General features: G+C 37.7%; 4 protein-coding genes across 8 annotated transcripts in view; 3 read left to right on the top strand and 1 right to left on the bottom strand.

The window, feature by feature from the left end:
- Window positions 1-6,340, bottom strand: part of caly (calcyon neuron-specific vesicular protein) — an 11,501-nt gene extending 5,161 nt beyond the window's left edge. Inside the window, exons 1-4 of the mRNA XM_067403126.1 lie at window positions 6,216-6,340; window positions 3,925-4,055; window positions 1,829-1,945; window positions 1,581-1,694 (exon numbers count right to left, since the gene is read on the bottom strand). Coding sequence (XP_067259227.1) covers window positions 1,581-1,694; window positions 1,829-1,945; window positions 3,925-4,055; window positions 6,216-6,294 — 441 coding nt within the window. The 5' untranslated portion in view covers window positions 6,295-6,340. The remainder of the gene's footprint in view (window positions 1-1,580; window positions 1,695-1,828; window positions 1,946-3,924; window positions 4,056-6,215) is intronic.
- Window positions 6,341-16,766: 10,426 nt separating this feature from the next.
- Window positions 16,767-28,941, top strand: LOC137032116 (cytolytic toxin-alpha-like). 4 transcript variants are annotated; one of them, XM_067403682.1, is made up of 9 exons: window positions 16,767-16,834; window positions 16,931-16,988; window positions 17,535-17,646; window positions 17,787-17,844; window positions 18,672-18,764; window positions 19,177-20,877; window positions 24,231-24,354; window positions 24,879-24,977; window positions 27,403-28,941. In XM_067403682.1, exons 3-9 carry the CDS (start codon window positions 17,554-17,556, stop codon window positions 27,464-27,466), a joined length of 2,232 nt encoding a protein of 743 aa, XP_067259783.1. In that variant the 5' UTR covers window positions 16,767-16,834; window positions 16,931-16,988; window positions 17,535-17,553; the 3' UTR covers window positions 27,467-28,941. The 4 variants fall into 4 exon arrangements, with proteins under 4 accessions (XP_067259783.1, XP_067259784.1, XP_067259782.1 ...); XM_067403683.1 differs by lacking the exon at window positions 16,767-16,834 and having other exon boundaries at window positions 16,883-16,988; XM_067403681.1 differs by lacking the exon at window positions 16,767-16,834 and having other exon boundaries at window positions 16,932-16,988; window positions 17,535-17,844.
- Window positions 28,942-46,796: 17,855 nt separating this feature from the next.
- On the top strand, window positions 46,797-49,561 carry si:ch73-6k14.2 (protein DEPP). The gene is made up of 2 exons (XM_067405099.1): window positions 46,797-46,926; window positions 48,004-49,561. The coding sequence occupies exon 2, from the start codon at window positions 48,011-48,013 to the stop codon at window positions 48,380-48,382; it is 372 nt and encodes a 123-aa protein (XP_067261200.1). The 5' UTR covers window positions 46,797-46,926; window positions 48,004-48,010; the 3' UTR covers window positions 48,383-49,561.
- A 9,508-nt stretch (window positions 49,562-59,069) lies between these two features.
- cxcl18b (chemokine (C-X-C motif) ligand 18b) lies at window positions 59,070-60,761 on the top strand. 2 transcript variants are annotated; one of them, XM_067404460.1, is made up of 4 exons: window positions 59,070-59,253; window positions 59,401-59,521; window positions 59,886-59,984; window positions 60,201-60,761. In XM_067404460.1, the coding sequence occupies exons 1-4, from the start codon at window positions 59,187-59,189 to the stop codon at window positions 60,259-60,261; spliced, it is 348 nt and encodes a 115-aa protein (XP_067260561.1). In that variant the 5' UTR covers window positions 59,070-59,186; the 3' UTR covers window positions 60,262-60,761. The 2 variants fall into 2 exon arrangements, with proteins under 2 accessions (XP_067260561.1, XP_067260560.1); XM_067404459.1 differs by having other exon boundaries at window positions 60,198-60,757.
- The last annotated feature ends 11,328 nt before the right edge of the window (window positions 60,762-72,089 follow it).

Raw genomic sequence — 72,089 nt, 5'->3', positions numbered from 1 at the left:
AAGCGACGAGAATATTTTTGATGCGCCAAAAAACAAAGCAAAATAAGGACTTATATAGTGATGGCCGATTTCAAAACACTGCTTCAGAGCATTATGAATCAGCGTGTCGAATCAGCTTTTCGGAGCGCCAAAGTCACGTGATTTCAGCAGTTTTTGCGGTTTGACACGCGTTCCGAATCATGATTCGACGCGCCGATTCATTTATGCTCCGAAGCTTCCTGAAGCAGTGTTTTGAAATCGACCATCACTAAATAAGTTATTTTGTTATTTTTGGCGCACCAAAAATATTCTCGTCACTTTATAATATTAATATTGAGCCACTGTACTCACATGAACTGATTTAAATATGTTTTTAGTACCTTTATGGATCTTGAGAGAGGAAATGTCATTGCTGGCTATGGAGGCCTCATTGAGTCATTGGATTTCAACTAAAATATCTTAATTTGTGTTCCGAAGATTAATGAAGGTCTTACGGGTGTGGAACGGCATGAGGGTGAGTAATAAATTACAGAATTTTAATTTTTGGGTAAACTAACACTTAAAGAACCGTGATTCTACACACATTGCGATTCGATATTGATGTGTTGTGATTTTTATTTGCTTTTCTTAACTGTAGACCATGGGGAAAAGTTGAATGACTTGAATACATGATGGTGCAGGTGGTATATCCATAGATGTCTCTCCGTCTGCCATGTTTCACTTTCTCGTTTCCACTAGTAAGTGATATGACATCATGCAATACTCACCGATACAACACTGTCTGCTGAAATAAAAGGTGACTTTCCTCCGCCTGGTCTATAAGCAAGGACTAAAATAAAGCAATGTAATATGAAATAATAAAGATTCTGGAATAATATATATATTTGAAGTCAATAGTTAGGTGGATCAATTTTTCCCTCAGTCCTAAAATATATTATATATAATTAAAATCAGTGTTTTTGAACAAGTCAGTTGATTGAATGATTCAGTTACTTATGAAGACAGTTGCTTGTTTCGTTCCTGAACGAGTTAGTGATTTTGAACAAACGAGTTGAAAGAATGATTCAACGACTCCCTCATGAAGATAGTAGCTGACTGTATCTGAAATTTAACTGTCTAGCAAGTACTACATTTCATTTGAAACATACTTTCTGACTGTTTAAATAGTATGTTCTATATAGTATGAATATGGGTGATAGTATGCATGAAATTTATACATACTACATCTGCCATCCTACCAGCATCAATTGCAGAAATGGTTACTAAAAATTCAAACCACTAATGCACAGTGCTGCATATAATATATATAATATATAATACATTTATGTGTTATTGGTAGCTATATTCCACCATTCTGAGATGCTTCCCTCACAGTGAAACTGTAAGACATGTTTTTGAGGTAAAATTCACATTGCAATGCCATATGGGTGGCAACCACAGGCTAGTTTTCGCTAAAGCCACAAGTGCAGACAATGCTCAAGTGCTCAATGAAGTGTGTGATTGGTCATCTACATTCCAGACCAAAAATGGTTTATAAAGTAGACCACAGATGATCTCTATCAGCATGGACAGGGCTAGTGTGTTTGTGCTATACTGGGTACCTGGAGAACGAAGCCCTCAGGGCAGCCGAGCTGATCGTACCAGAGCGCTTTATACATGACCAACAGCAGCAGACACGCCAGGAACGCCAAGGTAATAATAATCAACCCAGTCAGCTGGAAAACAAAGACACTCACACATATATTCATGCCTTCTGTTTCACATTTTTGTATTACCCTCAAAACAGAGACAAATGCAAGCCCCAAGCAGATTGGGCTTTGTGTTGGATGAATGTGTAAAACTGCTTTACCTTGAGCTTCTCAGACATCTCATCATAAAGGTTTATGTTTAGCTTCTTGATGCTCGGCACATACAACTTCCTCTTCTTCTCCTTCAGCTGATACTCTGTTGTGGTTTTCACAATCACCTATAGAGTCAGAGAGAAAGAATGAACTACACAATGAACAAAATGAGAGGGGGCTGGGCAGAAACCACAAGAATGGGTTTGCTGGTTGTCAACCAGCTATCATGTTCTCAAATATGTTATGGTGGAGGTTAATGCTCTATAGTGTTAACAAAAGCAAATATGAGAAAACATTTGCTGAAGCAACAATGCCATTTTAGCTTGATTCTACAAGTCGTGCATCCTCGAGCATCACAACTGCCATGCTGTACCAGTTGAGCTTCTGAGCAAGTTTACTACATTCGAAAGGCTATTAAAGGGTTAGTTCACCCAAAAATGAAAATAATGTCATTTATTACTCACCCTCATGCTGTTCCACACCTGTAAGACCTTCGTTAATCTTTGGAACACAAATTAAGATATTTTACTTGATATCCGATGGCTCAGTGAGGCCTGCATAGGGAGCAATGACACTTCCGCTCTCAAGATCCATAAAGGTACTACAAACATTTAACTCAGTTCATGTGAGTACAGTGGTTCAATATTAATATTACAGAGCGATGAGAATATTTTTGGTGCACCAAAAAAAACTAAATAATGACTTCATTGAGATCGCGTGTCAAACTGCCAACGGCTGAAATCACGTGAATTTGGCGCTCCGAACAGTTGATTCGACACACTGATTCATTGTGCTCCGATGCTTCTTGAAGCAGTGTTTTGAAATCGGCCATCACTAAGTCGTCATTTAGTTTTTTTTGGCGCACCAAAAATATTCTCGTTGCTTATAATATTAATATTGAACCACTGTACTCATATGAACTGATTTAAATATGTTTTTAGTACATTAATGGATCTTGAGAGAGGAAATGGCATTTCTAGCTATGGAGGCCTCACGGAGCCATCAGATTTCAACTAAAATATCTTAATTTGTGTTCCAAAGATTAATGAAGGTCTTACGGGTGTGGAACGGCATGAGGGCGAGTAATAAATGACAGAATTTTCATTTTTGGGTGAACTAACCCTTTAATACAGAGCTGGTTATGTGATGCAAACAACTAAATGCATTAGTTTATAAATCATGCACTATGGTAAAAGTGTTTTGAGGTATTGTGCAAGGAACCATGTGAAAATAAGTATTTTTTAATTAATAATCAGCCTCTTTAATTGGGATTAGTGGCAGTAAAACACCAATGACTTTTAATCGCACAAAGTGTTCATTTCAGCTGGAAAATGAAGTGAATTACGCATACAAGTGTAACAGAGGCCAGCTAGTAAGAGCTGTGTGTGTAAACCCCACTCTCCTGATCTCAAGAGGCATACTAGAGACTGCAGTCTTTAACATCCTTGTTATCGCGCCCCCTCCCATGCTGGAGACGCCGGTTCGAATCCCACTCGGAGCGGGTCAAGTAGGTCCAGTTATATTAGTACTTTTTTGGAATCTCACAAAAATGTAGGCAGAGGCACATTTTTCCAGTGAGCCTGTGTTGCAGGATATACAGGATGTTACTTCAGCACATTAAAAATGCAGAGAGCGAGCTCCTACTACTATATCATTTGTCATCTTTTAGATGAGTCATTGCAAAGTTAAACTCAAACTCTGCCCTGCGTTTCCACCCGTTGCACTTGCCTCCAACAGAGCTAAGAATAGATACAAGCCATCTGTGAGAGTCCTGTCATGAGCGTGTGTACATTTGCAAGATCAGATGGTTTGCGAAGACTTTCAGTGACAAATTGTATCATACTCAGTGACAATGAATCTTGATGGTGCCACATGAATTCGTTCTTTCATGCCAGGCTATCTGCTAGGATCTAATAGGGTGGTTTCTAGCTTGTCTTTGATGGTATCAGCGATGCTGGATGTCTGCCGGTCCACCTCCGGTGTCCTATAACATTCTTCCCTTTATTGAAGTTCTAAGCAGAGTAATGAATAACAGAGGCGCGCTGCTGTCTTTAATATGGCGCTATGTGTGGGTTCTGCTCTCTAATGCATGAATGATAATTACCTTATCAGGGAAAGGCTGCTGTAACTGGCCGACCTCCAGTGGAGTGATGAGGGGGATGTTGTCGAAACCATCCTCAACCGACGGCTGTCTCGTCACCTTTTCCGACAGGTTACTGCCTAGTTTCACCATATCTGAAGCAAACACGCACAATTTGGTCTTACATATGGAAAAAGTGCAAATTAACCCCAATATTTACAGTAAAATATCCAACCGAATACTTACACAATTTCCTTTTGGTTAAAGCGTAGTATTTTAGTGTCATTTCTCATTACTTAGCAATTATCTCTTTCCAGAAGAGGTTTTGAACAATCAGTAGAGTATATCTGATGCTATTGCACTATTTTACCTTCAATAGCATCATTTACCAGAGAAGATTTGCATCTGATATTACTGCATCTGTTGTTGGTTGATGTTTTCCATTTAGCACTGGTTAGTCAGTAAATAACCCTCCATAAAGTCTGTGTCTGAGGGGTCTGCTGTTGGAGCTCTGTGATGCTGTTACTCAGTTACTGTGAATCTCTCTCCATGTCATTATGACTCAGTGCGCATGCACACACACACTTACGACTGTGCTAATTCGCTCACACACTCATGTCTTACTCATTAGCTGACTGAGGAAAACTTCCTCTCTCTCATTATCTTCTTCCAACCTAATTGGCTATTATAGAGCTCTCTACAGAATACAAACCACATAAACACAACAATCACTAGTGATAGACGGAAATGTCAGCCCATATTAAGCCATTTTGTGATTTTCCACATTGGCCAATGAAATGCTAGCTTGTATGATCAGACATGGTAGCCCCTATATGCCATTCCCATGATTTCGATTATTCATTTTAAAATATTTTGTAGTGAATTTTGAGTAAAGATGGTATAAAAAGTTATAGATTAGCTCAGATTTATCTCTTTAAAGTGGCTCATTATTATACATATTAAAAAAACCAATCACGATTCACATTTTACGGGACATTTGTGCATCAAATATATGACCCTGGACCACAAAACCAGTCATAAGTCACACAGATGTGTTTGTAGCAATAGCCATTATATGGGTCAAAATTACTGATTTTTCTTCTATGACAAAAATCATTAGGATATTAAGTAAAGATCATGTTCCATGAAGATATTTTGATAATTTCCTACTGTAAATATGTCAAAAATGTATTTTTGCAAGTAATATGCATTGCTAAGGACTTCATTAGTACAACTTTAAAGGCAATTTTCTCAATATGTAGATTTTTTTCGCACCCTCAGATTTCAGATTTTCAAATAGTTGTATCTCGGCCAAATATTGTCCTATCCTAACAAACATACATCAGTGAATGGAAAGGTTATTTAATCAGTTTTCAGATGATGTTAAAAATCTAAATTTCAGAAAACTGACCCTTACAACTGGTTTTGTGGTCCAGGGTCACATATTTGATGCACAAATGACACGTAAAATCAAGTGAATCGTGATTGTTTTATTAGTATGTATAATAATGAGCCACTTTAAAGAGCTAAACTAGAAATTTTTATACTGTCTTAGATCAAATATTTATATGTGCTGAAATAGTCTCTAGTTCCCCCCATTGTACATTGTTTTAATGCCAAATATATAAATTTATCATATTTAATATCATAGATGATCTAAATATAAGCAAGTTGCTGAAAAAACACCAGTTTGTTTTCATCATGAATGAATGAATGAATTTAAATAAGTAAATTAATGTTTCCAGTTCTGACACAATCACTTCACGTGAGGCAGGCCACGGAATATAGGCGTATTTTATTGGCTCGTCCACACGAGCACCTTACTGGCTCGATCAAGGTTATCCGAGATCCCCAACGTACCGCACATCAGGATGATGCCTGCGCTGTCTCCGATACAGGGTTTGACCACAGAACAACACAGCACCATTGAAACCTCGTCAAATCACAAACAACGTTATAATCGATGATCCAGCACACAGTCAGGACAAACAGAAGCTTTAAACGCGATTTGTAATTCACCACACGCATTATGCGCTCACAACGAACCGTCATTACGCAACAGCTGCGCGTTCACTTAGATACTATATGTCAGAATAATGATGGATGTTTTATATTTATACGATGCACCAAACTAGTTTTCGATTGGGAAAATGTAATTAACGAGAGTAAATTCTGTTTCCTCGCGATTTTTTCTAATCTTAGTCGCTGCCCTGAGGTTGAGAAACGACAAAGGCGAAACTAGGGACATCGAATAATACAGCCTATGATATGTTTTTCGTTGGAAATGAATAATGAAATGAAATAGAGATACTCACTGCTTGTTGATGCTGATGCTGAGGGAGCTACTGTTATTATGGCGGTGTGTGTGTGTGAGTGTGATTCACTGAAGCGCATCCGCTGCCGTCGCTGCTGTATGATGTCAGCTGCATCGCAGCAGATAACTGGCTGGTCAATGTGACAAATTCCATTTTACACACATTCACAATTACTTTGAGCATCTGCGGGGGTGATTTATGTGAAGGAAATGGCAGTAGCCTAACATTTTCATAAAGTCCTTGGGCTTTACGCAGATTGAAAAGGTGTTTTTAAAGCAAGTGTAAATTAAATTGAATGATTAAATGTAACAAGAAAATACGGTTCGACTCGAAAGTGAACTTGTGCCATTTGGCAGTGGGAATGGGAATCGTTTAATAGGCTATCATTTTATTCTTTTTCATCTAGAACATCATCATTTACTTCATTGCATTCAATATTTTACATTTATTCTCATTTTTTTTTCTAGCCTAGATGTTAAACTATGCAAATTAGTTAAACATATGACGGCTAGTTCACACAGGAAAGTTTTACAATGTGTTAGTTTTGAGTCAACAGTTTCCCAGACACACAAAACAATTACATAAATGCACTAAATAGTCATCTAGGAATAAGTCTAATCAGGAACAAGTTACAAATCAACTGATTTACCTCACACATGCTCGGTTTACTTTAGTCCTTATTCCACATGCGGGAAAGTAGAGCCCTGTGGCAATACACCATTTTGTTGTTTGTCAACTGCTAACAAACCTCAAAAGAAGAAGAGCCCTGTGGCAAACAGGAGAAATCTAATTTTGATGTAAGAAAGTCACTTTTTTTTTTAACTTAATTTATTTTTGTCGAGGCAATTCCTGCTTTGTAGTTAAACTCATCAAAGTTAAATTATGTTTATTGTGTGTCTGTGTAGATATTTTTCATGCAAGTAGCCAATGTTTTGGCTGTCAGGTGAGCTAGTTCATGGCTACAATACTCTTAGCATGTTACAGCCTACCTCAAGTAAATTTTAGTTGTATTTATGCTTCCTCTTCTTCTTTTTTTTTTTTTTTTTAAATTTCATGTATGCCTAGATAAGGGGTGTCCTCTAAACTCAGTTCTGGAGGGCTACTGTCCTGCAGAGTTTATCTCCAACTTACCTCAGCACACCTGCTTGGAAGTTTCTAGTATGCATCTGATTAGCTTGTTCAGGTGTGTTTAATTGGGTTTAATTGGTGTTTAATTGCTAAACTCTGCATGGTGGCCCTCCAGGAACAGGATTGGACACCCCTGGCCTAATGGTGCGTTCCAAATGGTATATATCGCCCTCCGAAGGGCACTTCGGAGTGAAAACAATCATGGCCGCCATACTGAAGAGTTGTTCCAAACCTAAGTGCTCAAAACTTGTACTTGAACATTCAACAAAAATACTTTACAGCTCCCTTCATCAGTCCATTCAAATATTTCAAATACACAGACACAATATACATTATATTTAAAGTAAAAGACTGGCAGTAGCTTATAATGTTACAGTAAATGAATGCGTGTTAATACAAAGAGTAAACCGGGGGAAAAAGAGGCGCCTCCTTGATTGTCTCGTTAAGATGACTCTGAAGTCTGAGTTGAATAAAAAGCTTTCAAAACAGATGTTTTTGTTGTTTTTGTTATAATTCTTATTTCATAATGTTACATCTCACCCTGATGGATTTCATAATGTTACATCTCACCCCAGGGTCTGTTGCTACTAATCCGGACTATGGGGTGAATTGTAACGTTTCACTCCCCGTGTGTGGAACTAAACCACACATATTCTGTTTGTGCATTAAAAGTTTGACATTTGTGATTATTGTGTTTGTGAACGTACATAGTGAAATTTTTCTAGTCATAATTTTGATTATATTTCAGTATGCATACTTCATTGAATTGTTCCAATGATCAATGTATTTTTTCTGTACTTCATGCTTCAACTTGCAAAAGCATAAACCTTTACAGACCAATTTTTTTTTTTTTTTTTTTTTTTTTTTTGCAGTAATAAGCAACATTGCCACCTAGTGTCAGTTTTTTGCATACAAAGGAAGATATTTTGAAGAATGTCAGTAATCAAACAGTTGATGGGCCCCATTGACTTCCTTAGTATTTTTTCCCCCTTCCATACTATGGAAAACAATGGGGTCCATCAACTGTTTAGTTACCCATATTCTTCAAAATATCTGTGTTCAAGAAAGAAATTCACACAAGGTTGGAATAACTTGACGGTGAGTAAATGATGACACAATATTCATTTTTGGGTGAACTTTCCCTTTAAAGAACATTTTAAAACGTTATTTAAATGATACTTTAAGAATTGTTTTTATTTCTGGAAACTTCTGGAATCATAAAATGAATTGTGGTTAATTAATGTAGTCTACCTATATTGACATTTATTATTAATAATATGTGATCTCTCTGTTTCTCTCTCTGACCTTTGAGTCAAAAAGGTTGGGAACCACAGCTCTGTTTAATACATTCTGAGTGTATTTTAGCAGTTAAATCAGTGGATGGTGAAATTTTGTTTGTAATCTAAATTCCGATGGTCAACTGACCATATTTTTCTGTACAAAAAGGCATTTGATGTGTTCAGGATTTCACTGTTGTCACTAGATGGCAGTGTGGCTTTAAAATAATTATTTGATTTTTAAACATGACTCTCCATCTTGTTTTTCTTTAAGAGTGAGTCATAACCCTATGTAATCATTTACAGAAAATCTGATTGCACACACAGTGAAAGTTCACATGCCAAACTATTTATCACAGAAGCTGAGGATAATACCAGGTCAGTCCTGGATAACTTTCCATGTCTTATTTACAGTAACTGTGACTCCTTAATTAGACATGACCCTAATCTTCCTGCTGATGACTGCTTTAATTACACAAATAATCTGAATGTAGGGAAATGCCAGTCACAGGATATTTTATAGGCTAAACTTAATTTTATATATTTATATATTTTACACAACCCTGAAAAGTATGTATACAGTTGCTAAAAGCACAGAATTTAGTTAGTAAATTATTTTGATATTTGCTCTAGTGTTGTAAAACTATTTATTAAATGTGTTAGTACCAAGCACTGGATTAAACAAAACCACATTTGTTGTAATGGATAGATGGATAGATACACCCTGAACTTGAAATCTGCTTGGTTTTGATTACCATCTATATCATGATCACTCTCATGGATAGCATAGTTCTTCTTTCATCATTAAAGTTTATGATTTCCACGCGTTTTAAAGCTATATCAGTTTAAACTTCTAATGGATCGGTATTTGAGCGCACTTATCTGAAGCACACAGACAGCTGGCTGTTAGACATCAAGTCTCGTGAGTAACTTCAAAGACTATAGAATAACACAAGACGTGTCACTCGTATTGTTTTAAATGGGAGAAAGTGTAACGCGCAATATGGCGGAATAAGCAGTGCCCAAGGAAGTCGACCGGAAGTTGAAGTCGGCCGGGTGCTGCCATCTTGTAGCAGAACTTCACTTGCGTTAACATCCCCATTGACTCCCATTCATTTTGGCGTCACTTTGACAGTGAATAACTTTACATCTGAGGCATTTAAAGACTCCATTTGTCCATTATTTATTTCCAAAGATACACAACAATGTATAAAGGGCTCCATTACCTTCTATGTTACATTATGGCCCCGTAGAAACAGTTTTTGTAAAAATAAGCTAACGATTGCGTCATAACCACTCGACTCTCTGTCGCACAGTAGAGAAATTACCGTACAGACAGGAGGAGAAGCTCGCAGACAATCGGGGAGATTATCTTAATATGGCGTACTGGCGTTACATTTTAAAATACTATACAAACTAATTAATCAGAATACTTACTCCTGCTCACTCACGCCAAAGAACTCCCTGCTCAAGCTCGCCGTCTCTGCAAGATTAACGATGGCAGTTTTCACACACAGCTACTAGAAGATTTACATCTGTCAGACAGGTTGCGGACGTCATCAAGCTTAGTGTGAGTCTGCGCGTCAGAAGCGGAAGTGCTAAAAATCGCAAAAAATGGGCTTCACTTGACTCAATTGAGTTCCAATGGGGTCGCTGTGTCCATTTCTTTTACTGTCTATGGGAATAAGTCCCGCCATCTAAAGCCAAGAGGCAATCGCCGACTGGTAAAGTGTTTGCGTCACTTCAGCGGACGCGCGCCTCCGAAGAGACGCGCATTTAGGTCTGGGCATGCGCATTAGCTTGATCCAGCCTGAAAAAAATGATTCGAGCGTTTAGAAACTAACTGTATGAGTCGGTTGTTGTTAGATTTCATTGGTGATTTCAAATATGAAATTTAATCGTAAGGTTGACGAACAGTTTTGTAGAATCTGATGTTTCCCCATTCAAAGAGATAGGAGCTGCATGATGCCCAGGATGCCCGAGAGGCGTTTCAAAGATGGCCGCCGAGTGAAATGACTTGTCTTAAAGGGAGTTTGGTAACTTCTCTTTCACATTTTTTGTTTTGTTTAAACTGTCAAATACACACAAGTTTCTGTCAAAACACACACAGTTCACATAAACACAGTCAGTTATGTCTGTGAACGTAAACAGCAGGCAACGTTACAGAAATCGGATGTGTATATTAGGTATGTGGTGCATTCCCTTCAAAAATGAAACTAATCCACTGGCTCGGCTCAGATGTCAGTAAATGAAAACTCTTATGTTCAACTCTTATGCTCACATCCAACAACAAAACATCTCTATTACTTACCAGACACTGTTGTCCCTATAGCTGCATGAGTGCAGAGAAAATGGCGGACAGGCTACAGCTTGCTGAGGGCAGAAACTATGGTAATGCAGGACTGTCAGTCAGCGGTCGTGGGCGGGGCCTGTGGCTAATGTGACGTCACATTAGCACCATGGCTGAAAACAGGTCATTGCGAGACACTGCTTTTGATTTATGGGGATAAAAAAAGGAGTTGGTGGATAGGGATGTCCCGATCACGTTTTTTTGCCCTCGAGTCCGAGTCCGAGTCATTTGATTTTGAGTATCTGCCGATACCGAGTCCCGATCCGATACTTAATAGCCTACATAAAAAAGAATAAAGAAGAGCGAAAAAACAGATCCAGGAACAGTGCTTTTCAGGTTTTTCAGGTATTCGGTTTTCAAATAGTAATCAAATATAAAATATCACTGCATATTATCTTTACTGTATAAAATAAATAAAGATTAATCATTATTGAAGTTACAAAAACTATTCAGTCAAGAGCAGTGAGTGATTTCTTTGTTTTTTGTTGTTTGATTTAACATTAAATACAGGCAGCAGGAATAGTTGATGTCCCTTTAAGACATGCACGATCCAGTTCATATACTGTTACACATGCGCTGTCTTTCTCGACTAATATACGTTCATTTAAGACATAACCGACTATGTTTGCTAGGATACTCGCTAGGACGGGCATGTTGACATAATGTTTGTATGAATTTGTCTGCTGAAGCGCAAGACTTGAAAGAGAACTCAGTATTTGCGCGCTGACTGGAATAAGCGTGTGCGCGCTTCGGATGAGCGCACACAAATCTTCTCACAGCGCGCGCGAGTTCTCTTTCGCGTCTTGTTCTTTAAGGTTTAAATCAGCAAGGCTTAAAAGAGTTAGTTTAAATACAGACAGCAACGTGTGTCAACACCCGGGTGATGACGGCGTAAATGACTGGACATGAGAGCAGACGGCACTCGCAGTTAACAATTTACAAAGAGTGACTGTTTTGTCCACGCTTTCTGATTATCGTTGTTGTAACGTTTTGTGCAACGTTTGGTCCATCGACTGAAACATACATTATCTGAACTCTGTCTGTATTCCACGTTGCTATTTTAAACAAACCATATTAACCAATAGATGCGTCGTCATTCGAGATGGACCGCAGTGCAAGTGCGGTCTGTAAGTGGAGAACCGTTGCACCCCTAATACATATATATCCGAGTCCTGATCGGGAGGTAATGTCCGATTCCGATCGAGTCTGAAACCACATGATCGGGCCCGATTTCCGATCATGTGATCGGATCTGGACATCCCTATTGGTGGATTTATATCACTATAGAGTGGTTGTGTACACACACTGCCAGCACACATATGTTCAAACACTAAGCAAAAGTGAATTTTTGCATAATAGGTCACCTTTAAAAGATGCTGATTCTCTCCTGTGTGCGGGTGGTGTTTAACCAGCATCAGTTTAAATGTTCATTTTTTGCCATCTATTATGATAAGAAATATGCTGACAGGGCGCAAAATTGGAGAGAGAAGGCAGACGGGATCCGGAAAGGTTTCATGGTGCACAACAAGTGTAAGTGTAAGCCTTAGCCAGTTTGATAAATATTAGAACCTCAGTAGGGGTTGACAGAATCCGTCGCAATCCTGGACTCGACGGAAAATATACAGCTGTCGAAATCCGTCACCCCAAAAAATGATGAGAGATGTTGATGCAGTGACTTAAAAGGTGCTGATTCTATCCTCTGTGTGGATGGACTTTAACCAGCATCAGTTTAAATAATGTTAGAATAATGTTAAAATAACATAAATAATGGTAAAATAACGTTAAAATAATGTTAGAATAATGTTAAAATAACATAAATAATGGTAAAATAACGTTATAATAATGTTAGAATAATGTTAAAATAACATAACTAATGGTAAAATAACGTTAGAATAATGTTAGAATAATGTTAAAATAACATAAATAATGGTAAAATAACGTTATAATAATGTTAGAATAATGTTAAAATAACAAATAATGGTAAAATAACGTTAGAATAATGTTAAAATAACGTTAAAATAACATTAGAATAATGTTAGAATAACGTTAACCACGTTAGAATAATGTTATAATAAAGTTGGGGGAATGTTAGAATAACGTTAAGGGAACGTTAAAATAACATTAGGGGAATGTTAAAATTACGATAGGATAATGTTAGAATAATGTTAGAATTACGGTAAGGGAACGTTAGAATTACCTTAGAACAGTGGTTCCCAAACTCTTTAGCGTGGAGTACCCCCTGAAGACATTACCATCCTTCCGCGTACCCCCTCTCTTCCACTTCGACTGCAGTCACACCTTTACCATTAAGGGACAATATTTGCCCCCCAAATCAGTGATGCGCGGGTTGATCCAAAATGAGCGGGTGCCTGCGGTCACCCGCGGTTACGAGTCATCCATAAATGTTTTTAATGATATTCGGGTCGCGGTCGGTCGGGTCGTTTGAAATAAAGATGCCAATTAAACCTTTGTAATGTTCAGTTTTACTTACTAAAAGTTTCAGTTTTACTTTCATGGGTATCTGTGAACATTTATTTATGGATATTGTAGCCTCAGTCTTTGGCTTAGCCAACCTGTTTTTGTTCGTCTAAAATGCGTTAATAAATACTTTATTAACATATTCTATCCCTGCATTTTGTGCTTGTGAGAGCTTCAATTGGGCATTCACGTGGCGAAATAGCCTAAGCCTACTAATACAAGTGAGAAATCCTTATTTACCTTTTGAATGTTGAGCGTTATTAACTTTTGAATAAATGCTGACGCGGGGCAAAATGCCCGATTTCCCAACACGTTGAACTGAGCAATGAAATTGTACCATTTTAATAGGCTACTTTTAAACGCATATAGCTCAGTAATGTCAGTTTTATGTATTTTCTAAGAGGGGGCGGGATTTTTGTTGGGAAAGTCGGGGGAGAGACGCACACTTCGATTAGACTGGATAAACACATGCAGCACCTTAATTGTTAAGAAAATGAAACGAAATAAATTAATAAATCAAGTCTTTATTACATAACACTAGGCTATATCATACAACATTCAGAAAAAGAACAGTTTGCGCTCCTTCACACTTTTCCAAAAGTGGGCCTTCTCTCAGTTGACCTGCTGATGAATTCTTTAAGAAGGGTCGAAACATAAACATTGCATTCATCAATAATATGCATCTAGACAGCTGAAATGGAAAATGATGGGCCGCCTCAAGAACTGCCTGCTCTCGCCGCTGCACCTCTGACTGAGGGCACCACGTCAGGTCCTGAAACATTTCTCTCCTCCACAGGCTGGATTAATGGATATTATTGGCCAGGGAGGCTGATGGGGGGTTCTTACGTCTATGGCCCAATGACGCTACAATGAGCATTTACTACTTTAAAAAAAATGCGGGTCAGGAAGCGGGTCGGGTAGGCTACAATATTTTCCTTTTTTTGCGGTCCGAGTTGCGGGCGGGTTAGTTGAAAACGTCGGTCGGGCGCGGGTTGTTTATACATTGACCCGCGCATCACTGCCCCAAATTGATTTTCCAGTGCATTTTTTTTACCTTTATGAATAACTTTATAAAATAAATAATGTTTTAAATAAAAATGTTCAATAGAGAAATATGCAATGATGGTAAAACTAAGTAAAACTTTTAAATATTAAACTAAAACCGCCAGTAGGTGGCAGCAAGTCACTGTTTTTTTGAGTGAGTCATCGAGTCATTCATTTAGTAACGAAGCAAGTGGCTGTGAATGAATAATTGTATCGACTCTCACAATTCGTTCAAAGCTGCAGAATTGTTCGCGAAACACAGAAGTGTGTTGTAGTTGTGCTGTGGTTTTCGTTATTATTTCATTGCAAAATAGAGTAAATATTGGCAGTACTGTGTTTAAAATGTACGTTTTGTTTTTTGACCTGATGTATAATAATGTCACGTTTGCAGTCATGTGGATATTTGGGAACAATTGCATTCTTGCTCGTTATCATCATTAAATACAAGAACTCACACAAGGTATGTTTTTGTACCGGAGAAAGTTTGAGTCTTAAATCGAAATTAATTAATTATCTGTGTCTATATTTGTTCTTCATGCGAGTAAGTGCTAAATCCCCACTTTTACAAAGGTGCACTGTCGAGAACGACAGCAATTTAGCGCGATTTAAGGCAGTAGATTAAATCGCGGATCTATCATAAGCAGATCTATCATATGCATGCTGCTTGTGTGGATACAGTAATTTTTGACTGCAAATGATGAGATAATTTGATTAAATGTACTGGATTTACGACATTTTGGCAGTTAGAAATACATGTTCTATTTTAATATTATTTTAATATTATTAAATGAACTACTCAGCATTTCACGTGTTCACGTATCCCCTTTTGTCACCTCACGTACACCCAGGGGTACGCGTACCCCAGTTTGGGAACCACTGCCTTAGAATAAAGTTAAAATAACATTAGAATAACGTTAAAATAACATTAGAATAATGTTAACATAACGTTAAAATAACATTAGGGTAACGTTAAAATAATGTTAGAATAACGTTAAAATAACATTAGAATAATGTTAAAATAACATTAAAATAACAGAATAATGTTAAATTAACATTAGAATAATGTTAGAAAATTGTTAAAATGACGTTAGAATAATGTTAGAATAACGTTAGGGGAATGTTGGAATAACGTCAAGGAAACGTTAAAATCACATTTGGGGAAACGTCAAAATTATGATAGAATAATGTTAAATTAACGTTAGAATAATGTTAGAAAATTGTTAAAATAATGTTAGAATAATGTTAGAGTAACGTTTGGGTAATGTTAGAATAAAGTTAAGGGAATGTTAAAATAACGGGAACGTTAAAATTATGATAGAATAATGTTAAAAGAATGTTAGAATAATGTTAGAATAACGTTATGGGAACGTTAGAATAATGTTAAAATAACATTAGGGGAACATTAAAATAACGTTAGAATAATGTTAAAATAACGTTAGGGGAACATTAGAATAATGTTAAACTAACATTAGGGGAACATTAAAATAACGTTAGAATAATGTTAAAATAACTTTAGAATAATGTTAAAATAACTTTAAAATAACATTAGAGCAATATTATATTAACAGAATAATGTTAGAAAAATTTTTAAAATAATGTTAAAATAACATTAAAATAATGTTAGAAGAATAATGTTAGAAAAATTGTTAAAATAATGTTAAAATAACATTAAAATAATGTTAGAATAACGTTAGGAGAACGTTAAAATAACATTAGAATAATGTTAAAAAAACTTTAAAATAACATTAATGTTATATTAACAGAATAATGTTAGAAAATTGTTAAAATAACGTTAGAATAATGTTAGAATAATGTTAGGGGAATGTTAGAATAACGTTAAGGGAATGTTAAAATAACATTAGGGGAACGTTAAAATTATGATAGATTAATGTTAAAATAATTTTAGAATAATGTTAAAATAAAGTTAAAATAACGTTAGAATAATGTTAAAATAACGTTAGGGGAACGTTAAAATAACCTTAGAATAATGTTAGAATAATGTTAAAATAAGATTAGAATAATGTTAAAATAATGTTAGAATAATGTTAAAGTAAAGTTAAAGTAACGCTCGAATAATGTTAAAATAATGTTAGAATAATGTTAAAATAATGTTAGGGGAACGTTAAAATAACGTTAGAATAATGTTAGAATAACGTTAAAATAAGATTAGAATAATGTTAAAATAATGTTAGAATAACATTAGAATAATGTTTCATGAACTGTCCCTTTAATATGCTGCATAATGTCCAATAATAATGTGTAATAATTTTACATAGGTCCCAGCCTATTATCCACCAGAAATGCAGAAGTAACAGCACATCAAGTATGTTCCCCAACTGGCGGTGAGTATAACCAGATGTTATTCAAGAACACAGGCCAAAAAATGACTCATTCCCTCAAAAATGGGAATGAACATTTCACTACAATTCATGCTTCAGACTTCAACTGAAGACATTACCAGAAGACTTGTCTTACCAGGGACAATCAAAACTCAAGGTAAATTTATTTATCAGCTTTAAAACTTTTTGGAACAGTGGCACCTGCAGGAGCACATTCATGCTGTCATAACACTACAGTGGTAGTTTTTAGTGTGGTACACAAAGCATAGGACTTTTTTTTCTGCATGTTGCACAATTATGCCAAAAGCAATTCAAGAGAGCTGCAGCCCTATAGCATTATTCAACACCACCACAGAAGCAAATATTAATTAAATTGTCTGATTAATTTCAGTGGTGTCAACTGTATACCATTTTCTATCTGCATCAAGTGCAAATCTGCAGCTAGTATTAATGTATTATTTTGTATTATAAGTATTATAAAGTATTAATGTTTATAAAAAGTTTGATGATCATCCAACTAAAATGTTTCAGAAAAACATTCTAAGCATGAACAATGTTTTTGTGCTAAAGTTTTGGGAATGTTGTTAAAGACTAGATAACTTTGAACGAATGCTCTGTTAACATTACTGGAAGAACGTTCCCATACAAAACTAATTAATTAAGGGCACTGAGGCATATTCTATTCTGACTTTCATTCAAACAGACTTGTTGATACTTCCAAGATGGTGGTGCATTTCACATACATGGATCTGCTGAAATACATATATTTATTTACATATCTATGGCTGGCAACCCTGGCTGCACCAGATACACAGGCGAGTGCACTCAATCAGACAAAATGCAGAAGTATGGCCAGATGTACTTCAAAAGAATGGGGGATAAAAAAAAAGTTTGCATTTTTGTGAAAGTTCTTTCTCTCTCTGTGAAAAATTATGAAACATTTCTTCAAAAACAGGAACTGTCAGCTCAAGACACCAGAAAAAAAATATTCAAAGGACATGTAGAGACTTCAGGTGAGATGCAACTTTAAAACAATATGAACAGGTATATTGACAGCTTTATAAAGCTCATTAATATGAAAGGGACAGTGGAAAACCATTTGAAGAAAAAAAATAGACACAAATATCATTAGTCAGATGCAAAAACATGTTGAAAATTATGCTACGGTATCCCATTTACCTCTTTAAAATTCACCCTGCTATAGTTTACTTCTACAAAAAGTGTATATACTTCAAGATTAGCTTAAAATTTTGACAGGTATGGTATGATTAATTTTAGGACACTCCCTATAGAAAATGGATAAAATTCATCCTCAAAATCAGAAACAATGCAGAACACACATGGACAGATATGAAGTGGCATCCACAATGTAGCCTATTTATTCAAACACATTATATTAAAGAACAGGTTAAGTAAAAATACAATGATTATGCAATATTAATTTTATTTAGCAAAATTCTCCTCTCTAGAGTTCATGTTTCTACCTAACAAGTTTTGAATGGCTATTCTTATATACGTAACATTGTTTACAAGCTGTTTACATCTTTCTGCGGTTGAAATACTGATTACATGACTGATGACATGATACGTATTTCGGTAAGTTGTACTGTATCTTTCAACATACTTTCTGATGTTCATTCATGTTTATTTAATACTATAGTAGCAAAGAGGGAGAGATGATCATTTCACGTGTAACCTACAACGATTATGTGCATGTTGCTAAAAACATAAGATATATATATGCTATTTTACAAAAAATAATGATTATGAACAATATGAAAGACATTATGATAAATGTTCTAATTGTAATGTTATTTTTTTTTTACTTTGTTATTTACAGACATGGACATAGATCACATTGAAGTGGCAGCCCTGGGAAGACCTCTTTTTCCTGGTATGCTTTATGACTGCCGTAAGGATTCCTTCATTCCAGGTGATGTACTTTAATTAAAATAAATAAATAATAATAATAAAAAAAAAAACTAAGGCAAATTTTCCCCCTTTTCATCATATTTTCATGTGTAGTGTGTTTTACTTTCACTTTCAAGGACTTTTAGTCGTTTCTCTTTCCTACCTGTTTCCTTTGTTTCATTTTCCTGCTCTTTGTTGGATACTATTCTTTTTTATTAATTTGTACACCTGTTCGAGTTTACTTTGTTTAATAAATACGCTGTACGTTGATCAAGCCTTTGCATTTCATCTCCTTCATTAGACTGAAAACGTTACATATTTGTTAAATCACCTATTTACTCATCCTTGTGTAACAACACCACAAAACCTGCATGTTTAACCGTACAACACTTTCTTGTACATACAGTCACTGTTAAAGCAACTTCTCATTTCAGGTATTACTCTGTGGGATAAGAAATCATTGAAGAATGATTTGGACACCCATCCAAAGCCCCAGACAGATTTGAAGTTCAGTAGCTCTGACTCTCTCTCTGATAAGTCCAGTCTCATGGATATAAGTGCTTCCCTGAAGGCCAGTTTCTTGGGGGGGCTGGTGGAGGTGGGAGGATCTGCCAAGTACCTGCATGACACCAAATCCTCAAACCAACAGTCCAGAGTTACAATTTATTACCGTGAGACCACAAGATTTGAACAACTCACTATGACTCAGCTGGGTAATATCACCTACCCTGAGGTATTTGACCAGAAAACTGCAACTCATGTGGTCACAGCTGTACTGTATGGAGCTCAGGCCTTCATGGTGTTTGATCGGACATTTTCAAAAGAGGAAAAAGAGCAGGATATTGAGGGTGAACTGAATGTAATGGTCAAGAATATCCCTGAATATTCTATTGAGGGAAAAGGATCTGTAAACATGACAGATAATGATAAGAAAATAGCTGAGAATATTGCCTGCACATTTCATGGTGACATCCATCTTGAGCAAAACCCCACCACATACATGGATGCCTTGGATTTGTACAAGCAGCTCCCCACTCTGCTGAAGGAGAATCCACAGAATGCAGTTCCAGTAAAAGTCTGGCTTTATCCTCTTCATCTACTGAATACAAAAGCAGCTCAGTTAGTGAGAGAAATCAGCACAAGTCTGGTTTCCAAAACTGAAGATATAATGAAGGTACTGGTTGAGGCAGAGAGAACATCCAATGACCTCTTAAAAAATACTCTGGTAAATGTTTTCAGTGACCTCAAAGAAAGGCTACTGTCATTTCAGGATTCATTTAGAACTTACAAAACAGTCCTACAGAAAGCTGTCAGCAGGGTCTTGCCTGCTATTCGAGGAGAAGAAGGAATGAAGGAGAAGTCACTAGAAGACATCCTGAAGATTCACTATGAATCCCCTTTTAATGCTGGCAAGCTTAACCAGTGGTTAGATGATGCAAAGTCTGAACTTAACATCTTGAGTTTTTCCATCAAGAAACTGGAGGGAATCAAAATTGAAAACTCAGACGGTCTCAACACCATCCTACTTGATCGTGATATTGATGTTGTGGTGTGCTTTACCTTCACATCTCTGAATGAAGACCTGTATGTTTCAGCCCTGAAGGAGTTTCTGAAATCTGACAAGTTTAAAGAGCTTGATAAGAATGAGACCTTGTTTTCTGTGGCGTCTGTAGGAAAGTGGATCAATGATCCTGATGTCATTAAAAAGATGAGAGATAACTTATCTAATTTCAGAGGTTTTTCAGAGGCCAATAAAAATGAAAAGAAAATCAGATTCATTATGTCTGTAATCTCCAATCCCTCTAATAAAGGCTCCTCCATCTATCTGTATGAAAAAGGAAAACTGACGGACACACAGTTCCAGCCCGTGACCAAACCGCCCCCACCAATAGTGAAGGGTGTCCAGTCCAACACTGTGTCCCTGAAACTGCAGAAATCTCCAACCGGAGAAACAGTGAAGTACAGAGTTGAGTACAAGCAAGAAAAAAATCGGTGGCTTTTCATAAACACAACTGATGAAGACTTTACTCTGACTGGACTGGTGTCTGGAAAGCAGTACTTGATCCGCTACAGGATAGTGGGTATAGTGGGAGTGAGTGAAGCCAGTGACACTGTCAGCGCTATGCCATCCTCAGGTAAGCGTCATCTGCACATTTATTCACAAATCTTTTTTATCACACGAGCTGTGTGAATCTATGTTCTTATGCTTTCTCATGAATGTACACAGGAGAGCAACAGCCGAGGTCCAGATTTTTGCTAAATGATAAAATTACATTTCTTGCCAAACCCTATTGTATGCCTTCAAAACACTTGGAATATATGGCACAAATCACATGATCATTTTATTATTCTTTCGTGCCCTTTTTTAAAGTGCCCCTATTATGGATTTTTGAAAATTACCTTTCATGTAGTGTGTAACATAGCTCTAAGTTAATGAAAACATCCTGCAAAGTTTAAAATCTGAAAGTGCACCGTTTATAAAGTTATTGTCTCTCAAAAGTAAGAGTCGACTCAGAGTCAATTAAGCGAGTCGTTTGTAAAACGAATCCCAAGCCGTTTCATCGTGACATCACAATGAATCATTAGCATATTGTCCGCCTACTTATTGCGTGCGCAGACGCAATATTCACAGAAAAATTCACTTTTTCAACAATATCACAGCAATACAATCTTTTGTTGTGTTCCTGGCATTTTACTGATGACTGCTTCTCAAACCCCAGGGAGTTTAATGCAGGATTCACAAAACACTTGGTCTTAAAATATGGATCAATGCCCAATTTCTTTGGACCAGCTTGCTCCTCTGAATCTCAACCTGTAATCATGATTAATAATTAATGTTTATATTTTCTAGCGATCGTTCAAAATTCGTAGTTTTGTATGTAATGTTGTTTAACGTACACCCTAGTCTGCCTCCTGCTAACTGGCTCACTTACACTCCTGGACAGGACCCCGACTTCAGTGGTATGTCAAGTTGCACAGACACTGTGCAAGATCAGGAAGGACGAGGAGCAGGTCCTCATGGTCGCCCCTTATTGGCCCGCCGGACCTGGTTCTCTGAACTGATACTCTTCGCAACAGCCCCTCCTTGGCCTATCCCTCATAGGAAGGACCTTCTTTCTCAGAGACGGGGCACCCTCTGGCACCCGGGTCCCGATCTTTGGAACCTACATGTGTGGTTCCTGGATGGGACACGGAATGTTTAGGTACCTTACCACCTCAGGTGGCAACTACCATCACTTCGGCAAGAGCCTTGTCTACCAGACAAGCGTATGCTTTGAAGTGGAACCTCTTCGTCACTTGGTGTTCTTCTCGTCAGGAGAACCCGTGGAAATATCTGATCAGCTCAGTGCTTTCCTTTCTCCAGGAAGGGTTGGACCGAAGGCTGTCTCCTTCCACCCTTAAGGTTTATGTGACTGCGATTGCAGCTCACCATGACCTTGTTGAAGGTAAGTCCCTTGGGAAGCACAACCTGGGAGGCTTAATCCGCCTCGCCCTCCACATGTTCCCTCTTGGGACCTCTCGGTGATTCTATCCGCTTTTCAGAGAGCTCCCTTTGAACCCTTGCTTTCAGTCGAGCTGAAATTTTTATCATTGAAAACTGTGCCCCTGACGGCTTTGGCTTCAGTTAAGAGGGTTGGGGACCTACAGGCTTTTTCCATTGACGAAGTGTGCCTGGAATTCGGGCCGGCTGACTCTCACGTTATCTTGAGACCCCGGCCTTGGTACGTGCCCAAAGTTCCCACCACTCCTTTTAGGGATCAGGTAGTGAACTTACAAGGCCTCCAAGGAGGCAGACCCAGCCCTGGTGCTGCTTTGTCCAGTACGTGCTCTCCGCACTTACATAGACAGAACTCAGTGTTTCAGGACCTCAGGCCAGCTCTTTGTCTGTTACAGAGGCCAGCAGAAGAGGAAGGCTGTCTCCAAGCAGAGGTTAGCCCACCGGATAGTGAATGCTATTGTCTTAGCTTACCAGGCTCAAGACTTGCCATGCCCCCTGGGGGTGAGAGCTCACTCGACTAAGAGTGTAGCCTCCTCCTGGGCTTTGGCGCATGGCGCCTCGCTATCAGATATTGTTACACATTTGCGAGATTTTATAATCTCGGTGTAGAGTCTGTATCCTCCCATATACTCGCCCCTTCGGGCCAGTAGCAGGATCTGTTCGGTGTCATTCGCTTGCTGCGTCATTCCACTCTACGGATTGGATGTGTGCACTATTTTTCTCAGGTGTATTTCACTGTTCCTCCAGCACTGTTGATGTCTACACTTACATGCATGCCCTGTCGGTCAGCCCCTGTGTCAGACTAGGTGCCTCCATATGTTGTGATTCCCCTCTCTGGGTAATCCCACGTGTGTATTCCACATTAAGTCTCCTTGGGAGCATGTGTCTTCCTTTGGCAAGCCACTTGCCGTCTCTGACATGTAACTCCACCCTGCGGGTTGGGTACCTCAGATTCCTATCACCGCTATGCTGGTGGACTTCTTGTATGACCTCCACGAGTAGGCAGCCTGTTAGCATATTCCAGTTGGAGTATGCTACCCAGTGCATTCTATGTTTGTGTGGTCCTTGTATGGTGCTGGCCTCATGACAACATGCTATCACCGTTTCACTGGAAGACAGCTATTGTGGCGTTTTGGTCTCTGATGTAACGTCGAACATGACGGACTGAAAGGGACATCTAGGTTATGTATGTAACCCTCGTTCCCTGAAGGAGGGAACGGAGACTTTACATCCCCTTGCCACCTTCGCTGTACCGCTGAACGGCCTGGCCACATGGCTCAGCTCCTCAGCGAAGAGTTGAATGCGAGTTGCTCACTCTGCTCCTTATATACCCACACTGTGGGGCGGAGCTTGCGCATACAAATTCCACAGACCAAGATACTCTTCGTATCATTGGCTCGTTTTGTAACACTCGAAGGTGATTGGGCTCTCAGGTGAGACCCCATTTCGTCAGTCTCTGACGTAACATCTCTGTTCCCTCCTTTAGGAAACGAGGGTTACATACGTCTTTCACACTAGAACAAACAATATGCGTAGAATTATGCCAAAATGCCAAATGCCTTGTCGAGTATCCTCATAAGAGCAGTCTTAAATTAGTTAAATAATGTCTTAAATGAACTGAGAAAATTAGATGCGCGTCAGATCCATGCCATGTTCGGCAGTGGCAGGTCTTAAAGTCACAGCAGCCTTATAAATCAGTTGCTGTTATGTGTCATTATTGTTAATCAAACAACAACAGAGAAAATTTTAGCTTTAATAAGAATTAATCTAATTTTCATTTATAAGTAAAGACTGTAAAGTGTTTGATAACTTTCAACTTCAATAAAAGTTAAATACAAGTTTTTAATCGCGATTAATCACGATTACAGAAAAATGTGTGATTTATTAGTTAATTTTTTATTCAATTGACAGCATTAATATATATTAATAGCTTACAATCTATCAGAATCATGGATTGTAAGTTAATCTTTCAATGTTATTCCCCAACAGTTCAACCTAAAACAATACCTGACAGGTGCTGGTGTATGGAGACTAAGAAATATGTCCGAAAGGAAACTGTTGAAGAGTTCTCCATTTTCCCTATAAGACCACGCTGTAACAACGTAGAAATCATGTAAGTCTGTTAACCTGCATGTGATAAGACTTAATATATGCATGTGATGTAACTTAATTTTATTAAACATATTGTATTTTTGCATAATTAAAATATCAAGAGTGTTTTTAACAGGCTTATACTTAAGCTGCATTCCAGGCAGGTTTTTAAGCCCGTAAGTCACAACTTCAAACCACGACTCATGACTTTTTTAGCGTTTCAAGCATGTCACGCCAAACTGCCTGAGTGTAAACAAATCAGCATGCCGGACCTTACGGGGCTTATGCTCCATTACAATTATTTCTATCGCCAAATGTGCTTACTCCTTGCTTATTTGAGGGAAACAGAGGAGGAAAAATGGTGCATTCTTGTTTCACGGGCTATGTGACGTCAGAGCATGTAACTGGGAGTACATCGATCTAGTACGAGTTCACGGGTGGGAATATTTAGCCTACCTGTTGAGATGTCTGTAAGAGCTTTTGTGACATGATATCATAGAAGTTAGCCTGAATCTTATTAATTTGATGTGTTTTCAATGTTTGCAGACTGACACTAAAACCTGTGAATAATTCAAGTGAAGTCATCCAGCGCTGCTTGAATCCAAATTCAGCGCAAGGCAAGAACCTCCAGACTTGCTGGAAGAGGTACTAATAACAGACAATATTAGTGTATTATTAGCAAATATACTTTAAATATCAACTAATTTACTAAGGTTAAGCATCAAAAAGTTTTCTTAATGCTCTCTAAGGCAAGTCTCAGGCTAATGTTCACATACAGTATATATATTTAGGCTATATATCAGTGGAGAGCGGTGACTTTTTAACAGAGTATGCTTGGTGGTGCGTCATGTAAAAAATGTGGCTGATGCAGTTACTTATAACAAATAAGCAAGGTGCTTGCGTTCTCTTTTTTTCAGTTGCTTACTCATGATGACACATAGCAACACAGTGAAAAGTATTTCTGTATGGACCTTTTATTGAGAGTAGCCCATATTTACCTGTTGAGACCTTCCCAAGCACCTGTAAGAGCTTTTGTGATGTTTGAGAGTCGACGGAGGTGTGACAAGCGAAAGGTGCATTTACAAAATATGCAGTATTTTTGTAAGTCGGCTAGGTGCCACAGAAACAACAAACTTCAGCTTTAAACGTATCAGTTTAGGACACAGATTTAAATCAAACACGACAAATAAGAAACACCATGCATGCCAGAAGTACTTTTTAAATGAAAAATGAAAAATAAAATATTATTAGTATTAGCAGCCTATTATAAATAAAAAGTAAAATGTAATTATAAGTAGGCTATAATAAATAAAAATATCAGTATTATTTAAAATAAGTTTAAATTATACAAACTGATGACTTTAACAAACACACAGACTATCGATTATCATCCTCTGATAGATACAGTAGGACTGTCTTAAACAATTTATTTTAAGTTTTTGTAAAATAAATTTTTCTATGGAGAAAATTAAATACTATGAAAATAGTTTTAGTTATGATTTTTCCCCAATGTGATTTTCAGTGATCTAGATCTGGCAGCAACAGCTAATTTTTCCTCTTAGGCGAGCGATCATAGACTGTAAAAAAAATATGGATGTACTGTAGTGTCAGTGATGTCACCCATAGATTTCTGAAGAGCAATTTGAAGCAAAAAAGCAGCTGTTGCCATCTTGGCAGCACGTCATCGCGCGTCACTCCCGGATAACTGAAAATGGGCAAAGAGGTGGGACATGGTTGGAACTGAGATGCCTGGTTGCTGATACCATGCCCGCCTAACGCGATCTGTTAGCTGAGGCTAAGGAGATATCTATCTATCTATCTTAGATACAATCTAAAATAAAATAAATCATTTGAAAGTTCTAAAGGTCAATCTGCGGTTTCTTCTGAACAATCTGCTCTCCATCACTGTTCTTCAAGAAATTATGCAACCTCAGCAGCGTATATATTGTAAAACTGTATATGATTGTATACGGACTCTCACAAGCAAATGAGCTCGCGTCCAAAGTTTGTGGTGTCTTGAGACATTGTCATTGTAGTAAATCTGACAAACAAAACATTTCGTCAATGTCAAGACGATCTGTGTGTTCTGTTTATCTTCCACGTTTGTGCACATCACAGATGCATCTGTCTCGACCATTAACCGCACAGCAAATCATATTATTCAATAATTGTATGAAATAATCCAGAAAAAAGCACAAACAGGGCAGAGATTTTTGTATTTTGTATTTGAGATGCCAAATTCAGCGGCTGGAATTAGCTGTGACAGACAGACGAAGTGGCTTGTAGTGACTGCAGCAGCAGTCCACCTTTCAGTGAAGTGGCCACGCCCTTAATTATGCAAAACTTTAATGCTTAATATAATTTAAACAGATGAGTTCACCCCCCTCAGAGTTGTCATGAAGGGCAAAATTAGCTGTATAGACCAAAACCACAATTTGTACTAGACTGTAAACATTTTTTTTTCTGCTGTAAATTTGGGTATTTTAACATGGGTCTCAATGAGATTCTGTTCTCTTTTGGAGCCTGTCCCTAGCCAGTCGATGAATTGCAGTCACTTCCGTATTGGCTTCAAGAGAAACTGTGAGAGGTTGCCGATCTGCTCACAGCTTATTCTGCCCATGAAATCCTCCATAGGCCAGTAAACCAATGAGAACGTGGGACAATGATGACGATCCATAACAAAAGAGTGAAGATGCAAAAGCAGCTTACCCAGAAGTCTCCGTAACTGGCAGATTTAAAAAAAATTACCACTGTTTGACAAATAAATAAACTATGGACAGTTACATATGAAATACTAACATTTAATCATGTAGGCTTTATGGTGCACCTCAAACAAGGATTTTAATAGTAATTTATAGCGTTAATATTAATTGCAGAGTCCATGAATAGCTTGGGTATGCAGAGCATTCACAGCTTATGTGGACCATATGCAACTGATTTTATATATATATATATATATATATATATATATATATATATATATATATATATATATATATATATATATATATATCTCAACTAATAATGCATTAAATTAATGTGTGCACTTTTTTTGTTATATTTGCAACAGCAGGAACACCAATAACACCGCCACTTTTAAGATATCCCATTGCCTATTGTCACAAAATGCCTAAAGCCATAAATGAAAGTGCGGAAGAGCAAGGGAGGACTGAACGGGGAATTTGGAAACTCCAAAAACCCTGCGAATGGAATTCCATCCTGTCACATGACCCGGCACTGCCCAGTCAGAATCCTGGGATCTGAGTGTTGGCCTCATGCAGCTAATGGGAAATCACAGAAGACCTTGTTGTGGCAAAAATCAACTCCGACTCTACTGCATAAGAGACAAACACGTCCAATTGTCTTTAAAGCTTTTATTTCTTGCAAGAAAGGTCAGACAGGTCATACAGAAACACAAGTAGCTGCAGAGTGTAAGACAAAGAACGAAAGCTTCCCGTCACTTTTATATCTCTAACCTCCAAGGCCGAAGCCTCTGTCCTTTTACCATATTTGGATCATCCCTTAGTGGCTGTAACTTTCCACACATAGTTAGCACAGACATGTTTTTAAACATACATCTTGCATTTCCCCATACCATATCTTGCTCTTTCTATTTCCAACATCTATGTTAACACTATGTTAAACATTACCACTTAAGCCAACATCATATCATGTTCCATAAGCATCATATTTCACAAGAATACAGGTAAAAAGCATATGAAAATTTAAAATTTCCACAACAACCTGAAAACACCAGGACAGCTGCCAGTAACTGCCAGACACAGATGTTGTCGACAAAAGCATTTGAATTAGAATTCACTTGCTGTATGACTGAAACACTGAATGTATTATTACTCCAAGCAGTATTTAAACTATATTTAAATGGTTTTATAATGAGCTTATTTTTTAATACTTATTTTTTGAGAACAGAAGACCAACTTACATAACAGAGAAAGAGAGGGAAAAAAAGGTATAACAAAGGTTGCCAGTATAACATGTTGTACATTATACCAGTAAACATTTTTATACATTTACAAATGCAATAATCTAAACCACAGAGGAAGTTGTTAACCATTTCCTCCATTTATTCTCAAAGATTTGCATTTGCAGCCAAAGTGTATATATATGAGTCTTTTCATTTCTCTAACCTCTGTTAATATTTGGAAAACACAAAGTTGGAGCAGCCAGAGATAAATTAAGGTTAATAAATAGAGTCAAGAGCCCAGCTAAAGGAAATGCTTTTCACCATCATGGTGACTTCAAACTAAACTTTCATTAAAACTTTAACATCTAAACATCTGTTAATTCTCAGTAAGAACTTTTGTTGATGTATAACAGAAATCAAATGAATAATAAGTGTAATAATGTTTAATGGCTGGAAGTCAGTTGTAGTTGTTGTGTCTCTCTCTTTTTCTCGTTGTTTCTTCAGTGATTCTGTTTATTAACATCAGGTGTCACCACTAATTGTCATTCATCACTCAATCATCAATCAATTATCTCATTAACTTTAACACTGCTTCAGTGTTAATTTTTAACACCCGGCAAGATGGACTCATATGGAATGTTTAAAAATGTGTTTCAAATGAAATGTTGTAAAATGTGAAAATGAAAAGGATTTAATAAATTCTGATTTTAATTCAGCATGTGTGTGTGTAAAATATATATAGCTCATTATAGTCAATGATTGTATGCTGTCAAAGCTATTTTGTACCCTTTTGAAGGGTCAATTTTTGTACTGTTAAATAAAGGTACAAAATTGTCACCAAAAGGTACAAAACTGGTCTCTTAAGGTACAAATAACAAGGGTACAAATTTGTACCCGTGGGTACAGCCCCAGTGACAAGCCATTGTACCCCTAAAGGTATAATTATGTACCTTATTTTCTGAGAGTGAACCAATCTTCACTCTTGGGTGGGTCTTCCACCATTTCCAGGTTATTGCCTTTTCACTTGTTACTAGTAAAATCTTAAATAAATATTTGTCATCTTTTCAAGCCTCATCTAATATCTCCCAAATATAAAACGATTATATATAAAATGATTTTGATAGGCCTATATGTAGAATGTAAATACCATACAACCTCCCAAAAACTATTCACCTTTGGACATTGCCAAAATATATGTGTATGATGGTTTTTTTTCTATCTCATAGTTCCTCCAGGATTTAGGCAAATGTAACGTGTGTAATTTCTTAATTCTTGGTGTGATAAAAAGCAAGTCAGGTTTTTCCAACAAAACCATTTATCAGATAACAAGGAAATGGCAACCTCTTTTTCACATTTTAATCTTCATACCTGCAAACTCAAAAGAGGTGAAAAAGGTTACATGTTTCCAAATAAAATAGTTGTAGGGGGGACTGATGGTATCTTCCCCCAGGAGAAAATTTTTGTAATTTTAACATGTAAACAAAGCATTCTGGTGCACTCTGACATGGAAATAAATGGAAAAAACAACAAAATTTGCTTCAAGTAAAAACAACAACAAAAACAAACATTTATTGACAATAGGCTGGGCATTGACACAACCCACTGAGCAAATTACGTCCAGAAGACGTCTTTTTGAGGTCTTGTCTCAGGTTGAAAAGACGTCCACCGAGGGGCCAGAATGAAAGTTTTTATGACGTCTTTTTTTGACGTCTTCTGAACATCCGATATAGACGAACACGCAGAATCACCAAAGGAGAAAAATCACAATTTTTAAGCCACCATCGTGGAGATGAGTGTTTGCTTTAGTTGGGCTCTTGACCCTTGCCTTACTAATATTAGAGTTTGTTTGGGCTGCTGTAACTGAGTCATAACAACCAGACAAGTAAAGAGAAATGATCAGGTGTTGGTTATATTTTCACTTAATCATTATTTGGTCTGAGTCACTGAACTCATTTAGAGCCCAATCTCTGAGTTAGATTTACATAATTGATTACAGCAGCACTGTGATTCTACAGCAGAAGATCAGCTTTTACAATATGATTCAAATGATTTCAGAAAAGTTGTGCTGAACAAAATAAAAAAAATCGTTCGCTTAGGCACACACAGACATCAAGAATCAGCCTGTGAATCTCAATGACGGTGAGAGTAATAAACCATGTGCAGTGCATTCTGGGAGCCACCAATCAAAATTCACCCATGGATCCCATCATGCACTGTTTCATGAATAAATTATGAGCTGAATTGTCTTAGTAATTTTCTTTATTCTTAGTAATTTTCCATATTTTTCTGTGACTTTTTAGTAGCTTGTTTTTTAATGTTGAGAGTTGATCTGTTGATCAGAATATGTTGCTTGTCACCGTCGTTGAGATTCACAGGTTGATTCTTGATGTCTGTGCGTGCCTAAGAGAAAGCTTTTTTCATGTGAAATCTTTCAGATTATATTGATAAAGCTGATCTTCTGCTGTAGAATCACAGTGCTGCTGTAATCAATAATGTAAATCTAACTCAGAGATTGAGCTCTAAAGGAGTTCAGTGATTCAGATCAAATAATGATTATGAGAAAACATAACCAACACCTGATCTTTTCTCTTTACTTGTCTGGCTGTTATGACTCAGTTAACTGCCCAAACTCTAATATTAATAAGGCAAGGGTCAAGAGCCCAACTAAAACAAACACTCATCTCCACAGAAAATGTGAAAAAATTTGACAAAATAAGAGAGATCATACAAAATGCTGTTTTAAAATGTAAACCTCAACAATGATGACAATAAACAAAAATCTTTTTTGTGACTTTAGTAGCTTCAGAGGTGGGAAGTCCAAGGGTCAGAGATTTAAAAGCCCTGCCATATTTTTTATCTCATCCACTGAAGCATTAATGAGATAAATAAGTGTTTAATTGAGTGATGATTGAGCATTATTGAAGACACCTGATGATAACAAGCAGAATCACCAAAGGAGAAAAATCACAATTTTTAAGTTACCATCATCGAGGTCAGGGATTGTTTTAGTTGAGCTCTTGACGCTTTAATATTAGATTTTGTTTGGGCTGTTGTAACTGCTTTAAAAACTATCCAGCCAAGCAAAGTTAAGAAATGATCAGGAGGTGTTGGTTATGTGTTCACATAATCATTATTTGATCTGAATCACTGAACTCATTTAGAGCCTAATCTCTGACTTAGATTTATATTATTGATTACAGCAGCACTGTGATTCTACAACATAAGATCAACTTTAATACTTAGTTGTCCTTAACACAAAAAAGTTTTATTTTAGACACACACAGCCATCAAAAAGAAGCCTGTGAATCTCAACAACGGTGACAAGCAACATATTCTAATAAACAGATCAACTCTGAACATTAGAAAACCAGCTAATAAAAAGTCACAGAAAAACAGCAACATTTAAATAGTGAGAATAAAGACAAGACAACTCCACTCAGCATAATTTATTCATGCAACAATGCCTGATGAACAACTTTCAAAAAAAAGAAAAAAGTATTAAAGCTGATCTTCTGCTGTAGAATCACAGTGCTGCTGTAATCAATAATGTAAATCTAACTATTGGACTCTAAATGAGTTCAGTGATTCAGATCAAATAATGATTATGTAAAAACATAACCAACAACACCTGATCATTTCTTACCTTTGCTTGGTTTTAAAGCAGTTACAACAGCTCAAACAATCTGTAATATTAAAAAGTCAAGAGTCAAGAGCTCAACTAAAACAAACCCTGACCTCGATGATGGTAACTCAAAAATTGCGATTTTCTCCTTTGGTGATTCTGCTTGTTATCATCAGGTGTCTTCAATAATGCTCAATCATCACTCAATTAAACACTTATTTATCTCAATTCTTCAGTGGGTGGAATAAAAATATGGCAGGACTTTTACTCTCTGACCCCTGGACTTCCCACCTCTGAGTAGCTTGTTTTGTGATGCTCAGAGTTGATCTGTTTATCTGAAAATTTTGTCACCATTGTTGAGGTTCATAGGCAGAATCTTGATGTCTGTGTGAGTCTACATGCTGCTGTTTAAATAATTTTTGCACAGTGATAAAAACTTCCAGAATCAAAGCAGGATTTTCATATCATGGAATATTATGTATTGTAAGACTACAAAAAAATTATTTGTTTAGAGATCAGTGAATAAGTCCACTATATGATGATAAAATAATCAACAATGAGCAACCAAATCAATTTAATCAGCTCTTTTTTGTAATAGATGTGCTTTAGAAACGCAGTTGGAGAAAAAAATAAAGTAAAAAAAAAAAAAAAAAGGGTCAGGAGCCCAACTAAAGCAAGCACTTACCTCCATAACGGTGACATCTATACATTTTGATAAAACATCAACACCTCATTAAGAAGATTTGTATGAAAGAAACAAAGTCAAAGTGGTTTGTAATAAGTGATGCAGAGATCTGTTATTTTAACGTTCTGTTTCTGTTATTTGAGTTTTTTGAGGTTACAATTGTGCTGAAGAGTGTAGCGCCTGCGCTTCAGTCAGTGATGATCCAGAAACACTGATGATTCATAATATTAGGAATTACATGTCAAAAGCTTTTTTGTAAGACATTTAAGAAAAGCCATTAGCCATTTTTGTTAGCTAATTTACACTGCAAAATGTTATTTTATGGTGAAGTAAATGCTACATAAAAAACAAATATAATTTTTTACAGGAGAAAGTTAGTTCAGGCAAGAATTTAATGATTTATTATATATTAGTACTCAATTTAAGCTTGTAGAAATTAAAGTGTAAATATCAACATTAAAAAATTAAGTAAAACTACTCTACAATTTTCTGATACTAGTGTTCCCATCATGCACTGGGCCTTGAATAATTAATGAGGTCGATTTTTATGCTGTTTTCCAGCTTACATCATTGCTTTTGTGGTTATGTTTAGTAACTTGCCATTTTGTGACATTTGGAGTTCATTTTCTACTCAAAATGGCACATTCACACTAAAAAAAAGATCCATCGAAGGTTACCGTCATTGAGGTATTCAGGTCTCTGTGTTCAGCATTGTACTTCTAATATGTACATGTGGTGTCTACCCTGTCTCTTAGAAAGCATACACTTCAAAAGTATATTGTATGAGTAAAATGTATTATAAAAAAAACTTCAGTTAAGTAGAAATTATTCAATTTTTTAACTCATTGTCAATTTTACCAAACTTAGTTAAGCAGTTTACTTAATTCCATATGTAAAATTGATTTAAATATGTGTGCAAAAACTTGCTGAAGTCATTTTTGCATTGTTTTTCTTCTTTTCTTCATCTAAATCATAATAAATGTATAAGCATCCAAATTGATTTATAAGTAAAAAAAAAAACCAAAGTTTACTGGAAATTCCCAAGTAAACTTAACTTAAACATTTGTATAATTAAAGCTACTAATAATTATGTTTAGTCTTTTACTTGGAAAATGTTTGTAAATTTACTAGCCTTTTTCAAGTAAATCCTACTCCATTTTTTTTTTCAGAGTAGCTCTAATTTTCAATTCAATTTTTGGACAAGGGCAGCAGGGACATTCTGAGAACATTTCCAAATAAAGTATGTTTCCCTAAACATTCAGAGAATGTTTTGAATGTTCTGTGTCAGACAAATAACGTCCCACAAACCTTAAAAGAACTCCACATTGTGGCCGTCTCTGAACGTTACTAGAAAACGTCCTTAACACCAGTGGGGATGTTCTGAAAATGTTCTGGGAATGTAAAATTTCTAGCGGGGTATAGTCCCTTTTAGCAACTTGTTAGCAACCACTGTTTTTAAAGGTGCCCTAGAATCAGAATTTGAATTTTCCTCGGCATAGTTGAATAACAAGAGTTCAGTACATGGAAAAGACATACATTGAGTTTCAAACCCCATTGTTTCCTCCTTCTTATGTAAATCTAATTTGTTTAAAAGACTTCTGGAAAACACTCGGATCTCAACATAACACCGACTGTTACATAACAGTCGGGATCATTAATATGTATGACCCCAATATTTGCATATGCCAGCCCATTCGATGCATTACACAAGGAAAGGCAGTATTAACGGCTGGATCTGTGCACAGCTGAATCATCAGACAAGGTAAGCAAGCAAGAACAACAGCGAAAAATGGCAGATGGAGCAATAATAACTGACATGATCCATGATAACATGATATTTTTAGTGATATTTGTAAATTGTCTTTCCAAATGTTTCATTAGCATGTTGCTAATGTACTGTTAAATGTGGTTAAAGTTACCATTGTTTATTACTGTATTCACGGAGACCAGAGTCGTTGCTATTTTCATTTTTAAACATGTGTAGTCCGTATAATTCATAAACACAACTTCATTCTTTATAAATCTCTCCAACAGTGTAGCATTAGCCGTTAGCCACAGAGCATATAGCCTCAAACACACACAGAATCAAACGTAACCATCAAAATAAATTACTCACATAATTCGAAGCATGCATACAGCATGCATGACGAACATCTTGTAAAGATCCATTTGAGGGTTATATTAACTGTGTGAACTTTGTTTATGCGATGTATAGTCGAGAGCTCGTGGGGCAGAGGGAACGCATCTCTTAAAGGTGCCCTTGAGTGATTTGAAAAAAACATTTTAAATTGCTCCCTGATATCTACATAGAGGGTATGTGGCTTTTTTATGGTCGAAAATTGTCCACATATGGTTTTACAGCTCCATTTATAACCCCACAAATAGCCCCTAGAATGAAAAGGTCTGTTTTTGCCTTATTTGGAAGGCTCATGAATAGTAATATGGTGCTCCGCTCTGATTGGCTGTTTCACTGTTCGGCTCCTTCCAGTAGCTCACACTGATAGCGAACAAATCTGTACTGTACGGCGTGAACGATGGAGAGTTTTGGTATTCAACCTTATATGTTTGAGCCTGTTTCTGACGAAGATGCAGATGTAGAGGAACAACCAATTTTGTTGCGATTGGCCATGGACGTTTCTGAGTGGTAAGTTAGTCTTTATCTTCGGTATGAACCTGCAAAACGTAACTGTTATGTCAATGGGACTAGCATATAGCATTAACTTTACACTATAACTCATAACGTCAGTATTTGCAACGTTGTTTTTAGCATTGTAAAAAAATTATTTGTAATAATGTGTCGCTGTATGGTTTTACAATGATAGCTTCTTCACTTTGCAATAACAACTCTAAACAACGAACTGTGTAGCGCGAAAATTTGTTTCTAATATATTGACATTACCGATATGATTTTAAATTTGATTTATTTAACCAACCAAAGTAAAGCATAGAAGACATTCCAAAAAAGCAGTGTCATGTTTACTACTCAGCTGCTGTAGTGTGATTACGATTTAGCTATTAGTAACGTTAATGTTGTTAGCTCACTAAGAAACTTTACATTTAATCAGAAATAGTTTTTACAGCCAAGATGTGGATAAAAGCACTACTTACTGCTTGCGGGAATATAGTTGGAATTGCCCCTTTCTTCAGTGTCAAACGCTGAGCGAAGCCTGCTTGATATTGTCCCAGGTTAGAAAAGCTGTCTGTGGTGAAATGGGCAGAGCAAACTAACAACTTTGTGTTAAATTGTTCCGGTATCCGGTTATAGATAAACATCAGTCATGCCTTTTGACAGTTTTTTTCTGGAGGAAGACTATGAAAAGTTTTCACATCCCCTGCACAGCCTGGAACATAACATTTATTTCCATGATCTGCCATTTTTGCTGTTATCCTCGCTTGGCTTGTTTCTTCACTCTGCCTGCAGAACTTCCGATGATTCCGCTGGGCGGTTCCGCCTGGCCTGGATCATGAGCATATGCAAATATTGGGGGCGGAGTCCCCGACTGTTACGTAACAGTCGGTGTTATGTTGAGATTCGCCTGTTCTCCGGATGTATTTTAAACAAATGAGATTTATATAAGAAGGAGGAAACAATGGAGTTTGAAACTCAGTGCATGTCTTTTCCATGTACTGAACTCTTGTTATTTAACCATGCCAAGGAAAATTCAATTTTTGATTCGAGGGCACCTTTAAAGGGGCCGTGCTGAAAAAATCAGTGCATAGTTAATGATGCCCCAAAATAGGCAGTTAAAAAAATTAATAAAAAAAAAAATCTATGGGGTATTTTTAGCTGAAACTTCACAGACACATTCAGGAGACACCTTAGACTTATATTACATCTTGTAAAAAAAAACAATCTAGGGCACCTTTAAGACACAATTAAGGTTTAAAAAATCACAAGTGTTATAACTGGTGTGTTTTATGTCATAGATCAGAAGGTTTTGTTAACCACAGACCTTATTTCAGGTGATTTAGCAAAAGCCCATTCAAAAAACCCATAGACTTTAGGGCGATGGAACCGGAAGTTGCTAACTCGCTTCCAGGTTTTGCCTATAAAAACATATCATCTCTGAGGTACTCTATTCAGCCAACACAAAATTTTCACTTTGACATGATAGACTGACTGAAAACAATTAAATATGTAAAATATACATTTTTAATTTTAACTCTTCACCTTAATATTACTACAATGCATCTTTTAGAATGGGGATAATTATTTGAAAGTCAATTATTAAGTCAATATGTAATAGTTTCCACAATTTTTCAAAGAATTTTACAGTGTAAAAAGGAAAACTGGGATGGATTGATAGAGAAGATGTGTGTACACTTGTCCAACTGGAAATCCCTCAATTATAGAGGAAGAGTGATAGTAAATAACCTTATTGCATCTTCACTGTGCCACTTTGGACTCTCCTTTTAACCTCATCAAAGATATCCAAAGACATTTGGTTATTTTATTTTTATTTATTTTTTGGTCAGGACAGCACTAGCTGAGAGCAGCTGTCCTGTATCTACCAACTGTGAAGGAGGACAAGGACTTATTGACATAGCCTGTAATCTAAAAGCAGCAACTCTGCGTTCAAAGACTTTTGTACAAAAGGCACATCAGCTGGACAGATGTAGCCTGTGGATTGTTTAGAAAAGGAGGACAGTTGGGCCTCGATCAACACCCTTTTTTTTACGGATCTCGATGGAATGGACTTAACTGGTCTAACATCTTTTTATAAGACAATGCTTAGAATTTGGGAAGTTTTCTCAAACTCTCAAAAACAAGGGTCTGTCAAAGGTTTCTGGGGAAAAGAAGAACCCATAATATATATTCCTATGCTATCTGTAAAAAGTCTAAACTCTGTTTCAATGAGACATGCACTTGTAAGAGCAAGTCTCACCGAGGTGTCATGTTTTCTGAATAAGGGTGGTTTGATGTGTTCAGGATTTCACTGTTGTCACTAGATGGCAGTGTGGCTTTAAAATAATTATTTTATTTTTAAACATGACTCTCCATCTTGTTTTTCTTTAAGTGCGAGTAATAACCCTTTGCAATCATTTACACAAAGTCGATTGCACACAAAGTGAAAGGTCACATGCCAAACTATTGAACTGCTCTTTCCAGATTTATCACAGAAGCTGAGGATAATCCCAGGTCAGTCCTGGATAACTTTCCATGTCTTATTTACAGTAACTGTGACTCCTAAATTAGACATGATCCTAATCTTCCTGCTGATGACTGCTTTAATTCCACAAATAATCTGAATGTCGGGAAATGCCAGTCACGGGATATTTTATAGGCTAAACTTAATTTTATATATTTATTTATTTACCGAAAAGTATGTATACAGTTGCTAAATGAACGGAATTAAGTTAGTAAGGATTTTTATATTTACCCTAGTGCTGTAAAACTGTAAATGTTTTAGTACCAAGCACTGGATTAAACAAAACCACATTTGTTGTATTGGATAGATGCACCCTTAACTTGATCCAAGAAATCATGTAACACTTTTATATTTACGACACGCCTGACAGCTGGCAATTTGTGTTTCTCTTATAAATGAGTGCTTTTGTATCAGCCTCCTCCAAACTGTCTTGTCCAAAAATATTGAGCTCTAAAACATTCAGTCCCATGAAGAGACTGTGAACATCTGGATGTGGGCGAATATGAGCTCTTCTCCAAACCAAATCATAATCACTTTATTTGTTTATGATGTTTTACATCAGTGTCTTTAAGTTAGGTTGATCTTTTCACTCTTGTATGCCAAACAAACCTTAAATAAATCCAACTGTAAAGGTGTGAAAGTTTCCATTGCAGTCCCTTATGGAACGAAAATATATTTCCCTATATATGAATGATCAATATATTACAATATTTAAAAAAATTACAGAAAAATATATTGCGTAAATATTACAATATATTGAATAATACATAAGGAATTGCTGCTTTTCATATATTGAAAAATATGTGTTAATACATTTACTAATATATACTAATGTATGTTTTTTATATTTAGTATTATACTTCATAATCTAGAGATTTATATGTGATCAGATGTGGTACTGCATGCATAATATATTGCAGATATACAGTATTTACTCATGCAGTATAAACACATATATGGTAAAATATATTATATAAAACATTTCTTATATTTTATAATTATTCATATTTTCAAGTTACATAAAAAAAGCACACCTGCATGTACTAAAGTTTCAAAGAGACTATCACTGTGCTATAATGTGCACAATCATTATATCAATATATAGCCATACATGGTCAATGCTTTGCAGTATATTGAAAAATATAAGTACTAGCTTCCCATAATATGGAAATGTACTATGTAATATATTGCATTATATTTTGCAGTATATTCCCATATACTTTTGTTCTGTACACTGTAAAACATAGTAATGAGCTATTTACTTAAAAAAAATATGGTAACAATATTACACATGATATTTTTGAGTAGTTTGTTTTTAATGGAATCTACCTGAATAAATAATGTAAAATCTCTTAAATTATTTAGTCTATGACACAATTAATTTAATATTTTTAGTGAAATGTGCTTTTTTTTCTTTTAAGTTGAATCTTATGTGTGATTTACACTTTAAAAAATGACCGTGATTTTAACAGTAAAAGACTGTAAAAATGCTGCGGTGAAAAACTGTCAATTGGTTTACAGAAAGTTTCCGTACTATATACAGTGAATAACTGTAATAGATCTAACGGTACATTTAATGTAATTTTACGGTAAAATACCAGTTTTTGGAAGTGAAAAATAACAATTCATTGTAAAATTTACAGTGAAAAAGCGTAAATTGACATTCCCACAATTCCCTGCGTGACACTTCACATTTGATATATTTTCATTGAAATAACTCTGTTTCTTCTTAGTTTTTCTCATTTTTTTCTAATCAGTTATGTACATTAGGGTTTTATGTTACATCTAATGTTGTTAAATTAATGTTTATTGCATTTTTTAAATGTCATGCATGTTACCATGATGGTGTTTAGTGTGTGTGTGAATGACACTGTGTGCTCCTTCTATATGTTAATATTGTTCTTCTCAGTTTGTGGAGAATCTGCTTGTGATGAACTTTGTTTGGTGACTGTCAGTGTATTATAAAGGTACAAAACAGATATTTATACTTCATTAGGTTGGTAAATTAACATTATATCAGTTAATGAAATATGTTATTTTACCGTAAATTTAACAAATTTTTTTTTACGTTGCTAACTGTATTTTTTACGGTAAAGTTCTGGCAAAAACAGCTGCCGTTTTTTTACCGTAAATTTTACTGGGATTTTTTTTTACAGTGCGGAGTGAATGGAAATTACCTGCTTATATTTGACTGAGTTACATCGTACAATTAAAAGTCTGTATTCTGCTAATGCAGTACAAGCAAGAACAAACCTGTTATTGTACTGGCAATAGCAAAGTTATTGTTCATTTAAACAAAGCAACATGCTTTAAAGTATCAACACATGCAGTTATCCACAACCTAACCATGTAAGCTCTGCTCTTCTGCACAATGGTAAACAAAGTTTCCATAAAAAAATTAGGAAAATGTGTCTCTTGATTGTATTAGTGAAATGTTCTCAATATTTTCTACAATACACTGAACCACAATTTTTTTAACAAAATACACACTATTTTTAATTATCACCTTAATTTATTTTAATGAAAATTACAGGACGGATGATTCATTTTTTAAAGTGTAAGGGGTAGCAGCCATGTTGTTTGTCTGTGATTAATGCTGTCTATAGGTAAATAAAGGCCAAGTTCATCTCATCCACATATCAAACAGCTGTACACGAATCAGATAAACACGCAATTATAGCAGTTGTTTTTTATGTCTAATAATGTCTCAGAAACTAAATCTCTTTCTATGCAGTTGGAGTGTCGACTGTGGGAATTGGAATAAAATCACAAGTATTCCTTCTTTTAGTTCCAGCCTCCTCTGTCTAAGCAAAAGCGTTTGTATCTCTGTTCCTACAAAGCTGCAGATGGAGATCAAAGCCTGTGGACTGATGTGTGTGCATGTTGCTGGCTGCTTCATGAAATATTTATATTCTACATTGGTCTTTCTCTACTGATTTGTCAATTTGAGTGTTCCAGGTTTAATTCCCCATGCTGAAAAGCTTTCCTTCCATTCTCTTCTCCTCTCATTGGCTACTTTCTAGCCTTCTTTAAATCAGCAATCATGTTTTACATGCATAAAATTTAAATGCGAATTGCATGCTTATGTTCATATGTCAGAATTGTAATCTATCATAATTCATAGAAAGATTACTTCTGGTCCTCGATTCTGATGAGAAGCTTTCTGAGAGTGCTGATATGAGAGTGCACTTTTCACTCTTTTTGACTCTTTCACACGTTTGACTCTTTCTGCACATTACATGGTTAAAGTCACCATGAAATCAATTAAAACATTAACAGTTCTTGTTATTTTATATGGAATATTGCAGAATTTATTATATATAATAAAAAAATGCATGTGCCCTCATAATCTTTAATCAAAATAACAAAATTGCAGTGTCATCTCTTCTGATGACATGTTTACTGGCGTGAGGGCGGGCCAACCTGTCACTCACATGTGATCCACCAATAGCAAAACACAACCATCCAATCAATACCCCATGGACAAAATCAAGTCCCATCCTTCATTTTTCTTGCTCAAGAAGCTGTTTCATTCAGATATTTGTCACAGGAAAAAAAAAAAAAAAGACTATCATAACTTCTGTTTCATGCTGACTTTAAGCCAATAAGTGTCAGACTGTCTATAGGCCTAAATAATGAATTCATCCAATTTGTTCAAAAACACTCATTTAGGAACCAAATCATTCTCTGGTTCATTCAGGAGCGAAACAGTTGACTGTCTTTATGAGTGTGGCTTCATTCCTTCAAACGATTCAATCAAAAACACATTCATTTAAGAATGAAACAAGCGAGTGAGTCATTCAACCTCAAAAATGTTACTCATTATTAACTTTAAAATATCAGGCTTGTGATTTTGCTTCATTATATTATATTATATTATATTATATTATATTATATTATATTATATTATATTATATTATATTATATTATATTATATTATATTATATTATATTATTGTGGCGAGCAGGGCGGGCGAGAGCTGTGAGGGAACGGCGCGAGGCCGGTGACGCAAGTGATAACGAGCATCACCTGGGAGGCGCACCGGCCTTGAATCTCTCACAGAGGAGCTCCGGGAGCATAAAAGGATGAGCGACGACCGTGAAGGACGAGAGAGGACCAGGCCTGGACTTTATTTTATTATGTTTGTGTGGCCGGCAGACGTCCGCGAGGGTCTGCAGGCATTACTTTCATTTTGTTCTTTGTTTATTTTGAATTAAAGTTTTGTTGAACGTTCGCCGGTTCCTGCCTCCTTCCCGTATATACGAACTGTGTTACAATTATATTATATTATATTATATTATATTATATTATATTATATTATATTATATTATATTATATTATATTATATTATATTATATTATATTATATTATATTATATTATATTATATTATATTATATTATATTATATTATATCCTCTAGGTGTCAGTGTGAAAAAGATTAATTTTTCATTTCGAACCTAAACACTTATCCTTGAATCCACTGGAATGGATTTACCAGCTGAATGGTGGCCCGATAGTGACGTTTTAGTGATTCATCATAGAAGTAGCCTGAGCAAACTTTCCTTTCGATTGAGTGTTTAACTAGGTTATGCTTTCCCTGAAACGTTTTACACTTCCTTAGAGCTTAATTATAAAGAATAGCAATATTAGCACCAAGGTCAGCAGTAAATCACTTTTCAGTCCAGAAATACATGTCTGCGCACCCACTGACTGGATGTTCACGATCTAACTTTATGGAGAAGTATTTAGTGTCCAGAGACTTGAGGTCAGAGCATTTCCACAGAATTATGAATTCCACATTCCTCCCATGTGTTATGATCCTTTACCAGAACCAAGACACAGTAATAGTGAAGGTCTTAATATGATCTAAGCATGTCGAGTGACGTCAGATGTCATGAGTGATGTCAACACCAGATGTGTCATGCATTAATCATTTGGCTGCTTCTCCTTCCTGTTGTGAAATTCTTCTCCATATGATCTTCATATTTTGAGAGTTTTCTACATGCATGGTCTAATTAAGAACTGTGAGCAAATTCCCTTTTCCTGCCTCATTTCTGTTCAAACTCAGAGATAAAGGCAGAAGTCACTGTTATTAATGACTGAGCAGTATTGAGTTTATTTCTGTGCTTGTATAGATGTGCTATTGTAGTCATTATTGGATTATCAAGTTAAATAAGCATTTAAAAAGCTTGCAAATCAACTATAACACTCAGTTTTAATGATTAAAATAGTAAATAAATATAATTAAAAAAAAGGATTTAATTTAATATTATTATATTAAATTATCACTTTCAGGTTCAAAGTGTTAGTACAATTAATTATATAAAAACAACATAATAAATTCTCAACAAATGCATTCATTTAAAAATTAAACAGAATAAGTCTTGAGATGTGTTTTCAAGAGCTGAACTGTTTTTAACACAAAAATCATCTATTTAATTCAATTATTTGTTTAATCAAATGACAACCCTAATAGTAATGTCAGGATTAAAATGATGAACTATATGTAGTAAAATATGACATGATTCTTTCAGTTATGAAGAGGAGTGATTTTTCTACTGAATTGAAAGACTTGCCTGCTATCGAGGCGGTAGATATAGAGAATGTAAAGCTGTGGTCACGCCGCGTTCAGTTCTAGTCTGGTTTATTTATATCACACTGCCTTTCTGCCAATGACGTTTTTTGATTTTCTGATTGTGAAAAATGTCACCATTGTAGGTCATTCATGCAGAATCAAGAATTGCAATAAGAACTCACATCATCGTTCAGGGAAAAAACTGGATGGCGTAATACATTTTTCACCTTTCTACATGTAAAAACACTAAGGGAAGCAGGTTGAGGAGGTGATGAATAAATTAAAAAAAATAATAAAATAAAAAAAATACAGTTTGTCGGTGTCTGTCCACTGAATGTGGCCCTCCGATTTCGAAGTAGCCTGAGTAAAGTTTCCTTGCGAGTGAGTGTTGAACTAGGTTATGATTTCCCTGAAATATTTTACACTTTCGTTTGAGCTTAATTACAATAAAGAATACCAATATAAGCACCAAGGTCAGTTTAAAATCACCACAAGTTTTCAGTTGGGAAATAACTGGATGTTCTGGATGATCTAACTTTATGGAGAGGTATTAGTGTTCAGAGATTTGAGCTCAGTGCATTTCCAGAGAACTCGCATCATCGTTCAGGGAAAAAACTGGAAGGTGTAGTACAATTTCGCCTTTCTATGTATAAAAACTCTAAGGGAAGCAGGTTGAGGAGGTGACAGGGAGACGCCGTAGAGCAAATCTAATGTCACTGATTGAACCCACTGCCTATCACTCTATAAAATAATCACATTGCTGAGTGTTTTTGAAAGTTTTATGGTTTAATAATTAACATTACATTTGGGAGTGTGACTCTCATTGGGCTTGTGAATGAGCATAACTTGCACGCAGCCACTTCAAAATTGTTCACAAGCTTCTATGGGTTTGATTTTGGTTGTCATTTGTTGAAATAAAATAAAAAAAAACAGTATGTTGGTGTCTGTCTGCTGAATGTGACCCTCCGATTCTCCTCCGTGGCCATGTGAGAAAGTCAATATTTACAAAGACAACATTAAAACTACAGTTACATTTACACATAACAAAAAAATAAATAAATTGACTTCTGTAACCACATCAATATTCTACAAAACTTAAGTGAAAACACCAAATGATCATGCAATAGGATAAAATAGCTTCTCTTCCTGCAAAAGATAGCATGAAGAATGTGAATATTCAACCAAGCCAAAAACAAAAAAGTAAGCAGTGTTTTTCACATATTTGTGAATAATTAATGAAGCAAATTCTTGAAGCAAAGTTGTTCAGCATGAGGAGGTCCATCAAATGATATGCATTTTGTGTGGTTTTGTGAAACACCACGTGATTACTGAAGTGTAAAACTTGTGGATAATTTTTTTTCAAAATTCTTACAGACCTCTAGGACCATGAGTCGAAAATGCCCACCAAATTTCGTTCCAATCGGCCTCCGTTAACCTTGTCTAATAGGTGCTCAAACTTCATTGGCCATGTTTTTTTGAGATACGCCAATGTCCTCATAGACCTTCCTGCCCCCTTGGACCAAAACACTGCATACCAAATTTCAAGTCAATCGGATTAACGGTTGCATGACTACAGCTGTTTTCAAGTTTTTTTCAAATTATAGCGCCACCTAGTGTCCAATCAACACAATTTTTTTATCGTGACCAAAGATTGACTAAATTTGGTGCAAATATCAAATTTCTTTCTCGAGTTATAGCCATTTTAGTAGAAGTGACTCCGCCCACATTGTACATTTCAGTGCCCCTTAGCGACCGTGAACCAACATTTTGACTTTTTTTTTTTTTTTTTTTTTATAACTTTTGATATTCAGACTCCAGAGAACATTTCTGCACTGGTTTGGTTCCGATCGGGTGAAAAACCTAGGAATAGTTCGCAAAAGTTTTTTCTAAAAACCCAAAATACCTGAAAATTTCACCTGGATTTTGACAATCGGATTTTGATGAGCGAATCTGCCTTGAGCCAAGGATTCCAACGATATATAACACTTGAGCCTGGGCCTAATAGTTCAGCTACGCGCTCGAATCCCTAAACAGAATCTCGCATATGTTTGCAACTGTAAATCGTTTTTATTTTATACAAGTTTCTCTTGTTGTTTTTTGCAATATATGAATAACAGTTTATTTGTTTTTAGATATTTTATGTTTAGATATTTATATTTTGCGGGAGTCCCACGAACCATTTGATTCTTCCGTAACCCGCGCACGTAGCCTGACTTCGTCATACTCATATTCTAGGCAGAATGTGAGTCTGATGCTGCTCCATTGCACTTGAATTATGGGGCGTGTCTTAACCGAACCAGTAAAAAAAAAAAAACTCTGCACTCAATTGGATAGACCTACAACCAATCAGAGCAACACAGTAAGTGACGTATGTTGAACTTGTACTTAAACTTTTGCCGAATCGCGTTGGAAGGACGGCAAACACATCTTTCCCATCGACAAATGCCTTGATTGCGGATCTTTGTTCGTCTTTTAAAATTAATGTGCTGTCGATTTCTTTTATTACAGACGTGATAGCGGAATCTCATCTTACTTCTCCAGCTGCAGTCATCGTTGGTGAAAACCAATTCAACCCAAGCGCTCTTTGATGACGTGAGTGGTTATGTAACCGCAGATAGCCTGTCCATCATCGATTAAAGCCCGCCCTGGCAATTTGATTGGCTCGGCCTTCCGGAAGCCGAGCATAATTACTTCACAATGGATCGAGTCCAGACCGAACTTCCCGTCCAAAAAATGTTGTGGGCGGGGTTCGGGCTGGCACCCAGGCTACCGCGCACGAGTAGTGCCATCAAATCTCGTCCCGCGCCGCACTCTGTTCACACTTTGGCAATAAAAAGCAATTATTATGCTTATAAATGCTTATTAGACGTTTCCTCTGAGTCACAGGTGTGAGGAAAGCTGTGAGAAAAGTCACAGGTGTGAGAAAACATTTAATCACAGTAACCTGCTGAACTTTAGTACCTGCTCTGCATGTAACAACATGCATTAAAACCCTGAAGGAATATAGCAGTGATTAGATAACAGTCAAGCGTCTCTTAATCATCCGAACCAAGGATCTATTGTTTGCAATGTGGGAATATGTCTAGATGATAAAAGAGTGATGGCTCAAATTCAGAAAAGAGTTTCGCAATCATCTTCACTGAATCATGAAAAAAAGAAAAGAAAATATTCCATCTTACTTGTTAAAACTAGAACTATGTTCAAATGGAAGTCAGTCTAGTATAAAGGAAGAAAAAGACTCAAAGCATGTATAAGCTACTATATTCAAAACTAAAGATTAAGACTCAATAAACTTCTTGTACTGAGATATGTGTCAAGTGAAGTGAAATGCAAATCAGAGGAGCAAATAAGATACAAAAACAAATTATATGACTGATACTGTATAAGTAGATCAGAGGGTTGTATAACATTCAGTTAACAAATGTTGTTAAAATCACATCCATGAGAAACAACACACACACTAAAGCCACGGGTTTCCTTTGCTTATTTTTAGTACATTTGCTCTTGATGCCAGAGGATTTAAAGTCACTAAATGTAGTAAATCCTCAGCAGAAATCCAGACACACTCATCTGATCGTGAAGCTGGTCCTCTGAGCAGAGATCTGGACATAAACACTCAAGACGGACATTTATACAGGTGAGACTTTTTTTTTTATTGTTGTAGTGTAAGATTATACATTTTAAGATGTATTTTTATTTACTACTTCTAATTTATACAAAGATTTTTTTTTGCAATTAATTATTTTATAAATATAAGAAATATTAACATGTAAAACATATGTATAAGTAAAGGTATAACATATGTTTAAATTACATATTTAAAATATACACATACGCACTATTAACAGTATAGACAATCGCCTAATATAGACAGACAGACAGAACTTTAGTGAGCTTGGGCTGATTAAATATGATCACTCTGGTTTGTTTGGAATTAAAGGAGGGATTCAGTCTGTTGCAGTCACTCCTGTCTCCCCCAATCAGTTGATAAAAAGAGAAGTAATGTGCCAAAATCAAACCATTAAAACAGCTAAACAAATATAACAAATCCTAGGAACTTAGTACGGCCCGGAAACATTTCAAATAAAACTCCTGATTATATGGATACTCTGATTCACTGCTGAGCAAGATCAGGAAACTAATATTAATGTTAGAGGAATTTTATCAGCATGTATTCATGTTTTATTTTTCTGGTAATTACAGTTTTTTTTTTTTTTTTTCCAACTTCTACACACAATTACTGAAACCTGACACACAAACACCAGAACCACACACCAAATCTGCAAAACCTTACACTAATTCTCGGCCTTCAATTTCATAAAACACTTTTTGCAAAACACAACAAACAATTCTCTATGTAACACACACACAATTATCTAACAGGGAGTATCTTGATTTCCTTTTAGAAACACAATCATTGTTTCTGTCTAACTACACATGGTTGATGTATTGTTTTGAATAACTGTGTAGATGATATATCCAAAAATAGAATATTATGGCAAAGGTGTTAGCAACGTAAGACAAATGTTTGCTTTTGATATGTGTTTGTGATATTTTGCAGTGCTTCATTTTGCATTTTGTGTGTGCAATTCTTGTGTGTAAAGTTTTGAAAAAAAGAAAGAGGCTACATTTTAAAAAATGTGTGTAAACAGTTTAAAATTTGAAATAAATCAATCAGGCTTGAATCCAGTGTTTATTTAACTTGCTCTCTCAGTTCCAGCATGAAGCCCAGGAGGCTGCTGACCTCTGTGGATCTCCTCCCTACGATTCAAGAGCTCCAGGAGAGTGAGCTTCAGCAGAGTCTGGATGACTACATAGACTCCGTACGAGAGCTGTCCCAACCGACCTACCCTCTCAGCGGGCCCCTCCAGGGCTCCCGTCTGTCCGTGCTACGCATGGCCAAATACCCCAGCATGTCATTGGCCACCTCCAGTTCTGTCCTGGCACACAAGCCCTGGGCACTCAGTGGAACTGACAACATATCACTAACTTTGACAGACTCAAAAGCAGGCTCAAACCAGGACCCTCTGGACTGGCTGTTTGCACAAGTGCAACACATTCAGACCAGCCCGGAAGACGTGTGCATGATATGATGAGTAGTAGTCACAGCCTCATGAATGTGCTGCAGTAATCATAAAGGTTGTCTGTCGTCTATTTTAAATCTTGTTTATATACTGTATAACCACATATTTGTAAAGAACAGTGCAAAAGGTGATTGTCTTCATTGTTTTCTGTAAAGACAAGACATTAAAAATGCTATGTTTATTTGCAAAGGCCAGCATATTTATCTGCTAACCATTCAGAAACGTCCAGTTGCATTCTAAAAGTTGTAACTGAGTCTCTCCATCAGTGTTCGACTCCAGTTTGAAGAATGTAAGGCTGAACACCGTTACTGACAATCATCATTTTAGCTGCGTGAGATTCTCCAGTTTTGTTGTTGTTGAGCAACCGAAGCACGAGCTGTTAAAGCTCGGCCCTCTTCTGGAAAGTGGCCGGGAGCTGCAGCTCATTTGCATTTAAAGGGACGCACATAAAAACGGTGTGTTTTTGCTCACACCCAAATTGGAAATTGCAAATTTGACAAGCTATGATAAATGATCTGTGTCTGGTAGTTTGAGCTGAAACTTCAAAAATACATTCTGGGGACACCAGAGACTTATATTACATCTTGTGAAAAGAGGCATAATAGGTCCCCTTTAATAAATATCAAGTAGTAAATAAAAAATACCAAATGGTTAGACATTTTTTGCTTTACCTATTCCATTTTTGTTGCTTCAAGAATTATTGTTTTTCAGTATGCACAACAGTTCAAAGTTTGGGATTAGTATGATTTTTTTTTAAAAGAAATTAACACTTTTATTCTGAAAGGATACATTAAATTGATCAAAAGTGACTGTAAAGACATAATAATGTTACAAAAGTCTGTGTTTTTAAATAATGCTGTTCTTATAAGCTTTCCATTCATCAGTACAGGAAAAAAAAAATAAAAATGTGTGGGTGTGTATTTTGTTTCAAATAAATGCAGCATTGCTGAGCATAAGTGACTTTTCAAAAACATTACAAAAAATCTTACCAATCATAAACTTTTGATATAATTTTACTGTTTAAATGGTTGCTATTTAATAGCAGGTCTGATCAGCTATTGAAGCATAATATCACAAATGTAAATGTTGTAAAAATTAACCTGAATGTCATTGAATGTAAAATAATAATACAAAGGATTTGAAAATTTTGCATTAAATGACTATGCACAAAATGCAAAAAGAGTTATAGCACGAAAAGAAGAAAGCAATTAGACTCAGCATGTTGTACTAAACACAAACTAGTTAGGTTTCGATTTCCCCTAAGCCACTCTTTTTCTCAGACACGCTAGCCATGATTTATTTAACTCAAAAAGAATGTCGGGTTACTGCCAGGCAGCGTTACAAAACTTACACAATCCTTCTGGACTGAATCTCTGCAACACACACTGTGATAAGAGCTTTGTGTGTACATGAAGCTACCAACAATGTAAACAAGCTCGCTTAGAAAAAGTAAGTTATAGAGTTAAATGGGCAGGAAGAGCAGTTAGGCAGCCAGGGTATTTCGCAATTTGGTGCTTTCTGACTAGCTGTGCTCCAAAAAGGACAAGAGAGAGAGAAAAAAGAAAGATTTAACTAACCTAGCTTCAAACATGTCTATCTCTTTTTATTTTTGCATAGTTTTAATATTGTCAGCTTATCCACATTATTTGTCTCTCTTGCTTTTTTGGATTCCTCACTTCAATGGTAAGGGGATTTTTGGGCCACATAATAATCTGTCTGCATACTGGGCAAATGAGTAGATCATGACTTCCCAGGAATGGTTTATGAATGGCGTCCTTCCCAGTTTTTTTTTTTTTTTTTTTTTTTTGTGGCAATGGCATATCCTCCTCCTCCATCTACATTCTGGGAATCTTGCATATTAATGTATAAAAAATTAGATTTTTTTGCTTTCAGAGTGACTCTGCAAAATATGTCTGATGTGTCTGCAACAAGTCTATGCAATTAAGTGAGCTCTGTAGTTCCCCCCTCCTAATAAACAATGCGTCATTTAACAGTCTCTTATAAAAAAAAATTTTTTGCACTGGTGCTTTTAATGAACAGGTATATGTGTATAATAATGATGCATGATGGGATGAGAGACAGAAGCAGGTTTAGCTAGGTTCAGTTTAGACTCAGTTCATTTCCATTCAAAAGTTTGGTCACTTTTGACCAATTTAATGCATTCTTGCTGAATAAAGGCAATTCTTTCAGAAAAAAAAAGGGAAAAAAAAAGGGGGAAAAAAAGACCTAACTTTTGAACCATTATGTTTGTATGGAGGAATCAAATGTAAGCAACAAATAAATACAAAACAATAAATACATAATCATAAATGACAAGTGACAAGTGCAGTATAAGGGACAGTTACAGTAATTTAGGACAACTTGTGCTTTCTGTTCCTGCATTCTTGTCTCTTGCCTCATCACTTATCTGGAAGACAAGCTTCTAAAATGGGTCACAACAACTTACTCATCGTGCTTTCTCATAGCGTGGTTTAAATCTTGCTTTGGCCATCTCTGCTGGACACTGGCATCCATATTCTTTACTGTTTCCCTTAAATGAAGAAACTAAACACATGATTATTCTTTGAGATTAGCACTGTGTGCAGTTTGGTTGTTTGGGCAAAGGGGATTTCACCTAAGGGATTGTTCACCTAAAAATTAACATTGTCATCATTTACTCCCTCATGTCATTAAAAACCTGTATGATTTTATAAAAGATAAATTGGATTATAAAAGATATTTTGAGAAATGGGAACATGCAGTTTTGGACAAAACAACGCCTCGCCTATTTTTGACGGACGCCGCGTCCAGAAACTGACGACAAGAGATTTGAAGTTGAAAAACTGTAAAATTATTATTAACTTCATCTGTATAGCTACAGCAAAATAAATTATGGCGTAGCAATAAACACAATTAAACCGGACAATATATAACAATTTAGCCATTAAAAACATGAAAAAAATCAACGAAAACAAGTTGGACAGGCTTTTTTTTTTGTTGCCAGATTTGCCTGTCTGACGTTGTCTTCGTTGATTTTTTTTTCATGTTTTTAATGGCTAAATTGTTATATATTGTCCGGTTTAATTGTGTTTATAGCTATGCCATAATTTATTTTGCTGTAGCCATACAGATGAAGTTAATACACATAAAATCCTAGTTCCCTTTCGATACTTCACTCGTACTGCGTATGGGGAAAAGTCTCCCTTTTTCCCCGTCACTGAAGCCTTTTTCAATAACGCAGTGTAACTGCATCGTCATTGGTTCACTCATGAGAAGTCGTTGAACCAATGACGGTGCGGCATAGCTGCACGGCCTATGGCGACAAAGCACGCGAATATTCCCGCCGAAAGGGGCGGGGTTTAGTGCTATATAAGCGGGCGTTTCGCCATAGGATTTCAGTCCTTTCTCCTTCAGCGACAACTACACATCTCTTCGCTGATCTCCACGCTGAAGCCGAAGAAGCTCGCCGCCTGGAAGCAGCAGCTCTCGCCGCCGCTGAAGAGGCCCCGCAGCGGACCCAGCTGAGCCGCCTACTGCCTACTGTGGACTACTGCCCCGAGCGCCGTCTTCAAGATGCCCGCCGCCTGCTTCCTATTCCGGCCGCCGCCTCAACCCACTCCCGCTCTAAAAGAGCTTCCGCAGTCCTCGCCGCTCTAATAGAGCCCCCCAATCGCCATTTTCACGGCGCCGGCGTTGCTTCTAATGCCACGTCACTTCTGTGACACCTGCAGTGCCCCTCTTCAGGACAACGATGGACACGATGAGTGCGTTGGATGCCTGGGTAAGCCCCATGCGGAAGCCGCGCTCACCGACACTTCATGCCCGCACTGCGAGTGCATGAGTCTGGCCTCTCTGCGCTCGCGCTCTCCCATCCCCTTCCCGCCGCGAGCCTGCGAGGAAGAGACAGTGGGGTAGAGTGACCCAGCGGCCCAGCCCCCACGTGCCTCGCCCTCTCCCACCAGAGAGCAGTCGCCCGTCAGATTTTCCCACCCTGAGCAGCGTCCCTCAGCACATGCAAGTGACCTCATTTAATTCGGTGGATCGGATGAAGAGCCGCTAGATTAATCCATGTCTCTCGCGGCTTCTGAAGCAGAAGGCTGGGCTGGCGAGTCGGATGACCCCGCCCCCCCGCCTCCTCTGGAACCCATTGAACATGGCTCGGGCATGGACGCCGAACTTCTCCGCGTCCTCTCAAAAGCTGTGGAGGAGCTAGACCTGGATTGGGCTCCGCCGGAAGAGCCGTCACGGAGCCGCCTGGATGAGTGGTTCCTGCCGGGAAGACGCCAGGCCCCTCGTCAACGTGCTGCCCCGTTCTTCCCCGAGGTACACGAGGAGCTGACCAAGTCATGGCGCGCTCCTTACTCTGCCCGCCTGCACACCACGCACCGTTCAGCCCTCAAGACTGTGGACGGCGCTGAAGAAAAGGGCTACGAGCACCTGCCGCCCCTGGATGAAGCACCTCTGTCCTCCCATGGCTGTGGGCTGGAAATCAAAGAGGGCCCTTCCTTCAAAGCCCTGCAGGACTACCTCCACCCTGGCTTCGTGAGCCTACGCCTCCGCAGGCCAAGCTGCCTCGGCGCTCCACACTATGGCCATTTTCCAAGTGTTTCAAGCCAAGCTTCTCAGCTCTATGGACGAGTCCGGCTTTGATGCATCCGCCTTCAGGGACCTCCGCAGCGCCACTGACCTAGCCCTGCGAGCCATGAAGGCCACAGCCCAGGCCATTGGAAGGTCCATGGCCAACCTGGTGGTTTTAGAGCGCCACTTATGGCTCAACTTGACTGAGATCAAGGACGCGGATAAGATGGCCTTTTTAGATGCCCCTGTCTCGCCTTCCGGTCTCTTTGGGCCATCGGTAGAGGGTCTCACCGAGCGATTCACCGCAGCGCAGAAGTCGTCTCAGGCCATGAGACACTTCCTGCCAAAACGCTCCAGCTCTGCATCTGCTTCAAGCCGACCCAGGCCTGCGCCGGCTCAGCAGAGCAAGCCTGCCCCCTCTGCCTCCTAGGCAGCACCACCAAAGGAGCAACACCAGCGTTCTCGCTCTGCCAGACGCTCCCTTCCGAGACGCCAGGGACCCCGGCCCAAGATTGCGCTGGACCCTGTGACACCTAAGTCATCCTGATTTAAGAGGAAGGAAGAGGACGGGGGAATGTCTTGCTGTGGCCGGACCACCCCCAAAGCTCCTTCGCGCAGTTTCCCCTCCGCCTCGTTCACATCCGGGCGTGGGAATAATGCTCAGTGTTACAGATGGGCCCACAAATGTTGCCTCCACACAAACCGCCGTTTTAACTGCGAACACATTTTTACCTTTTCTAATAAAGGGCAAATTTCCTCTTCCACTCCCCTCGGTGTACAGCCCTCAGGCGGGCTGTCAGCCGATGTCATTCAACCTCTTGCCACCCGGGTCGAGGCTTGGCGGGCCATCCCCGGGCTGTCAAAGTGGGTTCTAGGGATCATAAGTCAGGGCTACTCGCTCCAGTTCACCCGAAGACCCCCACACTTCGGCGGGGTGCTTCAAACTTCGGTGAATTCGGACAACGCTCACGTTCTCCGAACCGAAGTCTTGGTGCTGCTCAGGAAAGGGGCTATAGAGGGGCTATTATCAAGTGCATGAATGCGGCTCTTTCCCCACTCAGACAGATGGGAATCCGTGTTCTGAATTATGTCGACGATTGGCTCATTCTGGCCCACTCGCGAGCAGAGCTAGAACTTCACAGATCTGTGCTCCTCAGCCATCTAAAATGCCTGGGTCTCAGGGTCAACCTATCCAAGAGCTCGCTGCTTCCCAGCCAACGCATTTCGTTCCTGGGAGCGGTTTTCGACTCTGTCCGCATGACGGCAGTAGTCTCACCAGAGCGCGCTCTGGCCATTCAGCAGCTCGCGGCTTCCGTCACAAACAAAGCCTACCTTCCTCGGAAGTCCTTCCAGAGGCTATTAGGGCTGATGGCTTCCGCCTCCCCAGTTCTACAGCTCGGCCTTCTTTGGATGCGGCCTCTGCAGTACTGGCTGAAGTTTCGGGTCCCCCCCCACACCTGGCGGCATGGCCGCTTCTGTCTCAAGGTCAATCAGGCCTGTCTTTCAGCCCTGGTTGAACCCCGAGTGGTTCAAGCATGGCGTACCCCTTCAGGTGGCGTCGCGAAGGACAGTGCTCTCGACAGACGCATTCAACTCGGGTTGAGGCGCTCTTTGCGAGGGCAGACCGCCCTTCGGCTCGTGGTCACATGAGGAGAGCCATCTTCAAATCAACTGCCTCGAGATGCTGGCAGTGATACGTGCCCTTCACTTCTTTCAGGCTCACCTGACGGGACGCCACGTCCTAGTCCAATCGGACAGCATGACGGTGGTGTCGTACATAAATCACCAGGGAGGTCTTTTGTCCAGCCGCTTATGAACACTGGCGAAGCATCTTCTGGAATGGGCTCTACCCAGATTTCTGTCGCTCAGGGCGACACACATTCCTGGGAAAACCAATCTGGGAGCAGACATGCTGTCTCGGAGCAATGTTCCCTCAGACGAGTGGACGCTCCACCCCCAGATGGTTCTCACAATATGGGAATTCTTCGGGAAGGCAGAGGTCGACCTCTTCGCCTCAGAAGACAATTCTCATTGCCCAACTTATTTCTTGAGGAAGGACGATGCGCTGGCCCACCATTGGCCCAGCACCCTTCTTTACGCATTCCCCCCGATCGCTCTGATTCCTCAGGTTATCAGACGAATCAAGGAAGACAAGCACAGAGTCCTCCTGGTGGCCCCGCTCTGGAGGAGCCAGGTTTGGTCCTCAGAGCTGTTCAGGCTCTCCACGAGAGCCCCGTGGCCCATTCCTCTGAGACGGGACCTTCTCTCTCAGGCGAACAGGACAATTTGCCACCCACAGCCAGAACTTTGGGCTCTGCACTTATTGTCCCTCGACGGGAGCCGGTCAACCTCCCCAGGGACGTGTTGAACACCATCTCTCAGGCTAGAGCTCCGTCTACGAGACGTCTCTATGCCCAGAAATGGTCAATCTTTGTTGATTGGTGCTCGGCACGCAACATAGATCCAGCGGAGTGTGACGTATTTCCGATACTGTCCTTTCTCCAAGAGCGTTTGAATTCAGGGCGAGCCCCTTCAACGCTCAAAGTTTACCTATCGCTGGCCAGTCGGTGGGGAGAAACAGCCTAGTGGTACGTTTCTTGAGGGGTGCTAGGCGATTGAATCCTCCTCGCTCCCTCACTGTTCCCACCGGGGACCTATCTATGGTCCTTAGGGCTCTCAAAGGACATCCCTTTGAGCCGCTGTGCTCAGCTGACCTCAAGCCCCTGACGCTTAAGACCGCTCTGCTACTGGCTTTAGCATCGATAAAACGTGTCGGCGATCTGCAGGCCCTCTCTGTGAGCCCTGCTTGCCTTGAGTTTGGGCCCAATGACTTTAAAGTCATATTGAAACCCAGGCATGGCTACTTCCCCAAGGTGCTCTCGACCCTGTTTAGAGCACAGGTCATCTCCCTCTCTGCACTCCCTGTCTCGTCAGAAGAGCAAGGGCTGGAGTTGCTCTGCCCTGTTAGGGCATTGAGAACTTATGTAGAGCGATCACAGCCTTTTTGGCTATCTGATCAGCTCTTTGTTTGCTTTGGCGGCCGCACCAAAGGGTCTCCGGTCTCAAAGCAATGCCTCTCGCGTTGGATTGTCGACGCCATAGCTCTTTGTTACTCCTCCATGGGCTCAGAATGCCCCATAGGAGTTAGAGCTCACTCCACTAGAAGTATGGCCTCTTCATGGGCCTGGTCCAGTGGAGTTTCTATCAAAGACATCTGTGAGGTGGCCGGCTGGTCCTCGCCGTCCACCTTTGTCAGATTTTACCAGTTGGATGTTCCGACTTTGCAAGCTCGGGTCCTATCGGTGTGATGCTGCGGCCTCTTCGAGCCCCGCCTCAAACCGGTTCAGGAGTGATCTCCTCTTGTAGTGTAACTATGGGTTCGACGGCTTCGGCCTTCTCATTAGTTTCGTGGACCCCCCTAGGCGTTCATAACTTGTCCAGTCGTTCCCTGCCGTGGCACGGCGCGGTTGAATTTGTTCCCCATACGCAGTACGAGTGAAGTATCGAAAGGGAACGTACTCGGTTACTAACGTAACCTCGGTTCCCTGAGATACGTATCTCGGAACCGAGGTTACGAGGTTACGTTAGTAACAGAGTACGTTATGGACAACAAAAACAAAGAAATTTAATATTTTTCAACTTCGAATCTCTTGTCGTCAGTTTCTGGCCTCCTACTGATGTGAAATATGGGCAGGAGTTTACACTTTTGACTTTATTTTGTATTTGGACGCGGCGTCCGCCAAAAATAGGCGAGGCGCCTATCTTTAGCGAAGCGGCGCAGCGAGCCGCTTCTGGGACGCTTCTCAAACGCACCACGGCGTGGCTGGTGTAAACACGAGCATTGACTAGGGTGGCCGCAAATCAGCTCCGGTAGCCACGTCGCAGCCGTAATGCGCCGCACACGCGTGCAGTGTAAACGAGGCTTTAACAAGGCTTCAGCCTCAGGCTGAAGGAAATGCAAATTCACACCGGTACAGTAGAGGGCACAGCTCAAACAAACCTTTCTACTGTGCTGCCATTCTGGATTAAAGAAGAATAGGACACAGGAGAAGTTCAACGCTAACTTCAGCAATAAAAAAACAAAACAAATGAAACACAAATATCATGTTTAACTGAAGTAATTTTGCTTATTCATAGGGTTGAATTGGATTGTCAAAGGTCAGCAGCAAAAGTGAGATTAAATACATAAAGCATATTTGTGTAATTAAACAAATTTAATTATTGCAAGTTTCTGTAATATTCTGAGTTAGCTTTTTACTGTTTTTAGTCGTTTTGAGGAACACTGAATCTGTGTTTGTGCAAGTGAGATGAGTAAATGCTCAGATTCAGTCTAGAACTACAATAACCATCATGTTCACACAAAGCACACAACGCCTCTGAACTTACTCGATATCTCTCAACATTCGAACAAGAGAGGCGTCAGTCTATAAATGGAAAAACAGTAAATACAAAGTTCTGGCATGAAACTCTAGATGGTGCAGGCTAATAGGTCCTTTAACACAACCTGCTAATTATCACATCATTATCTATAGGTCACAGATGATTGGTTCCTGCTGTATTAGTAGCCAATGAGCTTACGTGCTTAATCTTAAAATACATGAATTAGCATTGCTTAGTAGCGCAGTGTGCTTCAGAAACCCTCCACCTTCCCCAGCTCCACCTGTATAGATCCGCTATAGTTATTCATGTACGCTATATTGTACAGCAGCAGCATGTCTTACTTGCTCACGGCAGCGTGTCGTGTATGTATTGGCAGTAGCAAGTCCCATACTTGCTCTGCAGCAGCAGCAGCAACAATAATCAACAGCAGCAGCAATTAAGCAGCAGCAGCGTAGCAGATCTATTCCGCCAAGACCAAATATATCTACATTGTCATATCTATTACCATGCCAAACACTCAGAGAGTTGTCATGACAGAACTTGCGTTACTTATTTGAAAAAGTAACTCAGATATTTTGTTGTAAATTTAAAAGTAATGCATTACTTTAATAGTTATTTGAAAAAAGTAATCCGATACATTACTTGTAATGCATTACCACCCAACACTGATTAAAACATTGTCCATAAAATGTTCCCATGATGGAAACCCCTAAAAGGTTCTATAAATGAAGCGTCTGTCAGAACCCTTTAAGGTTCCATAAAGAACCTGTTCTTCTAAAAGTGATAAGGTTTAAAGTCTAGCAAACCAATAATGATAAAGAAAAAAAGAATAACAAAAATGGTTCTGGATTAAATGTATCCCTGTATGATATGAGTATTTTGCATTTAATGTAAATCTCTTGAAAATCCCAAAGGCAAAGGGTTGCTTCTGTCAGACACATGGTTATGAGGTATCTGCATGCCTCAACATGCCAGACAGAAGCAGTGTCCGCGTGCTCTGACACTGATATGCATCATGCTTCTGATGTTGAGTCATTGGTTTTAGTAATTGAGATACACAATACATGTGATCCATGAAGAATATACTTTTCAGGTCTAAGAAACGCTACAGGTTAAACGTTTGGACTGAATTTATGCTGATGCATGATCTAATAAGCCTTTTAATTCAATGGTTTGTGTGCAAATGCTTGAAACTTTGTAAAACCAATAAGAAAAAAAAACCCTAAACCTAACCATCACAGGAAACTGTGCACACTTTTACTTTCTCACAAAAACTCATTCTGTATGATTTATTAGCCTTTTGAAAAGTGGAGACATGGGGTAATGTCCTCATAAGTCACCTCTTTTGGTAATACCTATGTCATACCCATGTCATTATACACACTTGTGTCCTGACACACAGATATATGAGAGAGTCTGGTTTGCTATCTTTGTAGGGACTCTCCATAGATGCAATATTTTTTTTATATATATATATAGAGAGAGAGCCATTCTGTAAATATATAATAAAAAAAGTTTGCCTAATCTTATATGCAATTCAAAAAGTAAATTTTATTTTTCTATCCTGCATTTCTTTAAAATGCTGTTTTCACTCAATATATTTTCCCCCCACTCTCTCTCACTTGCACTTACTCCCTCACTCCCTGCTTTGGTAGAGATTTGGAAATTCCAGTGTAGTAAACTGCATGATTGCTGGGAAATGGTGTGGAAGTGGGATTCCCTTTGGTGGACTATAAAACCCAGAGAAAGAGGCTTCACTCCTCACACTTTCACTACAGCTCCAGCAGCACTTGCTACTTTCTTTGAAAGCTCATCAAACCATTGGAGTTGATCTCGTTTGCATTTCTTTTTTAATTATTTTACTAGCAAACAAGTTATGGCATTTTTACCCAAAGCCCTTCTTCTGCTGCTGCTTGCAGTAGTTTGTATTCAACTGAGTGGAGGTAAGACATTATTAACAGTTTAATGTGCATGTTATAGTAAGGTTTTGCAGGAATTCTGGGCGTCTAGCTTTTTTAAACATTAGCCAGAGTTATTTTTGTGCAGAATCATGGATTGTAAGTTAATCTTTCAATGTTATTCCCCAACAGTTCAAGCTGAAATACGTGTCAGGTGCTGGTGTCCAGAAACTAAGAAATATGTCCGAAAGGAAACTATTGAAGAGTTCTCCGTTTTCAATAAAACATCACAGTGCGACAGCGTAGAAATCATGTAAGTGTTCATCTGTTAACCTCTATATGATAAGACTTAATATATGCATGCGATGTAACTTAATTTTATTAAACATACTGATTTTTGCATAATTAAAATAAGAGCAAAACAATTCTTATTTTCTTATGCAGTGTTGCTTATCACGTAATTTTTTTTTTTTTTTTTTTTTTTTTTTAATGATTTTTAGATATTTTATTGGCAAAAAGGTCAAATCAGATATTTTTTTCAATGCATGCCATAAATTACCTTGCATTTCACACAGTTCCTAAGTAGACACACAGGGATAAAGATCTAACTTTTGTGACATGATATAATAGAAGTTAGACTAAATCTTATTAATTTGATGTGTTTTCAATGTGTACAGACTGACACTAAAACCTGTGAATAATTCAAGTGAAGTCACCCAGCGCTGCTTGAATCCAAATTCAGCGCAAGGCAAGAACCTGCAGACTTGCTGGAAGAGGTACCAACATTTTTATTACGTCACTTCGTTTTTAATCAGTAATAATCAACTAAAACCACAATATTAGCTACAAGTCTAATGGGACCAAATATACCCTAAACATAATGGTGTACTTAAGAATAACTGTAGAGAATATTAAGTATCAAAAAGTTAATTCTCTGACTACTATGCTTTAAATTAATGTGTGCACTTTTTTTGTTATATTTGCAACAGCAGGAACACCAATAACACCGCCACGTTTAAGATATCCAATTGCCTATTGCCACAAAGTGCCTAAAGCCATAAATGAAAGTGAAGAGCAAGGGAAGACTGAACGGGGAATTTGGAAACTCCAAAAACCCTGTGAGTGGAATTCCATCCTGTCACATGACCCGCCACTGCCCAGTCAGAATCCTGGGATCTGAGTGTTGGCCTCATGCAGCTAATGGGAAATCACAGAAGACCTGAAAACACCAGGACGGCTGCCAGTAACTGCCGGACACAGATGTTGTCGACAAAAGCATTTGATTTAGAATTCACTTGCTGTATGACTGAAACACTGAATGTATTATTACTCCAAGCAGTATTTTAACTATATTTAAATTGTTGTATGAATTAACTTATTTTAAAATATTTCATGTTAAAATGTGCAGTTGTTACAAAGAGACTATTTTGTCTAATCAGACCCTTTAATGTTATTTGTCTGATGTTTTAGGATTGATTCAGTCATATTACATCTTTTTTTTTTTTTTTTTTTTACATGACGCTTGTTAAAACATGAAGAATATTTTTAGGCTACCTATCAAAATACTTTTGTATTGTTTTGTAATAAATTGCCTAAAACCAATGTCAAGTTATTTTGCATATTTATTTTTCCATATCCATTATATTTCCCTCTTGATATGAGAATACATGCATGATTAATTATATGGGAAAATATGTTAGTTAGCGGTAATGAATGTTTATTAGATGTGGAGAAAGGTACTGCTGGCCCTCTCAAAGTAACTTTACACTGCAGACCTCTTTATTTTTAGATTTTACATGAGCTCCATCTGCTGGTCATGTCTAAAAATATACACTCAAAACGCCTCAAAATTTAAAGAATGACAAAATAATAATTTGGTGCCTTGCTCAAGGGTGTGTGGTTCAAACTTTTTAGGCTTTCAGTCCAGATCTTTAACCATTATGCCACTCCACTATAAGAAGTCATTGTAAGGTGCATTTTCTGCATGCAGATTTTTGTCCCTGATGGAAAAAGAAAAGAAAAAAGCATGAATTCATTAATTATTGTTATCATTAATGTGCATTTTCAGTGTTTGCAGCCTGACACTAAAATTTGGAATACATCTGAAAAACTTATAGGCCTACAATACAAATGTCATTGCCTGCATGGAAAATGTAATAGGAGAGTAATTATATGTTACAAATAGATATTCATTAAAAAAGGGGGGGGCTAGGGAGGTGGAGCCTACAAAGCCTACAAAATCTTATCACTGACAAATTAAAAAATAAGGCGACAGAGCCCTCTGCTATGAACACTAAAATGCAGATCAAAATCAGATGCTGTAGTGTGCAAAGCTACATCTGATAACAATAAAATCTTTCTGTAGGCCTAAAGGAGAGCATATCAATACAAAATACAGGGTTCGACATTAAGCCTTGTCATGTGCTTGTCCTTTGGACAAGTAAATCTGTCACTTTTCTGAGCAAAAAAAGTTGCTTGTCTGGAAAAAAAAAATAGATTTTTTTGAATGTAAATATAATTTATTCTGAAGCTATATTCTTAACAGTGTTCCATCAGCTTTTGCATATTTGTATCTGCATATTTGTGATATTTACCCCAAGGGCATTTTTTCCCCAATCTTATTACATGCTTCATCTTTTATTTCAAATTTGTTCAATAAATTCAATAAAAAAAAAAAAAAAATGAATTGAATCAAATTAAATAATTTACACTGAAAAATTACAACTGCATTTAATAATGTTATAATATTCTTTAAATATTTTAATGTTGGGAAAATTTAAACATGAAACTGTACTGTCAATAGGTGGCGGCAAGTGACTGTCCTAGTCATTCAGTCGAATGATTTGTTCAAACGGCTGATTCATTCAAGAATGAGGCAGGTGTTTTGGAATGGGCCACTGAATCTATGACTCGACTGATTTGTACAAAACATTGAATCATTCAGTTACAGTCTATGAATAAAACGCAGCTGTGTCACTGTGGAAGATACGCTATGGTTCTGCTGTGATCTTTGTTTGGAACTATTTTCTCTGCTGAAATAGAACAAACAAGTCAGTAATGCGTATAAAATGTAAGTGACTTTATTAACTTGTATTGAATTTACTTAACATATTATTGAATGTATAAAAGTAGTGTCACATTTTCAATCGTGATTCCAATAACGCGGAAAACAGCACTCTTGGTCGTGTGATGTTAAGTAACTGTATCATATGTTATAAATATAAAAAACCTCCACATTTTGAATTTTTACAGCAGCATGTTTTCTTTGTACTGCACTCATTTGTTGCGAGTTCTCCTCGAGATGCTGCGCGAGCCTCAACAGCACAACCTTGTTACTGTCAGCACATTATACATTATATATTATTATTATCCATTATCAGCCGCCACTTACCAAAACGCAAGCATGATTCTATTACATTTAGTGTGATTCCCTAGCTATTTTTGTTATTGATGTTTTAATCAGGACAAGTAAAACTCTCTTTCTCTTGCTCCTTCAAAAAATTAAGCATTAATGTCGAGCCCTGATAAGCCTATGTGCCGGGGCTCAGCTCCGGCCCAATTTAACCCCTGCCTAATATGGATCTAGCTTACTGCAGTGTGCAACAAGTGTTTCAAAGCAGCCGCCGAGCGAACGCAAAGTAGCACTATAACAACTTTCAACACATGTATGTATCTAACATGAAAAACAGCACTGCTTTACCCCACATACTCTTGACCGGAAGAAGCGAAAGTGGCGACTGTGGCATAATAAAAGTACTACTGCTGTATCGCGTTCGTCTCTCATTAGCAATCACTTCAGCGACCTCGTTTCTGCTCACACAACACTCGGTGCTGCTCTGCTTCATACTACAGTAATGTTAATAATCTCATCCATGATTTCTGCCTGAGTCCAGTCCCGATTCTTTCCCAATGGCTGTGAGGTGAAGACAACACCTCCCATGATTCCACGAAATCAAAGCATCATCAAGCTATGTCTTTGTTTTGAATAAGTGACCTCTAGCGTTGAAAATGTACATAGTGAGCCTTTATAAGTTCCACCCTGTTATGCCATCATTCATTTCATATATTGTCACTGTCAATACTGACTTAAAGGTCAGCGGACCACATCTTGCACGGAGGACATAAAATTGACCGAAGGGTGTATGTGTGTGTGTGTGTGTACTTTCCCCTTCTCTCAGGGGAAATCAAAGCTTTTCTCTGGATTTAACTAAGAGGGAGTGGCGAGAAGAATAGATCCTCAATACATTGTCACACTGTCAGTCAGCGCTTTGTCTTCTTCTATATTCTTCCACTCATATCTCCAAAGATATACTGCAAAATTAAGTTTTGGGCCTGAACTCAAAACTAATGGCTTCAGGCTCATAATATTGTTGAATATAAATAATGTTCTTCAAACATAAGCATTTCACCCCAAAATAATATATATATATATATATATATATATATATATATATATATATATATATATATATATATATATATATATATATATTTTTACATTTGACATTATTTTTTTTAACATTAAATTTAATTTAAATCGGCATACTCCAACACTCAGATTCTCTTTAGTGTGTCCATTCAACAAAGTCTCAAGGTTTTCAGAAAACTTCCACATAAAGAGAGTCCCAATATAATGAAAAATTATAGTGTAATAAAAAATCTCTTTGCAAAGAAGCCTTGCAGTGATGGCCCTCAAGTGTTTTCTAAAAAAAAAAAGCCATTCTTCTTACTGACTCAATTCAATGCTTCAAAAGGGCAATCTGCAACTCCAGCAAAGGACTGTTATTGACACAAAATCCCTTTCAGAAAAGTAATAGCATTCCCAAACATGCCACCGGGGACAGTTTCCATATTTTTACCAAGACTGACCAGATTACTGAAATTCAATGATGTCATATTAAAAATCGTGGTAACTGGGCAGATGCTTATATCTAAAGTGACTTTTAGTACACTGTGCAGGGAAAATCCACCTGGAGCATTCTGGGATAATACTATCCATATGCTAAGTTCAAAGACCTGGGCTGTGTCTAAAAATCACATAATGCATAGATTCTACATTTGAATTTACTTTGCCACTGTTAAAAAAATTATGTTCAGACGGACTACATCCGCCATTTTGCTACTGTCACATGACCTACCAGCTCAGTTGTGTAGCTTCATTGGCATTCATGAATCCTCTCCTGTGTCCTTATATATATATATATATATATAGTGCCCTCCACAAATATTGGCACCCTTGGTAAATATGAACAAAGGTGGCTGTGAAAATAAATCTGCATTATTTATCCTTTTGATCTTTCATTTAAAAAAATCACAAAATTCTAACCTTCCATTTAAGTAAAACAATTGAAAACGGGGAGAAAAGCTCATTATGAAATAAATGTTTTCCTCTCATTCATGTTGGCCATAATTATTGGCACCCAATTATTTCAACGTCCATTTGCCAAGATAACAGCTCTGAGTTGTCTTCTATAATGCCTGATGAGTTTGGAGAACACCTGAGAAGAGATCAGAGACCATTCCCTCATACAGAATCTCTCCAGATCCTTCAGATTCCAGCTCCATGCTGGTGCTTCTTCTCTTCAGTTCACTCCACTCATTTTCTTTAGGGTTCAGGTCAGGGGACTGAGATGGTCATGGCAGAAGCTTCATTTTGTGCTCAGTGACACATTTTTGTGTTGGTTTTGATGTTTGTTTTGGATCATTGTCCTGATGGAAGATCTAATCACGACCCATTATAAGTTTTCTAACAGGGATAGTCAGGTTTTGATTTTTATCTGTTGGTATTTGATAGAATCCATGATGCTGTATCCATGTATCTGAACAAGATGTGCAGGACATCCAGCAGAAAAATAGGCACACAACATTAAAGATCAAGCATTTAACCATCTGGTGGGTTTGCTGCCAAAAAGCTCTTTTTTTAGATTCATCTGACCATAGAAGCCGGTCCTGTTTGAAGTTCCAGTCTTGTCTGACAACTGAATATGCTGGAGATTGTTTATGGATGAGCAAAGAGGATTTTTCTTGAAACCCTCCTAAACAACACGTGGTGATGTAGGTGCTGTTTGATAATTTTATGCTTTCTGAGACTCAAGACTCAACTAATTTCTCCAATTCTCCAGCTGTGATCCTTGGAGAGTCTTGTCCACTCAAACTCTCCTCCTCACCGAACATTAGGACGTTTTAGACACACGTCCTCTTCCAGGCCGATTTGTAACATCTTTAGTTGATTGGAACTTCTTAATTATTGCCCTTATAGTGGAAATGGGGATTTTCAATGCTTTAGATATTTTCTTACAGCCACTTTCTATTTTGTGAAGCTCAGCAATCTTTTGCTGCACATCAGAACTATATTCTTTGGTTTTACTCATTGTGATGAATGATTATAAGAATTTGGCCTTTGTGTTTCCTCATGTTTATACTCCTGTGGAACAGGAAGTCATGGCTGGATAATTTAATGTTCATGATCACCCTGGTGTGCTAAAAAATGTAAATATGAATGGGCATATACTTCAGAGATATTTTACTCATAAAAAAATTCTAGGGGCGCCTTCAATGAAATTGTTAGAATTTTCTGAATTTTCTGAATGAAAGATCAAAAGGATAAACAATGCTGATTTATTTTCACAGCCACCTTTGCTCATATTTACTAAGGGTGGCAATATTTGTGGAGGGCACTATATATATATATATATATATATATATATATATATATATATATATATATATATATAAAATATAAAACTGTATATAAATTCTCACACCTGCTCATCTCACCCAAGTACTGAAGTATGCTATCAGAATATCAGAAAACATGCTCATTCATAGTGCATTTCCCTTACGTTATGCTCCTGGTGATTTGATGTATAGCTTCTAAAAAATTCTCATTGAATATCTCTCCCATACAAACTTTGTCACATGCATCTATGCAGTCCATCAAACTGTTCGTTAGATCTGCAAATATTTTATTTATAAGAAAGAAATACAACTCAGTTGTTGTTGATGTCACAGTCAGAACAAAGGAAACTGTAAATCGTATAATGTCTACTTGTATGCAATATTCATGTGTCGCAGTTCAAAAAGGCTTTCACACACTGCAAAGACTGCCAGGGGTCAGCGGGGTGTGCATCAGTCGGGCTGTAAATAATGCTGGACTTCAATTAAAGCAGCTGATGACAAGGCTGAAAACACGCTGCATCAATCAGTTGGTTGGATCTGAGATAATGGTGGACAGTGACACCTCTCTCCGATTTATCTCAGAGTGAAGGACTATGATTTTTTTTTATGTTTCAGACATCCTGTTGGGTTAAAGCGGAATCTATCGCCCTATCTTGCCAATCACACTCTCATGGACCAATGTCAGGAAACGACTGTTTTGAAAAAGTAGTTAGCTACACAGGCTACTAGCTACATCAAAGGGGGCAGTTTCCTTTTAAATATACCAGATGATATAATTTGTATACTTAATATATTTTAATAAGTATATAACTATTAATTATTATTATTATTATTATTACATTGCATTTAAATGAAGATAGACCTTTATTAAAATGATGACTTCTGACGCACAGCACTGCAGTCAGCCATGTGTTGTGGTGACGGTTGCCTGCTGGACATAAACTGGAACAGTCTGAACATTTTTTTCTGGTCACTGACTTGGGTTCTTTTTGTTTTAGTACACACACACACACACACACACACACACACACACACACACACACACACACACACACACACACACACACACACACACACACACACACACACACACACACACACACACACACACACACACACACACACACACACACATGTTTGTTTTTGTGAATTGTGGGGACTTTCCATAGACTTCAATGCATTTTACACTGAACAAACTGTACATTCTATCCCCCTACCCTGCCCCTACCCCTAAACCTAACCCTCACAGGAAACTGTGCAAACTTTTACTTTTTCACAAAAACTCATTCTATATGATTTATAAACCCATTTACATTGTGGGGACCGCTGGCTGGTCCCCACGATGTAGGTGAACTCAGGTTTATATTACATCATGGGGACATTTGGTCCCCACAATGTAATATAAACAAAAGCACACACACACACACACACACACACACACACACACACACACACACACACACACACACACACACACACACACACGCACACACACACACACACATATCCATGTTTATACTACGTTGATGGGTCCAAATGACCCCACTAAAACAGTAAGATCAGGAAGTTATTGTGGTGTCTTTAGTCAGACCCCACAAAGACAACATTTTAAAAATCATATACAAGAATGTTTGACATATATATATAAATAAGTATGTTAGAATTACATTAGGTTACTGTCACGGGTAGGTTCAAGGATAGTGTAGGGAAGGACGATAGTAAATTGAGTCAACATTTAGTCTCATATAAAAGATTTTGTCCTTGTGGGGTCCAAAGTAAAGAACCCCACAAAGTCAAAGATTCTGTTTTCAACATTGATAATCAGAAAAGTTTCTTGAGCAGCAAATCATCATATTTGAATGATTTCTGAAGGATCATGTGACACTGAAGACTGGAGTAATGATGCTGTAAATTCAGCTTTGATCACAGGAATACATTACATTTTAAAATATATTCAAATAGAAAACAGTTATTTTAAAATTGTAATACTATTTTCCAATATTACAGCTTTAACTGTATTTTAAAACAAACAAATGCAGCCTTTGTGAGCATGGGAGTTGTCTTACAAAAATATTAAAAATACTGGTTTAACTATCACAAGGAGTCAACCATAAACCACTTTACCATGTAGGTTCATTGTTAAGATCCCACATGAATTCATTAAAATTTGACAGTAGTAACAATAAACGCAGTAAATGAGAAATTTTGGCAGTAGCTATGGTTGAAATGGTACCTTTAAAGGATGTACTTCTCCTGCAAGTGTTAAGGAAAATCTTCACTGCTAATGGACTTCCAGAAAAAGCAGTATACACTTGTTTATTGAGTGACAGCATTTGTTACTCGCTCCTCTCTCTATGTATTGAGCTTGTAATGGCACCCATTTGACCAAAGAGGGCAGCAGAGGCACCTTCAAAAACATCCTCATCCTGCATCAATATGCCGAACAAATCTGCCCTGGTGTGCCCACTGTAAAGGATTGGCAGGTCTTCTGAACTGAATCCATTAACCTTTTAATCTGGTCCTCTCTGAAAAAACACAGGTGACCCACCCCTTGCAGCGCCACAGAAGGAGTTGTGTCGGGGTCAGCGGAAGCAAGCCGAGGGCCCAGCCCCCCATTTGTCCCCATCTAAGAGGTGTCATCCCCAATCAGACTCTTAGTTATTCTCAGGCCCACTCAGAGCCTAAGCGCTTCACCCTGCACACTATTGCAGTGTGACCCTGAAACTGATATCCCAGCTCCGGACAGGCGACAAATTGTATGAAAGTTTTTGAGCATGGCGACAATAATGTGGTGCAGAAGTCTCTGATAGCTTTCCAGCACTTGTGAGTAAGTATTCAGAGGCAATTTGCGTCAAAGCTGCCTGTCATAAATGAGCAATGCTGGAGAACACACTGCGTTTGGTATGTTAGGCCGTATTTACATTACATGGTTCAAGTGACCCAATTCCGAATTTTTTCCTCCCATGTGGCACAGATTGGATATAACCCACAGCGTAAGCAGGAAAAAAGCACATGGATTCCGATATTCTCAGATCAGGCCTCATTCATATGTGAAAATAAACCTGATATGAATCATTTGCATCATTTTGCACTCCTGACATAAATTGAGAAATTACTATCACTGCAACTGAGTTTTAGCATAAACAGTAGGGCTGGGTAAAAAATATTGATTTCTCAATTTTAATCAATTCTCACTTTTACAAACCGATATCGATTCTTAAATCTCTAGAATCGATTAGTCTAGTCTGTTTTCAGTTGATGAATGAGAAGAATATGTATCGCGGCCCATCCAATAAATAGCAATAATCTTTTGTGCTTTGTTACTTTTGATATGAATCAAAGTCTCAGATTTCAAATGACGTCCATCTTATTATGAGCTTCAAAAAATAAATACCGTTTTGCCGCTGTTTATTGTGACGTGACAGATTGCTTTAGCGCCTCATTTAACGAGAGGCGGCAGCACGAGCGCATGTGAACATCCTCTCCTCCGCTTTAATACCAGTTACAGCGCGAAATAAACACGACTAAACATCTGAAGGTACGTTAAAATATACAGTACAGCTTACCAAAATATGTATCATGTCTTGTGTAATAGCTCAATCAGTGTTTCAACCTCGGAAAGACGTCAATAAAACAGCTTGTAAACAATAATGTAGCATTTACCTCAGAAAAACATATTCAGTGACCATAAACTCATTAGTCAGCTAGAAAAATGAACTCTAGAAAGCAACATTCTGATAAATATAGCTATGCACCATTACATATTCATTATAGTTTTTTTTTAATGTTCTTCAATATTTAATGCATGTTTGAATAAATCAGTTATGACATCCGCGATTTAAATGTTTATATTTTAAAAGCACGAATTGGAGTAGAAATATGATTATGTAATTCTAAACTTTATTTATAATAAAGTTGTATGCACTTATACGAACTTACTTACATGTGTAGTTTACAGCATTAGTTGAGATATTTTTTTCCTCTACAAAATTTGTCATGCTATATCTGAAATACTACATTCAAAATAATCAATATCGAATCGAAAGCATGTGAATAGTAATTAAATCGAATCATGAGAATTGTGTCAATACCCAGCCGTAATAAACACTGTCAATTATCGAAGCTTGAGCCTTTAATCTTTCTAATGATACACAGTTTGTCCATATATGACATTAAGAATGTGGTTTTAATGTTAAACGACTACAACTGAGGCCGCTGGGGCATTTATGTGGATATCTCTAATAACAGAACATTTGTTCATTGATATTTTAATCACTTGGCTTGGTTGCATCAAATAAAAAGCATGAAAAGAACTTGCATAATATCAGGTGCAACGGAAAATGTATTTGTCGCATGACACAAAACTGTAAACAAAATTCTGTCCAACTCAACCTAAAGCGTTGCTTTGATTCCCGAATGAGTTTCAGGTTTCAAAAGCGACATCTTTGTTGCTGGTGATGTTTGCTATCTTTTGTCGGGCTCAGACTTTTGACACCTTTTGTCAGGCACAGAAATACACCAAAGAAGACCAAGAATGTCTTCTGTGTTAATGTTTGCAACATGCGTCCTTTAGAAAACAGCCCTCCCCTGTCTTTCTCTCCAGCAAACATAAAGAATTCTAGAGTATGAGCGCTCTGAAGATTCAAAAGAGACAGAAAACAAGATGCAAGCCACCACAACAAAAGGAATTGAAATGAGACTGTTACATGACAAGCTGAATGCTGCCAAACCGTGACATACTCCCACCAGTGTCAAGTAACTCTTAAATGACTCCAAGGTTTATCCACCACAAGAAACAGAATGATTACGCTTATTAAAAGCAGAGAGATGGCAAATCAAGGAGAATTAAAAGCCCAAAAAAGGGAGATAGTACAGATGGAGGAAGGTCGTCTCTAGACTCCGAGGGAGATTGAACATCACGACAGGGAATAGAGATGAGAGAGATAGAAACCAGGAGAGCAGAGATCTCAAAGCCCTGTTTCAGCAGATGGAAAGCTCCTAATGAGGAAGGAAGCAACGGACAGGAGATGAAGGAAAGAAAGGGTCAGTGAAAATGAGAATGTACCTACGTGACCCAAAGCAATGGATCAGAGATTTATGGTCACCGAGAGACAGAATGAAATCGACTTTTATAAGGAGAACTGAGATAGGGTGTGTGCCTGGAGAGTGCTAAATAGCTTTGGAGTAGAAATGTCAAGGAACAACCTGAGAGGAACTCCATGTAAAGTTATATAGTAGATCTCGACCTTCTTGGTTTTAGTACCTTAAAGGGGTCATATTGTGAGGAATCAAACTTACCTTGATCTTTTCAAATAAAAGAGTACTATGAACACGTTCGGTAACTTTCAGAACTCAAAACTTCCTCTACAGTTCAAAGAAAACATTTAGTGAAACTAAGCTGCAACAGAATACTGAACAAATGATGTCCACATTTACAAATCAACACCACCTACTTAGTTTTCATAAATGTGGCCTGCAGGACAACAGAACCATTAGAGCTAATGATAAGAGTAAAATACATGCTGTTCTGCATATTCTTTCACGTGCAGCACATATACCACAGGAAGTTGAATGGGAATGACAGATAAATTACAGTTTTTCTCATTCGCTTTGGCACATTTCTCAGATCAGAACTGAAATTCTCAAAACTACTTGTCGACCACATCATCAAGTCACTTGTGCACATCATAAAAGCAGTTTCTCAATCTTTTGAACTACAAATGCTTTAGTATAATCAGGCAATTGATTATGTACAATTGTCTGCGGTTTCCTACATTATCAATTGCTAATGTCATGTTGCTCAAAATGTGTTATATGGTTCTCTGTTGAATAATCTTACCCCTCAAAACACCTAGTCATTAGTTCATCGCACAAGTCGTTAAGCAAAATGGTTGACCTAGTTATCATAATGTCAAGTATTATCTATACATTTCTATTATACTTTTGTAAATGTGTCCTGAATTGATGAATTTTGCAGGTGAATCCTGAATTTCACGAATGTATTCAGGGGAATGTAAAGCATTAGATCAACCAATGATCCAACCAGTTCTCTAAAGCAGCTCAAAGATGCATGTCATGAATCTTCAATTTTTCCGTTTCAGTTTCTGATAATGAAAGAACATCATGCAAACAAACAGGGTCAACAGCTGGGAAGAAGAGGAGGAGTAAGTATGTGTGGTAGAAGGGTAGGGAGGCAAAACAGA

Source organism: Chanodichthys erythropterus, chromosome 12, assembly GCF_024489055.1.
Source record: "Chanodichthys erythropterus isolate Z2021 chromosome 12, ASM2448905v1, whole genome shotgun sequence".
NCBI lineage: Eukaryota > Metazoa > Chordata > Actinopteri > Cypriniformes > Xenocyprididae > Chanodichthys > Chanodichthys erythropterus.
This window is presented reverse-complemented; position numbering and strand designations above follow the sequence as displayed.

Excerpts from the sequence above, each read along its gene's own strand:
- LOC137032116 (XM_067403681.1), top strand. The coding sequence starts at position 17,613 with ATGGCTGGCAACCCTGGCTGCACCAGATACACAGGCGAGTGCACTCAA. Across the intron at positions 18,765-19,176 it reads TAAGGATTCCTTCATTCCAG|GTATTACTCTGTGGGATAAG; the intron begins GTGATGTACTTT and ends TTCTCATTTCAG. Across the intron at positions 20,878-24,230 it reads CAGCGCTATGCCATCCTCAG|TTCAACCTAAAACAATACCT; the intron begins GTAAGCGTCATC and ends ATTCCCCAACAG.
- si:ch73-6k14.2 (XM_067405099.1), top strand. The coding sequence starts at position 48,011 with ATGAAGCCCAGGAGGCTGCTGACCTCTGTGGATCTCCTCCCTACGATT.
- cxcl18b (XM_067404459.1), top strand. The coding sequence starts at position 59,187 with ATGGCATTTTTACCCAAAGCCCTTCTTCTGCTGCTGCTTGCAGTAGTT. Across the intron at positions 59,254-59,400 it reads TTGTATTCAACTGAGTGGAG|TTCAAGCTGAAATACGTGTC; the intron begins GTAAGACATTAT and ends ATTCCCCAACAG. Across the intron at positions 59,522-59,885 it reads TGCGACAGCGTAGAAATCAT|ACTGACACTAAAACCTGTGA; the intron begins GTAAGTGTTCAT and ends CAATGTGTACAG.